At 47.3% G+C, this 72,089-nt stretch overlaps 1 protein-coding gene across 1 annotated transcript; it reads right to left on the reverse strand.

Annotated features, from left to right (window-relative positions):
- Window positions 1–17,863: 17,863 nt before the first annotated feature.
- LOC133339735 (uncharacterized) lies at window positions 17,864–50,264 on the reverse strand. Its single transcript, XM_061547894.1, has 13 exons — window positions 49,500–50,264; window positions 44,819–44,877; window positions 37,602–37,723; window positions 33,338–33,469; window positions 32,294–32,916; window positions 31,640–32,026; window positions 30,374–30,593; window positions 28,256–28,466; window positions 27,479–27,685; window positions 26,185–26,398; window positions 25,649–25,731; window positions 22,253–22,359; window positions 17,864–19,919 (listed from the first exon to the last, which is right to left on the reverse strand). Exons 1-12 carry the CDS (start codon window positions 50,262–50,264, stop codon window positions 22,296–22,298), a joined length of 3,087 nt encoding a protein of 1,028 aa, XP_061403878.1. The 3' UTR covers window positions 17,864–19,919; window positions 22,253–22,295.
- Window positions 50,265–72,089: the final 21,825 nt, after the last annotated feature.

Here is a 72,089-nt window from a genome sequence, read left to right on the forward strand (position 1 = left end):
TTCTCCAAGACAGAGGTTCTCTGCAAGCCATCTGGCTATCATGGGAGATTCGTTCATGAGGCGATCCACATATACAAACACAGAGACAATTTCAACCGAGAAGATGGATTCTGGCTTAGCAATCATTGGAAGGACGTAATAAACAATTTCGGATCTTAACTGATTGTGTTCACATTAACGGTGACTCTCAGACCGCGTTCCACTCACTGGCATTGTATTCTCCGCAGGGAATGGACTCTTTGCTCTGCTACTCTCCCATTTTCATATTTCGTTGCTGCCTCTTATTATCTTTCACACGACGGTCAATGGTACAGTGTATAATAACAAATAGTATAACATTTATATGCTTAATACAATGTACAAAGCAATATATAGTATCGTAATTGTATAGTGAATATATAGCAGTGTGATATACATTAGGGTGGGTAGAATAATACATAGTGTAATATAACAATGTATAAGGTATAGGGTGGTGTATAGTAATACAGTATATAATTTAATGTTGGGTTTGTCTATGGCAGCATATAGTACGGGGCAGACCTGTTTGATGTAAGGGAAAAAAGTTTAGCTGGAAGCATATTATATTTTTTGCGACATAGAATTGTAATGTATTACTTACTGTTAGTAGCTCAGCTTATTGGAGAGTATATTTAGTATACTGATGATACTATGAAGTTTATACTTTAGTTTTTTACGTGGTTGTTTAGTTGCTGCAGCTGCATACTATTCACATTCCTTCCCTTTGTTGGTGCTGCCCCTGCCCCCTCCCTTTGATGCTGCTAATCCTGCATAATGCATGGGCATAATATGACTTTGAAAACCCCCCGCCCACCTCCCACGCATTTCACAATTAGTACTATTCGCATTCCTGCATTTCCCATAAATATGCTAAATTCCTCTTCAAATGCAAATTCTTTTGTCAAGGCTCTCTTCCTCTTCCCTCACAGCTTAAATAGACACTCCAAGCCAAAGACGTGTCATTTAGACTCTGTCTTATCGACAGACATGTTCTTCACCTGAGGACGGCTGCTTGCGTTGTGGCCGAAACGTCGTGAGAATTATTTTATTATGTTTTATTTTTATTATTTTATTACTTCCCTTCTACGTGACTTTACCGAAAGAACCAAGAAGATAAATACGAATAAGTTTTGTACCCGTTCTGGCAATAAAACAGGAGTTGTGTTTAGATGGTCAAACCCCAGATATAAACCTTTCGCAAGGAATCAAGTCCTGCATTAACCACAACACAGCACATGTGGTGAACATACAAACAAGGTTGCTATGGTGTAGGCCAATCAGCTTCAAACACAATGCCATGTATTATCAGAGCTCGGTTAAAGGCAGCATGGACGAGATCCACTCTGCTTCTGAACGGAGAATTGAGTGGATAACAACATCTAACGTTACATGTTTTTACGGCTGCTATTAATCCATACCAAAGAAGGGTGGCTTCCAACGAAGGATGAGATAGACAAGAAATATCGACATAATGCGTTGTGGTCAAAGTCATGAGAAGATCGACAAGACAAAGAGATCGGCATGGTTGGCTATGCACGGCGCGAAATAAGTTCAACGGAAACACATGAATATAGGAAGACAGGAGAAGATAGAATAGAGATAGAGATGTATTGAGATCAGACGAATGCGAGACAGTGGGGCAAGATGTACAGGTGGAGCGAAAGGACAACAGTGACATATTAGACGAAATTTCGAGACGATTTGAGATACGTACAAGCTGGAGATGAGAGAAGTGTTCACGGTAGAGACGGTAGTGAGATGAGAAAAGTGGACACGGTAGAGACGATAGTGAGATGCATGGAGATCCCTCTCGAACGAGAACGATTTCCGCTCGCAAAGTTCCACGGCTCCTCCTGGACGCTGAACACCGAGAGTCCTCGCTACGGCGGAGGGCGCCTCAAGCTGGAGGCAGCTTCGCGGAGCGGTCGCGTGTCGCTGACTCTCTCTAGTCTCAGCCTGGACGACTCTGGGCTTTACTTTATCGAGGTCGCGTGGAGAGATGGAGATTGCAACGAGCAAACTTGTTACAGGGCTCACAGACCTTGCAGCCCGACTGGCTGGCTGGCTCATGCAGTGCTTGCTCAACCGACACACAGCAGGTCACAGTCAACACACTCACTCACTCATCCACTCACTGTCTCATTCACTAACACCCTCTCTCTCGTTCATTCAATCTCTCATTCACTCACTCACTGAGTCTCTCATTCACTGATTTTCTCATTCACTCACTCTCTAATCCACTCACCTGGTAACTCTCTCTCTCTCATTCACTCACCCACTCATTCTCTAATTCACTCACCCACTCACTCTCTCATTCACTCACTCACTCACTTTCTCATTCACTCACTCTCCAATCCACTCACCAACTCACTCTCTCACTCAAATCATCCACTCACTCTCTCATTCACTCACCCACTCATTCTCTCATTCCCTCATCCACTCACTCTCTCATTCACTCACTCACTCACTCACTTTCTCATTCACTCATTCTCTAATCCACTCACCTACTAACTCTCTCTTTCACTCACCCACTCATTCTCTCATTTTCTCATCCACTAACTCTCTAATTCACTCACCGACTCACTCTCTCATTCACTAACACATTAAGTGTTTCATTCCCTCATCCATTCACTTTCTTATTCACTCAATCACTCTCTCATTCAATCACTCTCTAATCCACTCACCTACTCACTCTCTTATTCACTAAAATACACACTCTTTCATTCACTCATCCACTCACTCTCTCATTTACTCACTCAAGCTCTCATTCACCCACTCTCTAATCCACTCACCTACTCGTGCTCTTATTCACTCACCCACTCACTATCTCATTCACTCACTCTCTCATTCACTCACCTACTCATGCTCTCATTCACTCACATTTCCACTCTTTCATTCACTCACTCCCTCAATGACTCAACCTAAGCACTGCACGTTACACCAACGCATTACGCATTTACTTGCCGCAATCACTGACTGCCTCATTCACTCAGTCACTCAGTCCAGACTAGCGCACTCGTCCACTCGCCCACTCTTTAGTCACTCACCCATAATACTGCTGGTCAAAGCAACCCAATCACTCAACCAAAAGACAAATATCTTCCGTGTGACCTTACAAGACTGTTGGGGCAAGCACTGTCAGCGAGTAGCAACCATTGAAAACCGGGAGGCGCAACACGGGATAGTTGGTGGCCAGAGGCACGACCGACCGCGTATGTTTCATCCAGTGGCGATTTTTACTAGATAGTTGAGGCTGAGTCGAACTTGGGATGCCCAAGACCAGTTTCAGATCATCGTTACTGGTGTTGGTCGTGAGAGGGAATCGAACTCGGGTCACCGGGTTTGAAGGACAGCGTGCAAACTGCTCTCTCATTCACCCACCCACCCACTCATTCTTTCATTCCATCATCAAACTGCTACAATACCGCTCACTCTCTCTCACTCACACACCTACTCACTCTCTCATTCACTCACATACTCACTCTCTAACTCACACATTCACTCAGTCACTCAATAACAACAACAAACGCTATTCGCCACAAAGTGGTGGTGACGTCACCACGGCTTTTGTGCCACGCTTTGTGCACTTTGAGGCCACGTGAAGTGTCGACGGCTGACTGGCAGGAGGTCACGGGGCAGATCAAGAAGCCATGGGTCGATTGATTGAGATGACTTGTTGCTGTGAGCGTTGTTCCTCTACCCTCTGTTGTTGTTGCAGTCCCGACGGCCACGGCCGTTAAGCCCCCTTTATCCGGCCAAACAATATCTGTTTTGGCATGTGGTGGCTGAACTTGCGGGCTACATGACTCATCCAACGCAGCCTTGCCTGCCGGAGGAGTTCACCGATGGGACTGTGTCCAGATCTTTCAAGGATTTGTCAGCTCCTCACGCAATCCAGACTGGTTAAACCCAGGATGGATCGTAGTGAGTCCAGTCTAAATGTTCATAACCGGCATAGTTATTCCATTAAAGGGGGTGCACGTTTCACAAGCATAAAGAAGGGAGGGCGTGACTGCGTCCGATAAGACCTGAAGCTTCGTGTGGAGTGACAGAACAGGTAGCTCCCACATAGCCTTAAGCAGTCAATGAAAATATAATGCCACTCAACTCATTCGGATTGAGACTTCTGCTGTCAAACCGGAGCTGGTCATAAGCATATTGCCCAAGAATGGAATCCTCCCCACTCCCTTCACAACTTTTCTATCACCAATGGCGAGTTGAGGGGGTGCAGTTTCTGATGTCACAAAATACCCAGACATGTGCTCGGATTTGGCAGGCCTTATGGTAAGTCCTAACCTCTTGGCAGCACGCTCCGGGTTCACCATCAACGCCTGCAACTCATCCGTTGAGTGATAAGCAATCACCAAATCATCAGCAAGCATAACATGGTTGACTCATAGGGAGCCATCCCTTGACTACACCCGAGCGTCAATCATTCTCACATTGTATATGTAGCAGATCAAAATTTCTCCAGGACGGCCATGGGAAACTTCTCCCAAGCATTTCGCTTGGGAGATCATCTCTGCCCGGTACTGGTCCTGGTCTCAGACTTTTGTTCGCTTTTCATACATGCTAAAAAAATGGCACAGCTCGCCTGGTAGACCTATTGTTTAGCTGGCAAGGTAGTTAACATCTCAAACGCACCATGATTTCAGCATCTAGATCGAATACACGACCTCCTGTATACCAAGAGAGGTAGTTAACATCTCCTAGTGCACGTTTACCTCAGGGTTGGGATTGAATCCACGAACCTCCTTCATCGCAGGCGAGGTAGTTAACAATGCCTAGCCATCGTGGCGGTCTAAGCACACAGCGTCTGTGTTTGCGTGTGGAGTATATAACCAAACCCCAACATCCCACCAACTTTCCACACTAACGGTTTTTTCCCTCTCTCAAGAGCACGGGGTGGCTTAGCCGTCTCCACGCGACCTCCAGCCCGTAGACACCGTCGTCCTCTTGCCTCACGTGGTCCATAAGGAGCCACACGGTCTTGAAGCTCGAGTCATTTGATGGCTGCAAGCGGCCTTGGTAGCGAGCCGAGGTGTCCGCATTTAGGGCCCAGGAGGAGGCTGTCGATGGGGCTCATTGCGCCAGCCGTCAACCACAACGCTTCCACACAGTCCACCACTACAACCACTACCACCACTACCACCAACACAGCTACTACTACTACTACGATCAATGCTACCGATACAACCACAGGCACTCACCCACCCGTAAGCCATAGTCCACCACTACCACCAACCATTACCCAACACTCCACCACTACCACCAACCACTTCCCTATAGTCCACCACTTCCACCAACCACCACCCCACAGTCCACCACTACCAGCAACCATTACCCCACAATCCACCACTACCAGCAACCATTACCCCAGAGTCGACCACTACCAGCAACCACTACCCCACAGTCCACCACTACCACGAACCACTACTCCACAGTCCACCACTACCAGCAACCATTACCCAACAGTCCACCACTACCACCAACCATTACCCCACAGTCTACCACCACCACGACCCATAGTCCACCCAGCCACGACCCACAGATCAAAGTCTACCAGTACCACAACCGATAAAAGCCACAGGCAGTCACCGACAGCCACCTGCACAACTAGCACGACCAGCGACAATATCACTACAACCAAAGATACAAAGACAAATATCCCCCATATAGCTGTTGGGGAAAGTGCTGTAAGCGAGGACCTATTAACGTTGGCAATTTGGCACATGACCGGATGAGGGGCGAGCACCCCACCCTGTCGCCTCTCTCTCCCAAGTGGCGATGTTTACTACACACATCATTAGGTACTCATTTGAAGCTGACTCGGCCTGGGAGGAGGCCTAGGACCAGTTCAGATAATTTACTATCACTGGTGTTGGCCGTGAGTGGGAATTATACTCTGGTCTCTCCCGGGTTCGTAGCGCAGCGGAGCGCTAACTGCTGACCCTACCTATCCCCATACACAAAGACGAAAATCCTCCATATAGCCTTAACAGACTGTTGGGGCAGGTGCTGTTTGTGAGCACCTATGAAGGCAGGTACTGGGGCATTACAGATGGGGAGAGTGGCCAGCACCACGTCTGGCCGCCTCTGTCTACCTAGTGGCTATGTTTATTGAAAGAAGGCTTCCAAGGTATGGGAAATGCTCAACCATTTTCCAGAGCCTCACCATAGATGTAGATTGTCGGAGCTGGGGATTTCTCATTCAGAACTGTTTGATGGAGGGTCTTAGTCTTTAAAATGGTTAAGTCCAATTTTTTTTCACATGCCTCAGTAAAAGAATTGACGACTGCCTGAAGATCCGCTTCTGAATGGGCACACACTACAGCATCCTCAGCATCTGCTGTCGGGATGGTCTTAGTTTTAGATTGAAGCCCGTGACTGTCTATGGGTGTATTTGAGTGTTTATTGATTGTCTATCAGTGATTGTGTCTATAAGTGAGTGTCTTTTAGTGAGCACACCAGTGCCTACTTTATTAAAGACAAATACACACATTATTGGCCACCCCGTGTCCTTGTAAATCTCAACGTCCATCCTACAAAGTCCCATCAAAACGGAGAAACACAAACAAACACTGTTTTTTGCCCGTATTTAAATGGCTGTATGCCATACGGTCCTGAAAACTCAATTTCACTGTCCAAGAATATGGGTAAAACATATGGTTTGACAGGTATTAAGTCGGTTGATGTTGAATAGCTCAACCATCCATTCAGTAGTTTAGCTACACTCCTGCTCGAGGAATATTGAGAAGGTGTTGGGGCGATGACAAAGTTTTTTTGACTCCAGTCTTAACTTCAAATTCGTCTGAAATGGATCCGTTACTAATAATCACTGCTCGCATACCATGATGTAGCAGACGAAGAATTGTGACAAATTTCCGTGGACATCTGTACTTTTTGAGGATCCTCCACGGTGCTTCTCGGTTGAAAGAATGAAATGATTTTACGAGTTCAAAGAAGGCCAACTAAATAAGTTTGTGGACATTCCAAATAAAAGCCTCATCGACGACCCCACGATTGCTATGCAAAGCGTTGATCTTCCAAGAAAGCTACTCTGCTCCATCAACCGTTTTAGAAGAGCAACAGGTCGCTGCGCTCACCTCTCTCCACAGGTGGAGAATGAAAGACAACCCACAGTGTGACTGCGGCCACCCAAACCAGACAATGGACCATATTGTGAGCAACTGCATCCTACGCCCCACTTTCCGGCACTACTCCTGAAACTAACGCATGGCTCACAGACTTTAACTTGGGCGAGTGATTTGCACGTATTTGCCATATGCTAGAGGGAGAAAGATCTGCTTAATGTCTATCCTCACTTTATCAAGGGTTGCGGGGGGATTCCATGGTGCGAAAGAAGTTCAACGGAAACATATGCATGTATGAAGACAGGAATAGATAGAATAGAGATAGATATGTATTGAGATCAGACGAATAAAAATGACAGAGAGAGAGATGTATGGAGATGGTGAGACAAGATATACAGGTGGAGTGAGATGACAAAAGTGACATTTTAGACAAGATTTCGAGACGTTTTGAGATACAAGCTGGAGATGAGAGAAGTCTACACGGTAGAGACGGTGTTGAGATGAGAGAAGTTCCCACGGCTGAGATGGTAGTGAGATGAGAGAAGTGTTCACGGTAGAGACGGAAGTGAGATGTGAGAAGTGGACACGGTAGAGACGGTAGTGAGATTCGTGGAGATCCCTCTCGAACGAGAACGATTTCCGCTCGCAAAGTTCAACGGCTCCTCCTGGACGCTGAACACCGAGAGTCCTCGCTATGGCGGAGGGCGCCTCAAGCTGGAGGAGGCCTTGGGGAGCGGCCGCGTGTCGCTGATTCTCTCTCGTCTCAGCCTGGACGACTCTGGGCTTTACTTTATCGAGGTCGCGTGGAGAGATGGAGATTGCAACGAGCAAAATGGTTACGAGGCTCACAGACCTTGCAGCTAGACTGGCTGGCTCATGCAGTGCTTGCTCAACCGACACACCGCAGGTCACAGTCAATACACTCACTAACTCACCCACTCACACTCTCATTCACTAACATACACACTCTTTCATCTACTCATCCACTCACTGTCTCATTCACTAACTCCCTCTCTTGTTAATTCACTGTCTCATTCACTCACTCACTCTCTTAATCACTCATTCTCTAATCCACTCACCGACTCACTCTCTCATAAACTCACCCACTCAATCTTTCATTCCCTCATCCACTTACTCTCTCATTCACTTTCTCATTCACTCACTCTCTAATCCACTCACCTACTCACTTTCTCATTCACTCACCCACTTAATCTCTCATTCCCTCATCTGCTCACTCTTTAATCCACTCACCCACTCACTCTCTCATTCACTCACTCTCTCATTCACTCTCCTACTCACACTCTCATTCACTCACATTCTCACTCTGTCATTCATTCACTCACTTGGTGACTCAACCTAATCACTGCACGTCACAGCAACGCATTTACTCACCACACTCACTGTATCATTCACCCAGTCACGCAGTCCGGACCAGCACACTTAAGCGTCAGTCCTATTTATTAAGCGTCAGTCCTATTTATTTTCACATGCCTCAGTAAAAGCATTGACGACTGCCTGAAGATCCGCTTCTGAATGGGCACACACTACAGCATCCTCAGCATTTGCTGTCGGGATGGTCTTGGTTTTAGATTGAAGCCCGTGACTGTCTATGGGTGTATATGAGTGTTTATTGATTGTCTATCAGTGAGTGTGTCTATAAGTGAGTGTCTATTAGTGAGCACACCAGTGCCTACTTTATTAAAGACAAATGCACACATTATTGGTCACCCTGTGCCCTTGTAAATCTCAACGTCCAATCCTACAAAGTCCCATCAAAAGGGAGAAACACAAACAAACAAAATGTTTTTTGCCCGTATTTAAATGGCTGTATGCCGTATGGTCCTGAAAACTCAATTTCACTGTACAGGTATATGGGTAAATGTATGGGTTGACAGGTATGAAGTCGGTTGATGTTGAACAGCTCAACCATCCATTCAGTAGATTAGCTACACTCCTGCTCGAGGAATATTGACAAGGGTTTTGGGGCGATGACACAGCCTTTTTTGACTCCAGTCTTAACTTCAAAGTCGTCTGAAATGGATCTGTTACTAATAATCACTGCTCGCATACCATGATGTAGCAGGCAAAAAATTGTGACAAATTTTCGTGGACATCCGTACTTTTATAAGATCCTCCACGGTGCTTCTCGGTTGAAAGAATCAAATTATTTCACGAATTCAAAGAAGGCCACTTAGATAGGTTTGTGTTGTGAAGATCATGTCCAGTTGGTGCCTCTCGATGACCTGAACCCACATTGGGATTCTGGGAGGAGTTCTTCAGCAAGTGGCAGAAGAATGTTGAGTAGAGTTCTTGCGATGATCTTTCCAGTGGTGGACAGCAAGTCGACCCCCTTCTGTAATTTACATATTCGGATTTAGCTAAAAAAATTGGATGGTCACAATCACGGCATACCTGAGGTCGTTTGGGATTTTCTGGAGTTTACAAAACTTCAAGATGACCGATTGGAGCATGTGATGTGAGCTCCTCTCTCCCCTTTGTTTGATTTATTTCAGCGGGGATTCCATCAGCACCAGATGCCTCGTGGCTCTTTATGGGCTTGAAAACTCTTTGCATGACCGCCCTCGCGCTCGAGTACTCTGGCGCCGAGTACTTCGCACTGGTCTGGGCATCAAGTGCCCACGTAAAGGAATTGGATGTCCAATTCCACAGCATCGTTCAAACAATAAGGCACACTGAAATGCACTCCCACTGAGAGGATACTGGCTCTAGCCATGCTCCACCTGGATGCAGCGACAGCAAACCCATTGAAAAAAATCCGAGGCAGTGTACATTTACCGTTACATTAAGACCTGCTTGACCCATCCACGAACTTGTTTGGGATCGTGCGAAACAATTTGATGAAGCGGAGTCAATTGAAGACCGCCTGCGAACCCTGTGGAGTTCTGTGGACATTCCAAATAAAAGCCTCATCGACGACCCCCACGATTGCTATGCAAGGCGTTGATCTGCCAAGAAAACTACTCTGCTCCATCAACTGTTTCAGAAGAGCAACAGGTCGCTGCGCACACCTCTCTCCACAGGTGGAGATTGAAAGACAACCCACAATGTGACTGCGGCCACCCGAACCAGACAATGGACCATATTGTGAACAACGGCATCCTCCACCCACTCTCCGGCGCTACTCCTGAAGCTAACGCATGGCTCACAGACTTGTACTTGGGCGAGTGATTTGCCCGTACTAGCCATACGCTAGAGGGAGAGGGATCTGCTTGATGTCTATCCTCACTTAATCAAGGGTTGCGGGGGGATTCCACGGTGCGAAAGAAGTTCAACGGAAACATTTGCATGTATGAAGACAGGAATAGAAAGAAGAGATAGATATGTATTGAGATCAAACTAATAAAAATGACAGAGAGAGATGTACGGAGATGGTAAGACAAGATGTACAGGTGGAGTGAGATGACAACAGTGACATTTTACACGAGATTTCGAATCGTTTTGAGATACAAGCTGGAGATGAGAGAAGTCTACACGGTAGAGACGGTAGTGAGATGAGAGAAGTGTTCACGGTAGAGACGGTAGTGAGATGAGAGAAGTGAACACGGCAAAGACGGTAGTGAGATGCGTGGAGATCCCTCTCGAACGAGAACGATTTCCGCTCGCAAAGTTCCACGGCTCCTCCTGGACGCTGAACACCGAGAGTCCTCGCTACGGCGGAGGGCGCCTCAGGCTGGAGGCAGCAGCGCGGAGCGGTCGCGTGTCGCTGATTCTCTCTAGTCTCAGCCTGGACGACTCTGGGCTTTACTTTATCGAGGTCGCGTGGAGAGACGGAGATTGCAACAAGCAAAATTGTTACGGGGTTCACAGACCTTGCAGCCAGACTGGCTGGCTGGCTCATACCCACATGCAGTGCTTGCTCAACAGACACACCGCAGGTCACAGTCAACACACTCACTCACTCACCCACTCACTGTCTTATTTACTAACTCCCTCTCTCGTCCATTCACTATCTCCTTCACTCACTAACTTTCATTCACTGATTTTCTCACTCACTTACTCTCTAATCCACTCACCTAGTCACTCTCAATCTCATCCACTGACCCACTCATTCTCTCATTCACTCACCTACTCACTCTCGCATTCACTCACTCCCTCTCTCATTCACTCTATAATGCACTCACATACTAACGCTCTTTTTCACTCACTCAATCATTCTTTCATTCACTCTCTCACTCACTCACTCTATAAGCCACTCACCTACTCACTCTCTCATTCACTCACGTGTTTCATTCACTCGTCCATTCACTTTCTTATTCACTCAATCACTCTCTCATTCACTCACTCTCTAATCCACTCACCTATTCACTTTCTAATTCACTCACTCACCCTCATTTACTCACACACTCATTCTCTCATTCCCTCATCCACTCACTCTCTCATTCACTCACTCACTTTCTCATTCACTCACTCTCTAATCCACTCACCTACTCACTTTCTCATTCCCTCATTCACTCACTCTCTTATTCACTCACTCTCTAATCCACTCACCTACTAACTATCTCAATCACTTACCCACTCACTCTCTCATTTACGCACCTGCTCATTCTCTCATTTCCTTATCCACTCACTCTCTCATTCACTCACTCACTTCTCATTCACTCACTCTCTAATCCACTCACCTATTCACTCTCTCATTCCCTCATCCACTCACTCTCTCATTCACTCACGCTCTCATTCACCCACTCTCAAATCCACTCACCTACTCATGCTCTTATTCACTCACCAAATCACTATCTCATTTACTCACTCTCTCATTCACTCACCTAGTCATACTCTCATTCACTCACATTCTCACTCTTTCATTCATTAACTCACTCAATGACTCACCCTAATCACTGCACGTTACAGCAACACATGTACTCGCCACGCTCACTCACTGCCTCATTCATTCAGTCACTCAGTCCAGACCAGCGCACTCGCCCACTCACTCACTCAGTCACTCACCCATAATACTGCAGGTCAAAGCAACCCAATCACTCAACCAAAAGACACAGATCTCCCGTATGGCCTTACCTGACTGTTATGGCAAGCACTGTCAACGAGTAGCAACCGGGACGCTACGCCACGTCAGACCACACGTGTTTCACATAGTGGCGATGTTTACTACACAGTTGAGGCTGACTCGACCTCGGGGATGCCCAAGACCAGTTTCAGATAATCGTTAATGATGTTGGCCGTGAGAGGGAATCGAACTTGGGTCACCGGGTTTGTAGGGCAGCGCGCAAACCGCTACGATACCGCTCACTCTCACTCACTCACTCACCTACTCACTCTCTCATTCACTCAACTAATCACTCTCTCACTCACACATTCACTCAGTCACTCAATAACAACAACAAAGCCATTCGCCACAAAGTGGTGGTGACGTCATCACGGCTCTTGTGCCATGCTTTGTGCACTTTGAGGCCACGTGAATTGTCGACGGCTGGCTGGCATGAGGTCACGGTACAGACTTTAAGATGTTTTCTGATCTTATTTTTTTTGTTTCGGTTGCACCCGACTCAAGAGCCGCATGGCTCACAGGGCTATACCTTATAAATGAAACTTGAACTTGAAAAAAAAAACAAGATGCCATGGGTCGAGTCATTGAGATGTCTGGCCGATGCACCACCTGTGCCACCTACTGTGCCAACTATTTTCGCCACCCGGTACTTTGCGTGTTGCTGTGAGCGTTGCTCCTCTGCCCTCTGTTGCTGTTGCAGGCCCGACGGCCACGCCCATTAAGTCCCCTTTATCCAGCTAAACAAAATCTGTTTTGGCATGCGGTGGCTGGTCATGCGGGCTATATGATCCAGCCAACGCAGCCTTTCCTGCCGGAGGAGCTCACCGATGGGACTTTGCCCAGATCTTTCAAGGATTTGTCAGCTCCTCACGCAATCCAGACTGGTTAAACTCAGGATGGATCGTAGTGAGTCCAGCCTAAATGTTTCTAACCGGCATAGTTATTCCATTAGAGGGGGTGCACGTTTCACAAGCAGAGAGAAGGGAGGGCGTGAATGTGTCCTATAATACCTGAAGCTTCGTGTGGAGTGACAGAACAAGTAGCTCCCACATAGCCTTACGCAGTCGATGAAAATATAATTCCACTCGACTCATTCGGATTGAGACTTCTGCTGTTAAACCGGAGCTGGGCATAAGCACATTGCCCAAGTATGGAATCCTCCCCACTCTCTTCACAACTTTCCTATCAACAATGGGGTGTTGAGGGTGTGCAGTTTCTGATGTCACATAATACCCAGACATGTGCTCGGATTTGGAAGGCCTTATGGTAAGCCCCCACCTCTTGGCAGCACGCTCCGGGTTCACCATCAACGCCTGCCACTCATCCTCTGAGTGATAAGCAATCACCAAATCATTAGCATGCATAACATGGTTGACTAATAGGGAGCCATCCCTTGACTACACCCGAGCGTCGATCAGCCTCATATTGTATATGTAGCAGATCAAACTTCCTCCAGGACGGCAATGGGAACTGCTCGATTACGTGGTTCAAAAAGATGTTAAGTGATTTCACGGTAGGCTACGTACCATGCAAAATAAGTTCAACATACATACATAGGAGCCAGAGAACATCCCTGTCACACCCCAAGGGGTGACAGGGCCTGTCCTTAATTATTGTGCGTGGAGAGTCAGGGACTCCAAAAGCACGAAGAACAGCCCATAGCCCTGGCCTATTGATGGTATTATAGGCCTTGACCAGGTTAACAAAGAAGATATGTTGGTCATGTTGGAATTGACTACACCTCTGCTGTAGCAGATGAACAGAGAATATGGCGTCTGTGTAAGACAGCCCTGGTCTGACACCACATTGGGGCTCCGCAAGCCTCTCCACAGTGTGCCTAGCAAGTTGATGTTGAATAATTATTGCCAGGACCTTTCTTCGACCACTGAGGAGGGAGATGCCCCTGTAGTTGTTACAGTCTGTGTGGTCCCCCTTTTTAAAGAGGGGGACCACCAGGACATCCTTCCAATCCTGCGGAACCCGTCTAGTGGTCCAGACTGTTGTTATGATGTCATGTAGGGCAGTCTGTGCACAAACTCCACCCTCCCTCAGCATTTCGCTTGGGAAATCATCTCTGCCCGATACGTTTCCTGGTATCAGACTTTTGTTCGCTTTTCATACTTGCTCAAAAAATGGCACAGCTTACCTGGTAGACCTTTTGTTAACTTGACAAGGGAGTTAACATCTCTAGCGCACCATGATTTCTGTGTCGAGATCGAATACACGACCTCCTGTATACCAAGAGAGGTAGTTAACTTCTCCTCGTACACGATTACGTCAGGGTTGGGATCGAACCCACGAACCTCCTGCATCCTAGGCGAGGTAGTTAACATTGCCCAGCCATCGTGGCTCTGTAAGCACACGCGTCTGTATTTGCGTGTGGGGTATAGAACCAAACCCCAACATCCCACCAACTTTCCACACTAACGGTTGTTTCCCTCTGTCAAGACCACGGGGTGGCTTAGCCGTCTCCACGCGACCTCCAGCCCATAGACGCCATCGTCCTCTGGCCTCACGTTGTTAATACGGAGCCACACGGTCTTGAAGCTCGAGTCATTTGATGGCTGCACGCGGCCTTGGTAGTGAGCCGAGGTGTCCACATTTAGGGCCCAGGAGGAGGCTGTCGATGGGGCTCATTGCGCCAGCCGCCAAACACAACGCTTCCACACAGTCCACCACTATCAGCAACCACTACTCCACAGTCCACCACTACCACCAACCATTACCCCACAGTCCCCCACTACCCCCAAACACTTCCCCACAGTCCACCACTACCACCACCGATAAACGCCACAGGCAGACATCGACAGCCACCTGCTCCACTACCACGACCAGCAACATTATCACCACCACCAAAAATACAAAGACAAATATCCCCCATATAGCTGTTGAGGAAAGTGCTGTAAGCGAGCACCTTTAAGGTTGGCACTTTGACACAACAAAACAGATGTTAACATGTTAAAAATACCAAACTGAAATCTTTTACAGGAAATCATGTCTGCATTAACCACAATACTTGTGGTGAAAATACAAACAAAAAACATACTCTGACAGTATATGCATTGTTTTTTAAACTGATTGGTCCACACCAAAGACAATTGTTTTTTTAGAGCCTAGTCTCAAACAGTGTTAGACCATATACTGTCAGAGCATGTTTGTATTGTCACCACAAGTGTCTGTGGTTAATGCAGACATGATTCCTTGCAAAAGGTTTCAGTTTGGTGTTTTAACATCTTAACACCTGTTTTGTTGCCAGAAAAAAGGAGAAAACCTATTCTCATATTTTGACACTAACAAAGGAGGTCCCATGATGAAGTTCGACAGTTTTTCATTTGAAGAATTAGTGGAAGAGGCCTCGCTCAATCGAGCCCTTAGGCCTTCGACGTCGATCATCTGTCGGCATCTTTCTTCCTCTACGGCTATCGTTTGGGAGCCAGTTTCATGGACACCATTGACGATCCCGGACACGCACAATTATTTATTCAATCACGTGCCAATTCTAGGACCATTGACATTGCCATGACGTTTTGTTCATAATAATCGTTTATGGGTTAGATCGCGAAAGTATAAATGCATCACAATGCTCCACCACCCGAAACGGCCAATCAGTAAAAAATGCGTGACGTTACCAAAACGCCAATTAGTTATTTCTTTAGCCCACCGGTGTGTTTGAAGGGTGAATCCACAACATTCTGAATGTTGTGGATTCTAAATGGTATAGTGTAGTGTAGTTCTTGTGGTAGTGTAGTGTAGTATGTAATGTATAGTGTGTAGTGTATAGGATGTAGTGTGTATTGAAGTGTGTATTCAAGTGTTGAGTGGTGTATATCGTGTTGTGTATAGTGTATAATGTAGTGTGGTGTCAAGTTTCGTGTAGTGTATGGTAGTGTAGAATATGTAGTGTTTAAAATTAATATTCTTGGTTCTTTCGGTAAAGAAAGAACCAATTGTGTATTATATTCTATAGTGTAGTATGTATTGTAGTGTATAGTAGTGTAGTGTATAGTGTAGTGTATAGTAGTGTAGTGTGTATTGTAGTGTATAGTGTAGTGTATAGTGTGTATTGTAGTGTATAGTGTAGTGTATAGTAGTGTAGTGTGTACTGTAGTGTATAGAGTAGTGTATAGTGTGTATTGTAGTGTATAGTAGTGTAGTGTGTATTGTAGTGTATAGTAGTATAGTGTGTATTGTAGTGTATAGTGTAGTGTGTTTTGCAGTGTATAGTGTAGTGTATAGTAGTATAGTGTGTATTGTAGTGTATAGTGTAGTGTATGTATGTTGAACTTCTTTCGCGCATTACGTAGCCAATCGTGGTAAACCGGATGTGTGGGGGGAAGGGCAACAAACAACAACAGCAGTTCCAAAGAAATTCGTTTTAAATTTGGGAAAGGGTGTAGTGTAGTCTATAGCGTTGTGTATTGTAGTGTCATGTACAGTGTCGTATATCGTCGTGTTTATAGTAGTGTATTGTGATGTGTAGTTTAGTTTATTGTTGTATAAAGTACAATGTAGTACATAACTGTTTGCTGTCGGCATCTTTCTTCCTCTGTGTGTTGTGTAGTATATAATAGTGTCGTATGTATTGTGTAGTGTAGTCTATAGTAAACTAATAAAAATAAAACATAATAAAATAATTCTCACGACGTTTCGGCCACAACGCAAGCAGCCGTCCTCAGGTGGAGAACAGGTCTGTCGAGAAGACAGAGTCTGAATGACACGCCCCAGGTTTGGAGCGACTATTTAAGCTGGGATGGAGGGGCGAAGAGCGCCTTGACAAAATAATTTGCATATCAAGAGGAATTTAGCATATTTATGGGAAATGCAGATATGCGATTAGTACTACTTGTGAAATGCGTAGGATTCCTGCAGTCACGAAAGCTTTAAATCGAAATTTAGTCTATAGTAGTCTAGTGTATTGTGGCGTATAGTGTAGTGTATAGTAGTGTGGTGTGTAGTGTATAGTAACGTGGTGTGTATTGTAGTGTATAGTGTAGTGTATGTATGCTGAACTACTTTTGCACCATACGTAGCCAACCGCGCTAATCGGAGGTTCCAGGTGGAAGGACAACTAACTAAACAAAAGAAGCTGCAATTCCAAAGACATTAGTTTGTCAATTCAGATGATTTAAAAGTGCATAGCTCCAGTGACTTCCTAATTTCCCGGACTGTGCTTTATAACCCCTATAATTTTATATTGTTATTTATGATAACGCGTTTTTTCTCCCATAACGTAGTGTTATTCAGGAACGCTACACCTACTGCCGTTATAGGATAACAGGACTGTACGCTGATGTGTAGGCATGTGTGTGTGTATCTGTGTGTAGTGGTTAGCACACTGCGCTATGAACCCGGCGACCCAACTTCAAACACAAGTGACGATTATCTGAACCGGTCATGAGCTTCCCCTAGGTCGACTCAGACTCAAATTAGTACCTGGTGCGGTGTCTAAACATTGCCACTAGGGAGACAAAGGCAGCCGTGTGTGGTGCTGGCCACGGACCCTCTCGTGTGCCGTGCAGACCTTCATAGGTGCTCGCTAACAGCACTTGCCCCAACACTCTGTTCAGACTATACGAGGGATCTTTATTTTGTTTTGAATCTCAGACATCTCAGTCAGGCAAGCCATGGCAACCCATGTAGTGTATAGTAGTGTACTATATAGTTGTGTATAGTAGTGTGGTATATAGTAGTGTATAGTAATATAGTGTAAATTAGTGTAGTATATAATAGTGTAGTATATAGTAGTGTATGGTATACTAGTGTCGTATATAGTATTGTGGTATATAGTGTCCTGTATAGTAGTGTACAGTGTAGTGTATAGTCGTGTATAATGGTGTAGTGTATAGTAATGTAGTGTATAGTAGTGTAGTGTATAGTAATGTATTGTAAACTAGTGTAGTATATAGTGGTGTAGGGTATACTAGTGTAGTATATAGTAGTGTAGTACATAGTGTGGTGTATTGTGTCGTGTATAGTAGTGTATAGTGTGGTGTATAGTCGTGTATAATGGCGTAGTGTAAATAATGAAGTGTATAGTAGTGTAGTGTTTAGTCGTGTCTAGTAGAACCCCTCTTAATGACTATTATCTTTTAACGACTAAGCACTTACCGACGGGTCTCCATAAATCCCAATGTGTAACTTATAGCAGTGTATAGCGTAGTGTAGTGCATCCTTAGAGCCCAATGCGTTCACTTACCGACCATTCCCCTGTTAATGGCAGGCTGTTGCAGGTTACCGCAAATATGAATTAATGCATTGATTAACCATGTTCTTTAATAGTATGTGTTTATAATGTTGTTACTAATTTTAGGGTATTCATATCCAATGTTTAAATACTATAAAGTACGTTTTTGGGTGAAAAAGTGTTAACTTTCGATGCTAGCGGAATGAATCAAGCCATTGACGGTCATTTGCATATCCTCGCTTAACGATCAAATCACTAAATGATCGGTTTAATGGAACCAATTACAGTCGTTAAGAGGGGGGATTCTGCTGTATCGTATAGGGGTTGTAAAGCACAGGTCCGCGATAATGCGCGAGATGATGCGTAACACAGGGCTAGTACAAACTAAACTCTTCTTAATGTTACCAGGTAAGGTCCACTACTGAGCAGTGCAGCTCTTTATCAGAAGCGACGTGGCCATCGCAAAGGATAGCTCAACCAAGTGGGCTTACCATCATCTTCATCATCAACATCACGTGAAAATGTATAACGGACAAACGAGTCTGAACATGTGATGATGTTTATTCTAAATGTGGAGCGGAAAAACCGGAGGACCAGGAATAAAAAAAAACCTCGCGACCACGAGGAGAGAGAGATGCACAGTCCAAAGAAATAGCAGGCATCAGGGTCCGGATCGAACCCACAACCTCCTGTATTCCAGGTGAGGTAACTAACATTTCCTAGAATTAAGGGTTTTCTGGTGGGTAGCATCAGCTAGAAGCATCCAGCAACATCCCAATGCCTTGTTGTGAGATGATGATAATGATGAGGATGCTAAACCGAGGCAACAGCCGTTACGACCACCGCTTATTCCTACTCGCTGGCAACATCGTTCCATTTCCACTCAATCGCGTTATATATATTAAATTTGCACCCGCGTTAAAATAAATAATATCAAATAATTATAGAGGGTAAAGCACAGTTCGCGTTAACGCACGAGATGATGCATAAAAGCAGGCTCTGAACAAAGACCGAGAGTGAGTGTGTGTGGGTGGCATCTACGAGAGGTAATCAAGCTGCATCCCGATACCTTGGGTGATGACACTACGCCGAGGCAACAGCCGTTACAAACCCACCGCTTATTCCTACTGGCATGCAACGTAGTTACGTTCCGCTCGATCACGTTACGATGACTAATAAATAACATGTAATAAAGCACAATCAGCGAAAACATGTGAGATGATGCGTAACGAAGGCTAAACAACGACTGAGGGGTCCGTGTGTGCGGGTAGCATGAACTAGAGTTATCCAGCTGCATCCCGATGCCTCATATTATGATGACGCTACGCCGAGGCAACAGCCGTTACAAACCCACCGCTTATATCCTACTGGCACGCGACGCAGTTCCGTTCAGCTCGATCGAGTTACACATATATCCAATTCGCGTTGCGAACACACAAGCGTTATAGGAGAATGAACCATACGTGTCTGTGTAGCGAGTGAGTCAGTGAGTGTGTGTGCGCCTGTGTGTGTGTGTGTTTGGTGTATGCACCAGTGTGTGTTGAGTGTGTGTGTCTGCCATGAGTGTGTAGCTCGAATCTTCAGCAGGCTGTACAGTGGCCTAGAAAGAGAATACAAACACACGAGAAAAAAAGTGAGACATTAAAACGCGGAATTTCATTGACATTTCATCAACATACATAGTGTATGTATATTATGTAGTGCTATAGATTCCCAATACATATATCTATTATTAGTTAACTTATTCATAGCCAAACAACTCATATCTCAGTGTAAGCCTGACTTTGTGCAGTGTTGAGTCAATGGTGCAGTGCTGAGTCTATGGTGCAGTGTTGAGTCTATGGTGCAGTGTTGAGTCTATGGTGCAGTGCTGAGTCTATGGGGCAGTGTTGAGTCTATGGGCAGTGTTGAGTCTATGGGCAGTGTTGAGTCTATGGTGCAGTGTTGAGTCTATGGGGCAGTGCTGAGTCTATGGGCAGTGTTGAGTCTATGGGGCAGTGTTGAGTCTATGGTGCAGTGTTGAGTCTTTGAGCAGTGTTGAGTCTATGGGCAGTGTTGAGTCTATGGCAGTGTTGAGTCTATGGTGTAGTGTTGAGTCTATAGGATAGTGTTGAGTCAATGGGCAGTGTTGAATCTATGGTGTACTGTTGAGTCTACGGTGCAGTGTTGAGTCTATGGGCTTTAAGAGAGGAGTGGAAGGACGTTATTAACCAGGTCAAGTGTTAACTGACTGTGATGTTTCCATCCTACCTGCCTATGTCAGCTGTTATTTCCGACTCCCTGTGTGTCTTTCTCTCTCTCTGTGCATCTCTCTCCAATCTCTACTCCAGTGACCCAGGTGCTGCCGCGGGGTCCACTTTCTGCCCCGCCTCCTCCCCCCCTTTCTCTCTCCTCCCCAACTGCCGAGGCCTATATAACCTCGTGCTACGGCAGATCTCTCGCCTACTTCAGCAGTTTTTTCTTGCTGTGGGTGTCCCACCTGATGACGATTGCTTGTGTTGCAATCAAAACATCGTGATCTATTATTTGTCTACCTACGTGACTTTACTGAAAGAACCAAAGATAGTGGAAGAAGGTTCATGTACAGGAGGAAATGAAACATCTCAATAAAGATGCAGAACTACCGGATTTCAGGGATCAGTCGAAATTTTAAAATCGAATTCAAAATTAAAGTCCCAGCAACCCCGGGAAATCACAATAAGTATTTATACTGCTGCAGGAATCCGATGAGCTATAAAGCGCTTTGTTTCTCGGATATACGTTATGGCAGTATGGGGTCCGAACGTTACAACAGCAACCACGATAGGAGTGTAAAGTACAAGCAACGTTAAACAAATCCCCCAAACACAAATTGAACTAAACCATCACCGCCATCCTTACCAATCCAGATGCCCACTGAGGTCTATATATAGATTTTCAGAAGCGTACATGGCTCATATAAGCAATGGTAGCCACTACTATACACGACACTACTATACACGTAAAGTTTTCCATCATCATATTTTCGAGTGGCAACGTTCATTTTAAATGTGGAGCGGGAGAAAACAATCCACGCGACCATCTCCACGGGGAGAGACAGAGGGAGAGGGGCACAAACTCCAAATGTACAGCAGCAGGCATCGTCAGAGTCCGGGATCGAACTCCTCGACCTCCTGCATACTCAGCGAGGGAGTATATACACACTACACTAAACATACTATTACACTATCCACTACACTATACACACACTACACTACACTCAATAGTACACTATACACCACACTATATACTATACAGACTACACACTACACACACTATACCGTACACACACTATACACTACACTATACACTACACTATATAGTAAACTATATAATACACTATACACATTACTATACACACACTACACTACACTATACACACACTACACTATACACTACACTATACACTACACTATACACACCTGCTACGTTACACTATTGCACTTTACTATACACACACTACACTAAACACAACGCTACTATACACCCCTAGTGCACCATGGCACCCAAGCAGATACTCCTCATGTGATCTAGACGGTTTTTCCGTCAATGATCTAAAAACATATTATTTGGTTCTTTCGGTAAAGTTACGTAGATAGAAAAATAATAATAATAAAATGATTAAATATATATATATAAAAACCACGATGTTTCGTTCGCAACACAAGCGACTGCTTGAAACATTGAAACATCTTAGTTTTCTTAGTTTTTATTTTATTAATTGTAATTTTTTTTCACTTTATTATAATTTTTCTTCTATCTCCGTGACTTTACCGAAAGAAACAAAGAATACTGCCCATAGACTTAACACTGCACCATAGACTCACTCAACACTGCAGTCACGAAAGTTTTAAGTCAAGATCTAAAAACAATTACCATTGACCTCGGCTTACAGCAAACTCCAAATGCACCTACCTTGGTTGAGGCCATTCTCCCGTTTCGCTCTCCCCGTCTGCCCTCATCCGTTATGCCCAGAAGTTCCTGCTTTGCCTCCGCTGCTGCTGCTGCTTTGCTGCTGATGCCTGTGAAAGACGACGGGCTCGGTTATTGAACGGATAACAAAGGACAATAATGCAAGTGGTAAGTAGGAACATTTGATATTGTGCACTCTGGTGAGTCAAGTCCATCACGAATGCGCATTGACCACACGTTGAATTTTATTCTTTGGGTGTTTCGGTAAATTAATAAAAATAAACAAAAAACCATGACGTTTCTATCGCAACACAAGCGACCGTCTTCAGGTGGAATTATTAATTTTGAACCTATCTACGTGACTTTACCAAAACACCCATAGAATGTTCATTCCTGCAATCACGAAAGCTTTAAGTCAAGGTTTGTTTTAAGTCTATTGTGGAACTGGCTCAGACTCAGGGATGGATCCCGAATATTAGCTGGAGGTGCGTCTCCAGGTCTTTGACCCGCTGATCCAGAAACTGAGGTGGCCGTATCATGTGCGAAGTTTACACGCGGGGTGTATAGCAGCCCCGGATCGTAGTCGGACTCGACTTGGGTCTGTTGATGCTGGATAGACACTGATCAGTGAGATAGGACGGAGCAGATTGATGGCGACTCTTGAAGACGAGTGGGCATAATTTTTTCACAATCCTGGAATTAATAGATAGCCAGTGCAGCTCATCACGTATCAAACTCGTGATCGGATTACATTTCTGTTTCGTAACTATCAGACGAGCTACAAGCATTTAACACCGACTGGAGTGGGCGCAGGTTAACAGTGCTTGTACAGCTGAAGATGCTGTCCACGCGGCTGATGATGAACGCGTGGATGAGCTTCTTCGTAGTCTCCACAGTTAGAGCATGATGGACTGTGCAGCAGTCGTCGAATAATAATAATTAAAATCTACAATGCCCATTCCCCCTGGTAAACCATTTTTTTCCCCCACGATCCGAACGGCAAAGTTTTTGAAAGTGAGGAAGCGGGGAGGTTATCTTTTTTTTCTGGTGGAATGTTACTTGTAGATTTTGGCAGACGTACAAAAGAGTGCAGGGTGCAATTCCACCACGTCCTGCTCTCCCGCAACGCGCGGCTACTTAGTGATAGTTGCGTTATGGGAAATAATAGTAATAATTTATATATATCTAGGATTTAAGCTTTCGTGGCTGCAGGAACTACTATACTCATTGGTTTGTTCGGTAAAGTCACGTATGTAGAAATAAAATATGAAAATTAAAATAGATCACGACGTTTCGAATGAAACACAAGCGCTCTTCCTCAGGTGAAAATGGCGTAAACCACACAGCGAGAGAACACACAGAGGGACATCACACACAGAGCACACAAAGAACGAAAAAACCTTGCAGTTTGCCGTTCTCTGTGTGCTCTGTGTGTGATGTCCCTCTGTGTGTTCCCTCGCTGTGTGGTGCATGCCATTTTCACCTGAGGATGAGCACTTGTGTTGCATTCGTAAAGTCGTGATCTATTTAATTTTCCAATGAGTATCATTTATATATATCGTGTCACTCATGCAACTGCATCCCGCGACGCCGTAACATCAAATTAGCCAGTCCCTTTTGTGACCCGTGCCCACTCTGCCTCGATAATTCCTGGCCGTGATCGTTATTGAGGACACTGGGTGGTCATCAAATGAAATAAAAGCTTTGGTAGCACTCTGCGTTGTTTTCCTCGGTTCCCCTACATGATCCTCCTCTGTGTCAACTGTGATACGACTCTCGCTCCAAACAAGGCCACGTGTACTCAAAGAGGACTTTCTGAGCAGTTGACGAGGATCCAAAATTGCATCGGTTTATTCGTCCGGCTCACAGCACTGAGGTACACCAATCGACCTGTAATGCCAACGTGCTGGCACGATGATATCTTCTCTTCAAAATCCTTGTCCGGTGGTCAAGTGACTATGGGAATTGAGTCACGTGCCTGCCTATTCTGAGAGGTTGATGAAGGGTCATGGACTAACGTAACACCCAAATGATCCTAAGCCAACCTTGATCCGGTAACGCTCGCGACATTTAACGACGACTGATTATATTGTAGTGCGAATATATATGCACCATTTATTAGGAACACAACCACACTGGCTACACTTTCAAACAGATAACAAGACAGCAAACGCAATACCTCCCACTTACTTAGCAAAAAAAAAAGATGAATAAATGAATTATCCGCGAGAGAAAAAAAAATGCACCGTAACGAGAAGACATTTTTCAGCAAAAGAGAAAATAAATAAAAATAAAATAAATCTGTTCGGTCGCCATACCCCCAGATACTCATCCCAATATTCTGGCGGATTTATGAGAGGGAGTGGTGAAGTGGCCAAAAAGTTACCAGCCAGTTGGACTATAACATATCAATGCAGATTATCCCGCGTATGCCTGGACAGATTTGAATAATCAAATACATATTTTTAATCTTTTATTTTATTTTCTTTACCTACGTGACTTTACCGAAAGAACCAAGAGCATGGATCCTTGCAGTCACGAAAACTTCAAATCGAGAAAAGATTTTAATAAGTGCATTAATTTGTCAGGATGTGTAGCCGGAGGGAGTGATCGAGACTTTGGAGGCCTGCACGTGTGAACGAGATGGTACGTAATAAAATATAATCAACAGGGGGCGATAGGCACAGTCCCGTGACATTAGGAAGCCACTGGAGCTATGCACTTAAAAATAAAAACTGGACAGGAAACTAATTTATTTAGAATAGCTGCTCGTTGTGGTATTTAGTTTGTTGTTCTTCTCGCCGCACCTCCAAATTAGCACGGTTGGCTATGTACGGTGTGAAAGAAGTTCAACATAAACACATTACACTATCCACTACAATACACACTACACTATACACACTACACAGCACACTACACAACACACTACACTCTACACTATACACACTACACTGCACACTACACTACACACTGCACAATACATACAATACACTATACATTACAATATAAATACACTACACTATACACACATGCTATACACTACACGAAACACTTCACTACACACGACACTACAATACACTACACTACTATACACCGCAATACTATACACTACAATAGTACATACTATACTACACTGAACTATACACTATACTACTATACACTACACGACCATACACTACACTACTACACACTACACTACTAAACAATACACTACAATACTATACACTACTATACTATACAATAATACAAACTATACTCCTATAGACTACACTATACACTCCTATACACTACACTAATATACACTACTATACACAACACTATAGATTACACTAATTTACACTACACTGCTATACATTACACTATACACTACACTTGTATACACTATACACACACCATTACCATTTGATCTGTTTCTTGAGCTGAGCCGTTCGGTGTTTGTCCAGGGCGTACAGATCCACGATCCGCATCCTCTCCTCAATCTCCTGGCACGGCACGGCATGTAGCAGAGCGAGAGCTTGATATGACCTCATCAGAAGGCACGTCACTTCAGGCAGTGTGTGGCTTATTCCCCTTTAAAGATAACTATTGTAGAACTCTCTGTTATCCACGCTAATGATGGTGAGGGACGGCCGCAGATAATTCAACATCGTGAATAATCCAACAAATAAAACAATTTCCCGCGGATCTCTGTGCCAAAAAAGATAGATGCCAATCACTCACCTACTCACTCACTCACCCACTCACTCACCCACTCAATGACACACTCACTCACACACCCACCCACTCACCCACCCAACTCACCGACCCACTCACTCACTCTCCCGCTCACTGACTCACTCACTCACTCACCCACTCATCCAACCAACTATCCACCCACTTACACACCCACTAACTCACCCACCCACCCACTCACCCACCCACTCACTAACACTCACCTCCCGTGTGAGCTCGGCGTGCTGGTAAATGTGCGAGGGGTCACTGCTGGAGCTGCCCATGTCGCTGACGCTCGCCAGTAGGGAGGGGGCAGAAGGCGGCGAGCGCCGTTGCTGGTAGCGTGATGTGGTGGGCGCGTCGCTCTCGTACGCCGGGTTGTACTTCACTGCATCCTCCGGCGACGTCGAAAGGCTGCCGCTGCATTCACCCGAGCTGCTGACAATCACGCCAAAGAAAGAGAGAGATACTGCAACCTTAGCCTCAACACTGCACCATAGACTCACTCATAACTGCACCATAGACTGAACGCTGACCCATAGACTCGACACTGCCAATATACTTAGCACCGCACCATTGATTCAACACTGCACCAGAGAATGAACACTGCCCATAGAAACTCAACACTGCCCTATAGACTCAATGTTGCACCATATTCTCAACACTGTCCCATAGACTCAACACTGCACCAGAGACTCAAAACTGCAACATAGAATCACTCAACACTGCACCACAGACTCAACACTGCACCATAGACTCAACATTGCACAATAGAAACACACATAGAAACAACGCCTCTGTGTCGAGGCCTTAAATATATAGGGGGGGGGGGGGTTGGGGCAGAGAGAGAGGGGGGGATAGAGAAATTAGCATGTCAATGAGAGAGTTGTGTGGAAATCTTCCCCATCGCGGCCGGAGGAGAGAAAATATTTATAGGTCAAATTTCTCTCCTTCAGCCGCTATGGGGAGAATTTCCACACAACTCTCTCATTGACATGCTAATTTCTCTATCCCCCCCCTCTCTCTCTGACCCCCTTTCTCTATTTAAGGCCTTGACACAGAGGCGTTGTTTCTCTGTGTGTCTATGTGTGTGTCTCTCTCTGTGTGTCGCTGTGTGTTTCTCTCTCTGCTTATGTGTCTGTCTATGTGTCTCCGTGTCTGTGTTTTGTCTCGCTCTCAAATTTAGTAATCTTTGGAAGAACGTAATCAACCAGGTATGGTGTGGACTGTTATGTTAGCCGACTCTCTGTGTTGTATTGCATTATATTTCAAAGTTTACTATATTTCTTTTCTCTTTCATTTCTATCTGATGATGATTGCTTGTTGCAATCGAAACGTCGTGTGCTCTTATTGAATTTATTTTCTTTCTACGTGACTTTACCGAAGGAACCAAAGAGTAATTCCTGCAGTCACGAAAGCTCCAAATGAAGTTTCATAGGTACTACTCGCGATCAGAACTTGCACTCTCATAGAGGCTACGTGGGTGGTGGGATCTTTGTCTTTGTGAGCTGCTCTTACGATGACGAGCGGCCACCTCCTCCACCTCTCTCCTCCCCCTTGTCTCTCCGTGAGCCCCTGAGTGCACGCGCCACCACGAACACGATGGCCGAGCAGACGAGAAGGAAGCCGGCGACGGACGCGAGGGAGATGCCCACCACCAGCGGCTCGGACACGAACTCCTGGCAGCGTTCGCCACGGTACCACCAATTCTCTCCTACACGGCACCTGCGCAACTCCGGAGGGCGGGTGGAGGAGAAGGTAGGTCATGGTGGTGGGGTGGGGTGGACAGGGGGGTCAGAGACAAGCGTGTAGAAGTGTGTAGTAGTGTATAGTGTAGTGCACAGTATTGCGTTGTATAAAGTAGTGTATAGTTGCGTAGTATATAGTGGAGTGTATAGCAGTGTAGTGTATAGTGTAGTGTGTGATGTGTATAGTGTTGAGTATAGCAGTGAAGTGTAGTGTGTGTTGTGTATTGTGCTGTGTATAGCAGTGCAGAGTATAGTGTAGTGTGTGTTGTGTATTGTGCTGTGTATAGCAGTAGAGTACATAGTGTAGTGTGTGCTGTGTATAGCATTGTGTATATCAGTGTAGTGTATAGTGTAGTGTGTGCTGTGTATAGTGTTGTGTATAACAGTTTAGTGTATAGTGTAGCCTGTGTTGTTGTATAGCGTTGTGCATGGCAGTGTAGTGTATAGTGTAGCGCGTGTGTTGTTGTATAGCGTTTTCTTGTACAGCGGCGTAGCATACAACTCGCTCGGGTAGTTCAAACTACCGTCACGGTTTTCCCGGCCTCACCTGCAGATGGCGCCCTGCCCGTCGACGACGTCACACTTGCCGTCGTGCAGGCAGTAGGAGGGGTCGAGGTCGCAGAGGCTCTGGCAGGGCAGGCCGCCCACGCTGGCGTAGCCCGGGCGGCAGACGCACTCGGCCTCGCCCGACCAGCGGTTGGGCAGGCAGTCTGAGAAGTCGTTGCATGCCTGGAACTTGCACGGGTCCGCATTGTCGCCTGTTTGTTGTTGTTTGTTTGTTTTTGTTTGTGTTGCGGCAGGGTGTGGGAGTGTGGGTTGGGGGTGTGTGGGTGGGTGGGGTAGTTGGGGGTGGGAGTGGGGTGGGTGTGGGGGTGTGGGTCGGTAGGTGGAGGTGGGGTGGATAGGTGGGGTTGGGAGTGGGGTGGGTGGTGGTGGGGTGGTTGGGGGTGGGAGTGGGGTGGGTGGGTGGGGATGGGGTGGAGTGGGTGGTGGGGTGTAGGTGGGTAGGTCGGGGTGGGAGTGGGTGGGGTGGGGGTGGGGTGGGAGTGGGGTGGTTGGGGGTGGGAGTGGGGTGGTTGGGGATGGGAGTGTGGTGGTTGGGGGTGGCAGTGAGGGTGGGGTGTGTGGGGGTGTTGTGGATAGTTGGGGGTGGGGTGGGTAGGTGGGGGTGGGAGTGGGGTGTGTGGGAGTGGTTATCAGTGTGTTGGGGTGAGGTGGGTAGTAGTAGAAGTGGATGAGGAAGGGGAGTTGAGATGTTAGTGAGTGAAGTTGGGTTCATTATCGATCTGTAACACGATTTTTGTTGCTGGGTACTAAGCGTTATTTTCTAATTGCTTATGCCTCAAAAGTATAGAAAATGGCCATTATTCCCCACAAACGTTGCTTTTGTGATCAAGATTTTACGTGAAGGATTGACACAAATGCACACGTTTTCTAAATAAAAATAGATACGATTTAAAGCTTTCGTGACTGCAGGGATTCATCTTCTTGGTTCTTTCGGTTAAGTCACGTAGAATCACAAGTAGTAATAGTCGCATATCTGCATTTCCCATAAATATGCTAAAATTCGTAGTTGTATGGTGAATATGCAGCAGTGTGGTGTGCAGTATGGTGGGTAGAATAATACATAGTGTAATATTACAATGTATAAGGTATAGGGTGGGGTATAGTAATCACAAGTAGGACTAGTCGCATATCTGCATTTCCCATAAATATGCAAAAATTCGTAGTTGTATGGTGAATATGCAGCAGTGTGGTGTGCAGTAGGATGGGTAGAATAATACATAGTGTAATATTACATAAATATGCTAAAATTCCTCTTCATATGCAAATTATTTTGTCAAGGCGCTCTTCTTCCTCCCTCCCAGCTTAAATAGACGCTCCAAGCCCAGGACGTGTCATTCAGACTCTGTCTTATCGACAGACCTGTTCTTCACCTGAGGACGGCTGCTTGCGTTGTGGCCGAAACGTCGTGAGAATTATTTTATTATGTTTTATTTTTATTATTTTATTATTTCCATTCTACGTGACTTTCCCGAAAAGAACCAAGAAGAAAAAAATAGATACATTTCAAAATATCACTATCCTGGTCACAAAAGCAAAGTTTTTGGGGAATAATATCCATTTTCTGTACTTTTGAGGCATAAGCAAATTGAAAATAACACTTACTACCCAGGAACAAAATATATATATTTATTTTTTGTTGGCACAGCAAATACATTTTGTGTGGGTTATCCGCAACACTAGCTAAATCATGTTCATCTTAATTGTATTTCATAACAATAGCTAAATCATTATCGTCATCATCATGATTGTAATCCACAGAAATAGCTAAATTATTATCATCATCGGGCAGTGCTGAGTCTATGGGTAGTGCTGAGTCTATGGTGCAATGTTGAGTCTATGGGTAGTGCTGATTCTATGGGCAGTGTTGAGTCTATGGTGCAGTGTTGAGTCTATGGGCAGTGCCTGAGTTCATGGTGCAGTGCTGAGTTTGGGTAGTGTTGAGTCTATCGAGCAGTGTTCAGTCTACGGGCATTGCTGAGTTTGGGTATTGTTGATTCTATGGTGTAGTGTTGAGTCTATGGTGCAGTGTTGAGTCTATGGAGCAGTGTTGAGTCAATGGTGCAGTGGCGTCGGCGGTTCAATGTCCGGGCCCACTCACCGGATTCGACGTCCAGTGACTGCCGGTCGATCTCCATGTTCATGTGCTGGTAGGCGGCATTGCAGAAGCGCTCCAGGATGACATGGACGGCGCGTGTCACGTTGTTGGGCACGTGGTGGGCGAACTTCATGCGGCTGTTGACTACCACGCTGCCATTGCGGAAGTTCATGATCTCCATGTTCTGGAAGCCCGTGAGGTTCGACTGCAGGTACGGGACAAGCTGGTGGGCGGACGAGGGGAGGTTTGGGGTGAACGTTGGTAGGAAAAGAGTTCCCACGAGGAAAGTGGGAGGAGGAGGAGGACGGTGGGATGGCGGGGCAGAGGGAGGGAGGAGGAGGTAGGAGGAGGAGGGAGGTAGGAGGTAGGTGGAGGTAGTAGGAAGACGGAGGAGGAGATAGGAGAAGTGAGATGGGGTGTGTGTGAGAGTTGTAAAGAGGGGAAGAAGGTCGTAGGAGACACGAGAAAAAAAATCTCCGTATCTTTATTGATTCCAATCTAGATTTGAAGTTTTTGTGACTGCAGGGATCCATACTCTTGATTCTTTCGGTAAATTCACGTAGATATAAAATAAAATAAATTAAATCACGACGCTTCGGGCGCAACACAAGCGTCCGTCATCAGGTGGGACAACCACAGCAATAAACAATTGCTGAAGTGGGCAAAAGGGCTGCTGTAACAAGAGGCTATATATGTGTTGCACCCAAAACGTCTTTTATATTTTATATCTACGTGACTTTATTGATTCCAGCCACCACCTTTAGGTTAATGTTATTTCTCACGGAGTCTATATAATCCAGAGAATATTGTGTGGGTCTCGATGTGAGCCTGCGGGTCTCGAGCCTGCGGATCTCGAATTCGATTCCTCTTCATGGAGATAGTATGGGTGTCTGTCTTAGTCAATATCTGGCATATCACGGCGGCTAGGAGATGTTATCTACATTTAGAAACGCGCCTTTGAAGTCTTTGCCTGCTGCTGTAAATTCCCCAAGTGCTAATGAGCAGACACTTTGTTGAACTATATATATTTAAAAATCATAGCTTTCATTTGTGGTCAGGTCGTTTCTGAAAACGAGCTAAAGAGCAGCTCAGTGGGCCTTACCTGATAACATTAAAATAGTTCAGTTTAGTTTAAAGTCTTTTTTTTTATTCATCATCACCATCATTAGCCTTCCGTAAAAAAAATATTCTTCTTTATTCGGAGACGCATCCTCCACTACCTCCGTTACCTCGGCTACCCCCACCCCCCACAAGCCACCAACTTCTCACCAGTTCGAGGAAGTTCTGCTCGAGGGCTCGGTACTCGGAGGAGCTCTTGTTGAAGAGGTCCTCCGAGAAGGCCATGTTGGTGACGCGGAGGCTGAAGAAGACGATGAGGTCCCGCGATCCCGACACGGCCACCACCGGCGAGGTCATCGGAGGCCCGGCCCAGCGGTCGTCCCACTGCACTGCCTGGGCCTCATCCGAGCTCTCGACGCCCTCATCGCCCGCGTCCTCCTCCGCTTCCTCCGCTGTGCCAACCTCGCCACCTTGGCCGCCCTTGCCAACGTCTTCACCATCTCCACCCTCTTCATTGTCACCACCCTTGCCACCCTGGGTACCCTCCTCGACCTCGCCGCCCTGGCCACCTTTGCCGCCACCGCTACCCTCGCCACCCTCATCACCACCACCCTCGCCACCCCCGCCACCCTCATCACCACCCTCGTCGTGACCATCTCCACCATCGCCTCCGCTCTCTTCTCCCTCCAACTCCATGGCACCACCACCCTCGCCGAGTCCACCCGGGGTTCCGGCCACGCCCTCGTCCGTTGCGACCACCACTACGACGTCCGCCTCAACTTCCGCCGACGTTCCCAGGTGGTATCCGGCATCGTCTCCACCACCTCCTCCTCCACCACCTCCTCCTTCCACTGACGCCACCACCTCCTCTCCGCTCGACTCTCCACCCATATTCTCCTCCGCCTCCTCCTCTGCCACTGCCTCGTCGACCACCACCTCCGCCACGGCTGCCACTACCGTGGTGTCCACTGCCGCCATCACAGTCTCGGGGTCGTGACCTCCCTCCATTGCTCCGGCGAGGGCGTCTCCATCGAGCGGAACTTCGTGGAGGAAGTGGAGGTGGTCGTCGTGCTGGTGGTCTTCGTGCTCATCTTGGTGGTGGTAAGAAGCTCCGGGTCTCCCATTCGCCGTCTCTTCCTCGAAAGACGAGGGCATCAGGTGCGCCTCCAACACCACAACATCGTCGTCAGTGGCGGATTCCTCTCCCGTTTCAATCTCGGCGCTGGCCTCCTCCACCTCCTCCGCGTCCGTCTGTGTCTCCGCGGCTGTCCCGGTCGTCTGGACAGAGTCTTCCATCGCTGACTGTTCTTGCTCAACATCCTCCTGTTGATGCTCCTGCTGATCGTGCTGCGGAGTCGTCTGGACAGTAGATGCTTCAGTCGCGGTCGTCGCCCCACCACCGCCGCCACCATCATCTTCTTCCACACCATCCGAGAATCCCGCCACCGAATATTCGCCGGGCTCAAGGCCGCTGCCCTCTGCGTTCGCTGGAACGATAAGAAGAAGAATAAGAAGAAGACTCAACACTGCACCATAGACTCAAAACTGCACCATACACTCAACACTGCACAATAGACTCAACACTGCACAAGAAATCTAACACTGTACCATAGACTCAACACTGCACCATCGACTTAACCATTGCACCATAGACTCCACCAGTGCACCATAGACTCGATTCTGCAACATAGACTCAACACTGCACAATAGATCTAACACTGCACCATATGTTTAACACTGCTCCATCGACTTAACCATTGCACCATAGTCTCAGCACTGCACCGTAGACTCAACACTGTACCATAGACACAACAATCCACAATAGTCTCAACACTGCACTATAAATTCAACACCCCACCATAGACTGAACACTGCACCATAGACGTTGTACTGTACCGACGTTCTCACCTTCGCTCAGCTGCAGCAGCGCAGCCGCCTGGAGGTCTTGGCTGGCATCCACTCCGCGGTCACTCAGTGCCGCGGCCACTACCTTCCTCCAGTCCCGGTTCGACTCCCGTCTGGGGTTCGTCTCTCCGGCACCTGCCACCCACACAAAAAAAAAAACGAAGACAAAGATCCCCCATGGAGCCTTAACAGACTGTTTGGGGCAAGTACTGTTAGTGAGTATCTATTAAGGCCGGCAATGTGGTATACGAGGGGGCGAGTGGCTAACACCACACCCGGCCGCCTTTGTCTTCCTAGTGGCGATATTGACACATCGCACCAGGTACACAATTGACGCTGGGTCAACCTAAAGGAGGCCCAGGACCGGTTCAGATAATCATCCCTGGTGTTGGTGGCCATGAACGGGAACCAACTCGGGGTGCCTGGGATTGTAGTGCAGCATAGCGCTAATCGCTAAAAATGTACCCAATGGATGTGCGCGTGTGTTTTGTCCTTCAATTCCTCAGTTGATGAAAAAAAGTTTATTCGAGGGGAGCGGTTGCTAGACAGCGAGTGTTGACTCGAGTGGATGGGGTTGCTAGGCAGGAAGATGGACCGCAAATGGCGTTAGGCATAGGGTAGAACGAGAGACAGAGAGACAGAAACAAAGAGACAAATAGAGAGACAGAGACAGAGAGACAGAGAGAGACACAGAGACAGAGATAAATAAATAGAGATACATATACAGAGAGACAGACAGAAAGACAGACAAAGAGAGACATATGCATAGAAATAGAGGAGACATAGAGACAGAGATACAGAAACAGAGAGACATAGACATGGAGGCAGACACAGAGAGACATAAACAAACATACAGAGACAGAAACAGAAAGGCAGAAACAGAGAGATAGAAAGACATAGAGACAGAGAGACTTAAAAAGAGAGACAAAAAGCGAGACAGAGAGACATAAATAAAGAGACAGAGAAACAGAGAGCTCATTCCAGTTGATGGGGTTGCTAGGCGGCGGGAGCTGAATCCAGTGAAGGGGTTGTTAAGGCAGTGAGAATTGTTTCGAGTGGAGTAGTTGCTAGGCAGCGAGAGTTGATTTGAGTGGGGGAGTTACTAGGCAACGAGAGTTGACTGACTGATCGTGAGGTTGAGTGACTAGCTGAGTGACTGGCTGGCTTAGTTGTTGATTCTTATACTGGCTGACTGGTTGAGTGACTGGCTGAATGATTGAGTGGCTGGCTGAGTCGCTAACTCATTGAGTGACTGGCTGAGCGATTGGCTGACCGCTTGAGTGACTGGCTGACTTTCTGACTGACTGACCGACTGACTGTCAGACCGGTCGAGTGACTAAGTCAACAAGGCACCTATAGCTGAGGAAACCAGGTTTCCCTGCACCAGAATTCCTCCTCTTCCTGGCCCGTAACTTGTTGCCACTCCAACCTCCAACTCCGTCTCATAGAGACTGGCTGCCTGATTGATTGTTTGGTTTAATGGCTGACCGTTTATGTGACTGGCTGACTGATTGAGTGACTGGCTGACTGATTAATTGGTTGACTGTTTGAGTGACTGGTTGTCTGGTTGAGTGACAAGCTGAGGGACAGGCTGGCTGACTTATTCATTACACTGTGTAACAATTTTGTTCTTGTTGTTCCTGGATAGTAAGTGTTATTTCATAATTGCATATGCCTCAAAAGTAGAGAAAATGGCTATTATTCCCCACAAACTTTGCTTTTTTGACCAGGACAGTGATAGTTTTCAATTTACCTCTTTTCCAGAACATTCCAGATAGATTTAGTGCTGAATAAACTAGAACATTCTGTAACTTTCCAGTAACATAAATAGTAGTGTAAATACAGGGGCCTTAAGCCCACCAGTTCAGTTTAGTTCCAGTTGCCTAAGTGGATACATATCTGCATTTTTTTGAGATGGCATCAAGAGGCTGCAAGCATCTGGCAGACGCATTTTGCTATGTCTGTGGCCAATTTATCAAGACAAGAGCGAAAAAGTAGTCTTTGGAAGCATCTGCTAAGATGTGCGAGGCCTACAAGGCATATTCGGCATGACTGTCGGGGGATCAAGGCGAACAATGGGAACCTCATTTCATCTGCGAGCAATGCAAACAAAACTCTGGAAGGTAATATGGACAATTGTTGCTTGGAATTTTATGTTATAAAATTTCAGTTTAACACGTAGGCTTTCGCGACCAATGTTATTCATAATCAACGTTTTTGGGTTTAGATCGCGTTTATTTATAAATGTGTCGTAACCCTCCATCGGGTGGTGGAGGGTTACGACACATGTATAAATAACCGCGATCTAAACCCAAAAACGTTGATTATGAAGTTATAAAATTTGTTTAAAAAATAAATATTGTAAAAGTTTTTCATCTTAAAATGTTTAGCAATTTTCAATGTTATTGAAAAAAGATGCCATACATGAAAAATGTTGCGAAAATCTCTTACACATTAGTTATGGGTGAAATAAATGTATTTTTGTAGGATGGTACAGAGAAGAAAAGAGAGCCATTAAGTTCGATATCCCATGAATTTGGCGGGAACTCACTGACCACTCAAGCAACTGCTACTTCTGCATAGTGGACCCTTCCAAACGTCGGACTGGCAAAATTGCACCTGCTATCACGTATCCAGACCTTCCTTCATCCATTGCCCCAGTGCCACAATGCCATGAGCTCTCCGTACCCACTCCTCTGGAGAGAGCATCACGTCAGAGAGCAAGAAAGACGTTGCAGATCCAGATCACAATTTCAGAGGTGGAGCTGAGGAGAGAAACCCATACTACCCCAACCAAAAATAACTCAACGACTTCATCAGAGATCTTGGTCTCACCAAGTCCAATGCCGGATGACGCCAAAAGGCGCGACTCAGTCACTCATCTGGTCCAACCCATGTGAGACTAGGCTCTAAGAAAAGCTGTCTCGGGTGTGGACCAATCAATTTCAAGGACAGTGCACATTATCAGAGTTATGTCTTTTGTTTGTATTATGACTGCAGGTATTGCGGTCTATGCAAACATGACTCCTTGTAAAAAGGTGTCAGTTTTGTTGCCAGATAGAAGGGTAAACAACCAATTATCATATTTTTACTGGCAAATGAGGTTCCCATGGTGTACGTGGAGCTGGTTGAGACTGGTGAAGAACTATGGCACAATGGGCTATAGGATGTCCCTCAAAATCCATATCCCTGATGCTTATCTTGTTAAATTCAAGGAGAACATGGGAGCGTACTCGGAGGAGCAAGGCGAGCGCTTCCACCAGGATATACTGGACTTTGAACGCCGCTACGAAGGACAATATAACGAGAACATGATGGGAGACTACATTTGGGGGCTGATTCGTGAAAGTGATTTACAGTATAATCGTAAATCTCGAAAAACTGCTCACTTCTAAATATTTGTAGTCATTTTTGCATTACTTTAGCATTAATACACTTTAACTTTTATTCATGTTGTTTTTTTCTGACTTTATGTGAATGAAAAGACACAAATTCGCCCGTTTTCTCATTGAAAATAGGTAAATAAAAACCTATCACTGTCCTGGTCACAAAAACAAAGTTTGTGGGGAATAATAGCCATTTTCTCTACTTTTTAGGCATAAGCAATTACGAAATAACACTTACTACTGAGGAACAAAATTGTGTTAGAAAGTGTTATTATACCGGCTGACTGGATGAGTGACAATCTGATTCACTAACTCGTCGAGTAATTGGCTGAGCGAATGTATGACTGGTTGAGTGACCGATATATGAAATTATTATGTATTCTGATTATAGTGCACTGCTACTGCTATTGTTATTCTGGCTGTTATGGATTGACTTATGCAGCTAGCGAAGGATGATAGTGATGTGTGCTGTGTGTCTCGCTATTGTAAACTTGTAATCACATTAGTTGGGAAAACTGTTACGTTGTTTATATAGCATTGTTTTAGTAAGTTTTAGAGGGGCTTGGTTTGGCCCGATTTTTTTTTATTTAGTATAGATTTATACTTATAATTTTGATCTGTATTGTATTGTGATTGTTATTGGGATCAAACATCGAAATGGAATTTTTTGCACTTTGTGTACGCAGCATGGACGGGTTGTGCTTTTAATGTAGGATGTTATTGTTTACGTATGTAATGTTCACATTTGTGTACGATTAATTTTAGGTGTATCTTGTAATTCTATTGTTTGTTGCGGTTGAACCCAAATCTGGAGCTGAATGGCTCACAGGGTAAATCCTAATAAATTAAACTGAAACTGAGTGACTGAGTCAACAAGGCACCTGTGGCTGAGGTGACCAGGTTTCCCTGCAGCAGCCCTCCTCCTCCTTCTGTCCAATCACTCCCCGCCACTCCATCCTCAAACTCCGCCTCATAGCGGACCACCACCGAGCTGCCCCGAGACCTGGGGGGTGGCGGTGAGGGTGGGGGTGGTGAGGGTGGGGTGGGCAGAGCGGAGGGTTGGTTTCATTTTATATGTGTAGTGTATAGTAGTGTATAGTGTAGTGTATAGTAGTGTATAGTAGTGTAGTGTATAGTGTCGTGTATAGTAGCGTAGTGTATAGTGTAGTGTGTACTAGTGCAGGGTGCAGCATAGTATATAATGGTGTAGTGTGTAACAGTGTAGTGTAGTGTATTCTGTAGCAGTGTGGTGTATAAAGTAGTATGTATAGTTTATTGAAGTGTATAGTCGTGTAGTATATATTGTAGTATATAGTAGTGTAGTGTACAATGTTGTATGCAGCATATATTGTAGTGCATAGTTTAGTGTATAGTAGCGCAGTGTACAATGTAGTATGCACTGTGTATTGTAGTGTATAGTGTAGTGCATAGTGTAGTGTATTTTAGAGTAGTGTGTTTTGTTTATTGTAGTCTATAGTGTAGTGTATAGTAGTCTAGTGTAAAATGTAGAATGCAGTGTGTATTGTAATGTTTTGTGTAGTGTGTAGTAGTGATGTGTATGTAGTATGTATTGTAGTGTATATTGTAGTGCATAGTAGTGTGGTGTATGTAGTATTTAGTGTGTATTGTAGTGTATAGTGTAGTGTATAGTAGTGTGGTGTATGTAGTATGCTACGGATATTGTAGTGTATAGTGTAGTGTACGTTTGTTTAAATTACGTCGAACCACCGTAGGTTGAAAGGACAACAACTAAACACAACAACATTTATCTTCTTGGTTCTTTCAGTAAAGTCACATAGAAGGGAAATAATAAAATAACAAAAATAAAACATAATTATTTTATTATGTTTTATGTTTTATTATTTTATTATTTCCCTTCTACGTGACTTTACCGGAAGAACCAAGCAGCTGAATCCCTGCAGTCACGAAAGCTTTAAATCGAAATTTAATACAACAACATTTCTCTTGATGTATCTAGTTGTGTAGCTAGTGGTGTAGGTAGTTGTGTAACTACAGTGAGGGAAAAAAGTATTTGATCCCCTGCTGATTTTGTACGTTTGCCCACTGACAAATAAATGATCAGTCTATAATTTTTATGGTAGGTTTATTTGACCAGTGAGAGACAGAATAACAACAAAATCCAGAAAAATGCATGTCAAAATTTTTATAAATTGATTTGCATTTGAATGAGGGAAATAAGTATTTGACCCCCTCTCAATCAGAAAGATTTCTGGCTCCCCAGGTGTCTTTTATACAGGTACGAGCTGAGATTAGGAGCACACTCTTAAAGGGAGTGCTCCTAATCTCAGCTTGTTACCTGTATAAAAGACACCTGTTCACAGAAGCAATCAATCAATCAGATTCCAATCTCTCCACCATGGCCAAGACAAAAGAGCTCTCCAAGAATGTCAGGGACAAGATTGTAGACCTACACAAGGATGGAATGGGCTACAAGACCATCGCCAAGCAGCTTGGTGAGAAGGTGACAACAGTTGGTGCGATTATTCGCAAATGGAAGAAACACAAAAGAGGCCGGCAAAATCCCATCACCACCTCCACGCGATGCCGGCTGGATTCCAACCAACGGTGAGGGTCTTTGGCGTCAGATGGAGCGACCCACCGGCCACAGTATTTCTGTGTCGCATCTATAGCAACGTCAAATCAACTTGGAACAAGCTAGGGCGCCCCTCGGGGGAAACGCGCGCCGTCCTCGCCCAAACGACGCGAGAAGTGGACGAGGGCTACCTGCTCATGGATGGGGCAGGCTAAAGAAGTTAGTCCGACTACGGCTGGGAACACTCAACATCGGAACATTGACAGGGAGAAGTCGAGAATTCTCGGCTGCCCTAAAGGCCCGTCGTATCGACATCGTATGCATCCAAGAAACGAAGTGGAGTGGAGCAAAGGCCAGGAAGATTGGAGAAGGATACAAACTGTTCTACAACGGTGAAAGAAACACCAAGAACGGCGTTGGAATCGCAGTCAGCCAAAATCTACGAGACAACGTCGTGGCCGTCCACCGTGTTTCCGACCGCCTCATGTCCATCGAAATCGACTCAAACGACCTACGCCTCCGGGTGGTATCTTGTTATGCGCCGCAGCCCGGCTGCCCAGCAGATACCAAGGAGGAATTTTGGGAACAATTTGATGGACACATGCAATCGATAAATGGAGAAGAGCAGTTAGTAATTGGTGGAGACCTAAATGGACATGTTGGAAGCGCCCGGGATGGATACCCTCGAAACCATGGTGGCCAAGGATATGGTACCCGGAACGATGAGGGAAACCGAGCCCTGGACTTTGCGGAAGCCCATGATCTTGTCCTCGCCAACACCTTCTTCAAGAAGAGACCGTCCCATCTCATTACGTACGCCAGTGGTGGGAGATCAACTCAAATTGATTACTGGCTTGTCAAGCGGGATAAGCTGAAAACGGTGACAAACATTAAAGTCATACCATCGGACAACATCGCCCCACAACATCGCATTCTGGTCATGGACATGAAAATGGACATTGGCCAGCGACATCGCCCACCAACAACTGGACAGCAGCGAATTAAGTGGTGGCGGATGAAGGAATGCAAGGATCAGCTGAGAGTCGCCCTCAATCAGATTGACGTGAACACCAACCGACCAGCGAATGCGATTTGGGAAGATCTCGCCGGCCAACTGTGCACAGCAGCAACGGAAGCACTGGGGCTAACTAAGCCGGGAAAACACTTCATTGACAAGCAAATATGGTGGTGGAACGAAGAAGTTCAGCTAGCAGTGAAAGAGAAGAAGCTAGCTTTCAAGAAGTGGCGCCAAACGCTCGCAGATCTGGATTACCAACAATACAGAAACTGCAAATCGGCAGTGAAGCGAGTAGTTGCAGCGGTGAAATTAGCTCAATACGACCAACTGTATGTCGAACTGGACACTCCAGAAGGTGCCAATAAGATCTATCGACTGGCAGAGGCGCGCCATCGTTCGACTCAGGATATTGGTCAGGTCAAATGCATAAAGGATGAGAATCACAGCGCTCTCAGAGACCCGCCTGCCATCCTTCAACGCTGGAGCGACTACTTCTCTGGAATCTGCAACCAGGAATTTCCCCACCCACCTATTATTAGCGCTGAACACGTCCTCGGTCCAGTTTCACCTATTACCATCACCGAAGTGGAACAAGCTATCAAGAGAATGAAGAATGGGAAAGCGACTGGCCCGGACGATATCCCTGCTGAGGCCTGGAAGATCCTTGGCAGGCAGGGTGCTGCCCTCCTTACCCAGCTCTTCAGCACCATCACGAGCACCAGTGAGGTTCCAGAAGCCTGGTCGACCAGCACGACGGTTACAATTTGTAAGGGTAAAGGGGACGTGGCAGAATGCTCGAATTACAGGCCAATCAGGCTCCTGTGTCATGCGATGAAGATCTTTGAGCGAGTTTTGGACACGAGGATTAGAAACATCATCACCCTATCACCCAACCAATGCGGCTTCGTCAAAGGATGTGGCACTACGGACGCCATATTCGCGGCGAGGCTCCTGCTGGAGAGGCACAGAGAGAAGAACAAAGCTGTGCATGTGTCGTTCTTCGACCTTGAAAAGGCATTTGACAGGGTCCCCCACGACCTCATCTGGCACTCGCTTCGATCCCATGGAGTCCCTGAAACCTACGTGCATTGGGTGCAACTCCTATACAAGAACGTCACCAGTGCAGTCAGGTGTGCAGTGGGCAAATCACCGCCATTTCCCATCAGCGTTGGAGTGCACCAAGGATCGGCCCTGTCACCACTCTTGTTTATCCTGTGCATGGACACGATCACTGCCGACCTGCACACGCCCCTGCCATGGTCAATTCTCTACGCGGATGACGTCCTCCTCTCAGATGAAGATAGAGGAGAAGTGGAAAGACAAACGCGCCTGTGGAAGGAACGTTTGGACGAAAACGGGATGAGGTTCAACATCAAAAAGACGGAGTATATGGAGTGTGGCCCCCAAACCGACGGCACCATCAGCATTGACGGAGAAGATCTGAAGAAAGTGACGGAATTTAAGTACCTGGGCTCCACCATCAGCTCAGATGGTAGCATCACGACTGATGTGAGGTCACGAGTCAATGCAGCATGGATGAAATGGAGGCAAGTCACCGGAGTCCTCTGTGATCGGAAAATGCCGGATAGGCTGAAGGGAAAAATTTACAAGACCATCGTCTGACTGGTGGCACTCTATGGATCCGAGTGCTGGCCAGCCTCAACTGTACACGAACAAGCTCTCCACACCATGGCGATGAGGATGCTCAGATGGAGCCTCGGGCTCACTTGATGGGATCGTGTCATGAACGAAGACGTTCGGAAGCAACTTGGTGTGGCCCCCATTGCGGACAAGATGCTTGAGGCAAGGCTTCGGTGGTACGGCCATGTGATGCGAAGTGAAGAGTCATCAGTGGCCAAGACTGCCATGTGTATTGAGCCAGAGGGCCGCCGTCCACGCGGACGTCCGAAGAAGCGATGGATGGATCGAATAAAGGAAGACATGAAGACGGTCAACGCATCCCCTGAAGATGCCCTGGACCGAGCCAAATGGAGAAGACAATGCCGAAAAGCGGACCCTGCGCCACAGCGGGAACAACGCTAGGAAGAAGAAGGAAGAAACACAAAAGAAGTGTCAATCTCCCTCAGCCTGGGGCTCCATGCCTCGTGGAGTTGCAATGATCATGAGAACGGTGAAGAATCAGCCCAGAACTACACGGGAGGATCTTGTCAATGATCTCAAGGCAGCTGGGACCATAGTCACCAAGAAAACAGTTGGTAACACACTATGCCGTGATGGACTGAAATCCTGCAGTGCCCGCAAGGTCCCCCTGCTCAAGAAATCACATATACATGCCCGTATGAAGTTTGCCAATGAACATCTGAATGATTCAGAGGACAACTGGGTGAAAGTGTTGTGGTCAGATGAGACCAAAATGGAGCTCTTTGGCATCAACTCAGGAGGAATGCTGCCTATGACCCCAAGAACACCATCCCCACCGTCAAACATGGAGGTGTAAACATTATGGTTTGGGGGTGTTTTTCTGCTAAGGGGACAGGACAATTTCACCGCATCAAAAGGGACGATGGACGGGGCCATGTGCCGTCAAATCTTGGGTGAGAACCTCCTTCCCTCAGCCAGGGCATTGAAAAGAAAATGGGTCGTGGATAGATATTCCAGCATGACAATGACCCAAAACACACGGCCAAGGCAACAAAGGAGTGGCTCAAGAAGAAGAATATTATGGTCCTGGAGTGGCCTGGCCAGTCTCCAGACCTTAATCCCATAGAAAATCTGTGGAGGGAGCTGAAAGTTCGAGTTGCCAAACGTCAGCCTCGAAACATTAATTACTTGGAGAAGATCTGCAAAGAGGAGTGGGTCAAAATCCCACCTGAGATATGTGCAAACCTGGTGGCCAACTACAAGAAACGTCTGACCTCTGTGATTGCCAACAAGGTTTTTGCCACCAAGTACTAAGTCATATTTTGCAGAGGGGTTAAATACTTATTTCCCTCATTAAAATGCAAATCAATTTATAACACTTTTTACATGCGTTTTTCTGGATTTTGTTGTTGTTATTCTGTCTCTCACTGTTCAAATAAACCTACCATTACAATTATAGACTGATCATTTATTTGTCAGTGGGCAAACGTACAAAATCAGCAGGAGATAAAATACTTTTTTCCCTCACTGTTGCTAGTGGTTTAGCTTGTATTCATGTTCGTCGTGGTGCTGGTGTTGTGACTGAGTCTTGCGTCTCACTCATCCCGTGGGTCGCTTCCTCTTCCTGTGGAACAGAGATCGGTATCACCGTTACTACCACGGCGTTATCAGCACTACTACCCAGCTGCTGTCTGTGTGTGTGTGAGTGAGGAGCGGTAGTGTAGCCGTTAGCGTGCTGTGCTATGAGCATGGCGACCCAAGTTCGATTCCCGCTCACGGCCAACACCCAGTGACGATTATCTGAACCAGTCCCCGGGGATCTCCTACGTCGACTCTGCCTAAAATTAGTACCTGGTGCGATGTGTAAACATCGCCGCTGGGGAGACAAAGGCGGTCGGGCGTGGTGCTGGCCACCCACCCCCCCCCCCCCGTGTACGGTTCCGGGCTTCTTAGATGCTCACTAACAGCACTTGCCCCTACAGTCTGTTAAGGATCTTTGTCTTTGTGTGTGAGTATGCTGTGTTTTGTGTAGGGGAGAGGTAATTTAGTGGTTGGCGCAACCGGGCCGTGAACCTTGAGACCCGCGTTCGATTCCCGCTCACGGCCAAACCAGTGAAGGTTATCTAAAGCGGTCCCTGGGGCTCCCCTAGGTCGACTCAGCCTCAAACATCGCCAGCGGGGGTACAAAGGTGGCTGTGTGTGGTGCTCACATTCCGACTGCGTGGTGAAAAAAAAACCTTCCAAATCTCGTCTTAGAAGTCTCGTTGAAGTCTCGTCTTAGACCAAGTTTCGTCTTAGAAGTCGAGATGAAATCTAGTCTTAGAATGCGTCTCGTCTTAGACCAAGTCTCGTCTTAGAAGTCGAGACGAAGTCTCGTCTTAGAAGTCGATACGAAGTCTTGTCTTAGAAGTCGATACGAAGTCTTGTCTTAGAACGCTTCTTGTCTTAGACCAAGTCTCGTCTTAGACCAAGCCTCATCTTAGACCAAATCTCGTCTTAGATGTCGAGATGAAGTCTCGTCTTATGGTGGTGATGATGCCGATGGTGGTGTTGCTGACGGTGCTGATGATACTGATGGTGATGATGGTGATGATGGTGATGATGATGGTGGTGATGTTGGTGGTGGTGATGATGGCGATGATGGTGGTGAAGTTGATGATGGTGGTGATGGTGGTGATTGTCATGATGTTAATGGTAGTGATGTTGATGATGTGGATTGTGGTGATGCTGATGATGGTGATGACGATACTGATGATGTTAGTAATGCTGATGATGCTGATGGTGGTGATGGGGTTGATGATGGTGATGCTTATAATGATTTGATGATGACGTTGTTGATAATGCTGATGGTGGTGTTGACGATACTGATTATGAAGGTGCCGATGGTCGTGCTGATGGTGATGCCGATGGTGGTGATGTTGTACCTGAAGCCCGTCACCCTCAGCTCCTTGAATCCTGGAACTTTCTGGAACCCCTTTTGCATCTGGTGACAGAACGACGCGGCCATCGTGAAAATATAAAAATAAAAATGCTTCAGCTCCAGAGACTCACACAGGTCACCCGAGCTACGCTGACTGAGCATCTATCTCCGATGTGGCCACTGTGAACGCCCACGGTGGGCTAGGAGATGTTAACAACCTCGCCTGGTATGCAGGAGGTCGTGGGTTCGATCATGGACCCTGACGTCTATGGTGGGCTAGGAGATGATAACCACCTTGCCTGGTATGCAGGAGGTCGTGGGTTCGATCATGGACCCTGACGTCTATGGTGGGCTAGGAGATGATAACCACCTCGCCTGGTATGCAGGAGGTCGTGGGTTCGATCATGGACCCTGACGTCTATGGTGGGCTAGGAGATGATAACCACCTCGCCTGGTATGCAGGAGATCGTGGGTTTGATCCCGACCCTAACGCCCACGGTGGGCTAGGAGATGTTAACCACCTCGGCTGGTATGCAGGAGGTCGTGATTTCGATCATGGACCCTGTCGCCCATGGTGGGCTAAGAAATGTTAACGACCTCGCCTGGTGCACAGGAGGTCTTGGGTTCGATCACGACCCTGACACCTGCTGTATGCTTGGAGTCTGCGTCTCTCTCTCTCTCCCCATGGTAGTGGCGGTATTTTGCGAGTATAGGTCTGTGTATGGCAACCTATACACAGACAAATACCCAAGGATCTCGAAGATTATAGAAACTTAGATCCCCACGTATAGCCTCTGGCCGGCTGTAGGGGCAAGCGCTGTTAATAATTAGCGACTTGCAGCACCACCAGGAGGGTCTGTTGAGGCCACAACTTTGGCACAAGAGGGGGTGGGTGATCAGCACCATGCCCGGCTACCATTGTCTTCCCACACACTCACTCACTCACCCACACATCCACTCACTCACTCACCCACACCCCCACTCACTCACTCACTCACCCACTCACCCACTCACTCACCCAATCAGTCACTCATCCACCCACTCAACCACCCACTCACTCGCTCACCCACACACCCACTGACTCACCCACACACCCACTCACTCACTCACCCACACCTCCACTCACTCAATCACCCACACACCCATCCACCCACTCACTCGCCCACACCCCCACTCACGCAATCACCCACACACCCACTCACTCACTCACTGCCCTACACACTCACCCACTCACTCACCCAATCAGTCATCCACCCACTCACTCACCCACCCATCTCACCCACTCACTCACTCACCCACACCCCCACTCACTCACTCACCCACCCACTCACCCACTCACTTACTGCCCTTCACACTCACTCACCCACCCACCCACTCACACTCACCCACCCACCCACTCACACTCACCCACCCACTCACTCACCCACCCACCCACTCACTCACTGACTCCCCTACACACTCACCCACTCACTCACTCACTGACCCACTCACTCACTCGCTCACCCACACACTCAAACAAATTGAAATATCCCCCGGGCAGCCTCTAACAGACTGCAGGGGCAAGCGCTCTTAATAGTAGCGAGTAGCAGCACTTATTGAAGGCCGGCACTGTGACACGCAGGGGAGTGGGTGGCAAGCACCACGCCCGGCCGCCTTTGTCTCTCCTGTGGCGATGTCCAATGCACACCTTCCTGTTACTAAGTTTAGGCTGAGTCGACCTAGAGTTGAGGCACAAGGACCGGATCAGGTAATCGCCTATCACTGGGCGTTTTGTGGTGTTGGCCGCGAGCGGGAATCGAACCCAGGTCACACCCTAGTCCGCAATGCTGCACAGGTGCCCTGAATTGACTGCTGTGCCAGGCTAGGTGCAGGAGGTCACGGGACAGACCCAGCAGGTGCCCTGAGTTGACTGCTGTGCCAGGCTAGGTGATGGAGGTCACGGGACAGACCCAGCAGGTGTCATGGATTGACTGCTGTGCCAGGCTAGGTGCAGGAGGTCACGGGACAGATCCAGCAGGTGTCATGGGTTGGTTGCTGTGCCAGGCTAGGTGCAGGAGGTCACGGGACAGACCCAGCAGGTGCCATGGGTTGACTGCTGTGCCAGGCTAGGTGCAGGAAGAGGAGGAGGTCATGAGAATCACCGAGACGACTAGCAGATGCCCCACCTGTTCACCACCCCCCACACCCCACACCCCTCGCACCCTCCACACCCCTCACACCCCCCCCACACCCCTCACACGCCCACACCCCTCACACCCTCACACCCCTCACACCCCCCACACACCTCACACGCCCACACCTTCACACCCCCCACACCCCTCACACCCTCACACCCCTCACACCTCCACACCCCTCACACCCCCCCCCACACCCCTCACACCCCCCCCACACCCCTCACACACCCACGCCCCTCACACCCCCACACCCCTCACTCCACCCCCCACACCCCTCACACCCCCCACACCCCTCACACCCCCCACACCCCTCACACCCCCCACACCCCACACATCCCCCACACCCCTTACACCCCCACCCCCCCCCATACCCTCACACCCTCACACGCCCCTCACACCCCTCACACCCCCCACCCCCCCCAACCCCTACACCCCTCACACCACCCCCACACCCCTCACACCCCCCCCCACACCCCTCACACCCCCACACCCCTCACACCACCCCCCACACCCCTCACACCCCCCACACCCCTCACACCCCCCACACCCCCCACAACCCTCACACCCCCCTCACCCCTCACACCCCCCACACCCTCACACCCCTCACACCCCTCACCCCTCACACCCCCCTCACGCCCTCACACCCCTCACACCCCCACACCCCTCACACCACCCCCCACACTCCTCACATCCCCCCCACACCCCCTCACCCCTCACACCCCCCACACCCTCACACCCCCCACAACCCTCACACCCCCCCCACACCCCCCACACCCCTCACACCCCCCACACCCTCACACCCCCCCCCCCCACCCTCACACCCCCCACAACCCTCACACCCCCACACCCCTCACACTCTCCACCCCCCCAACCCTCACACCCCCCTCACACCCCCCACACCCTCACACCCCCCACGCCCCCACACCCTCCACCCCCCCAACCCTCACACACCCCTCACACCCCCCACGCCCCTCACACCGCTCACACCCTCACACCCCCCACACCCCTCACACCCCCCCCACACACCCCCACACCCCTCACACCCCCCACCCCCGTCACACCACCCACACCCTCACACCCCCCACACCCCTTACACCCCCCCCCCACACCCCTCACACCCTCACACCCCCCACACCCCTTACACCCCCCCCACACCCCTCACACCCTCACACCCCCCACACCCCTCACACCCCCCACACCACTCACACACCCCCACACCCCTCACACCCCCCACAACCCCACACCCCTCACACCCCTCACACCCCCCACACCCCTTACACCCCTCACACCCCCACACCCCCACACCCCTCACACCCTCACACCCCTACACCCCTTACACCCCCACACACCCCCCACACACCCCCACACCCCACACACCCCCACACCCCTCACACCCCCCACACCCTCACACCCCCCCACACCCTCACACCCCCCACACACCCCCACTCCCCACACACCCCCACACCCCTCACACCCCCCACACCCCTCACACCCCCCACACCCTCACACCCCCCACACCCCCACACCCCTCACACCCTCACACCCCCCACACACCCCCACACCCTCACACCCCCCACACCCCTCACACCCCCCCCACACACCCCCACACCCCTCACACCCCCCACCCCCGTCACACCACCCACACCCTCACACCCCCCACACCCCTTACACCCCCCCCCCACACCCCTCACACCCTCACACCCCCACACCCCTTACACCCCCCACACACCCCTCACACCCTCACACCCCCCACACCCCTCACACCCCCCACACCCCTCACACACCCCCACACCCCTCACACCCCCCAAAACCCCACACCCCTCACACCCCTCACACCCCCCACACCCTCACACCCCCTACACCCCTTACACCCCTTACACCCCCACACCCCCACACCCCTCACACCCTCACACCCCTCACACCCCTTACACCCCCACACACCCCCCACACACCCCCACCCCCCACACACCCCCACACCCCTCACACCCCCCACACCCTCACACCCCCCACACCCTCACACCCCCCACACACCCCCACTCCCCACACACCCCCACACCCCTCACACCCCCCACACCCCTCACACCCCCCACACCCTCACACCCCCCACACCCCCACACCCCTCACACCCTCACACCCTCACACCCCCCACACACCCCCACACCCTCACACCCCCCACACCCTCACACCCCCCACACACCCCCACACCCCACACACCCCCACACCCCTCACACCCCCCACACCCTCACACACCCCACTCCCCTCACACCCCCCTACACCCCCCACACCCCCCAACCTTCACACCCCACACACCCCCACACCCCTCACACCCCCCACCCCCCCCCAACCCTCACACCCCCCTCACCCCTCACACCCCCCACACCCTCACACCCCCCCCACCCTCACACCCCCCACACCCCTCACACCCCCCACGCCCCTCACACCCCTCACACCCCCCACACCCCCACACCCCCCCACCTTCACACCCCCCACGCCCCTCACACCGTGCCGAACCTGTAGACGCAAGGTGTGCGACAGCGCCTGGTGGCGCGCCGACTGCTCGTCGCGTAGCTCCTCCTCCGAGAAGTCGAGGTTGTTGAGCCTCACGCTGAACGGCACCACGTGGCGCCCCCTCCCCCGCTCCTCCTCCTCTTCTGTCTTCACCTCCTCCTCTGTCTTCACTTCCTCCTCTGTCTTCACCTCCTCCTCTGTCTTCACTTCGTCCGTCGCCTTCACTTCCTCCTCCGTCGCCTTCACTTCCTCCTCTTCTGTCTTCACTTCCTCCTCTGTCTTCACTTCCTCCTCTTCTGTCTTCACTTCCTCCTCTGTCTTCACTTCTTCCTCTGTCTTCACTTCCTCCTCTGTCTTCACTTCCTCCTCTGTCTTCACTTCCTCCTCTGTCTTCACTTCCTCCTCTGTCTTCACCTCCTCTTCTGTCTTCACTTCCTCCTCTGTCTTCACTTCCTCCTTTGTCTTCACTTCCTCCTCTGTCTTCACTTCCTCCTCTGTCTTCACTTCCTCTTCTGTCTTCACTTCCTCCTCCGTCGCCTTCACTTCCTCCTCCTCTGTCATCACTGCCTCCTCCGTCGCCTTCACTTCCTCCTCCGTCGCCTTCACTTCCTCCTCCGTCGTCGTCACTTCCTCCTCCGTCGCCATCTCCTCCTCCCCCGCTTGCTCCTCGGTGGGCAGGAGGTTGGCGAGCGACTCCCCGGACGGGATGAGCGAGGGCGTCTCCGTGTCTTCGTGTCCCAGCATCTCTGTGTCTCCGTGTCCCAGCATCTCCGTGTCTCCGTGTCCCAGCATCTCCGTGTCTCCGTGTCCCAGCGTCTCCATGTCTCCGTGTCCCCCTGTGGTCTCTGCCTCTGTCCCCATTGCGCCGGGGGCTGTGTGTCTGTCTGTGAGGACAAGAGGAAGAGACGGCGGTGGCAGCGGTGGAAACGGAGGTACAGGTGGTGATGGTGGTGATGGTGGTGGTGATGGCGGTGATGGTGGTGGTGATGGTGGTGATGGTGGTGGTGATGATGGTGGTGATGGTGGTAGTGGTCATGATGATGGTGGTGGTGATGGTAGTGGTGATGGTGGTGATGGTGGTGGTGATGGTGGTAATGGTCGTGGTAGTGATGGTGGTGGTCATGATAGGGTGATGGTAGTGACTGGTTTGAGGGGCTGGTAACCCCTCCACCTTTAATTTAACTACCTTGAAAACACGTGTTGAAAAACATCCAACTAACCTTGTGCCGGAGGCCCCGGGGGGACAGTCGTTTATGACGTCTCCTGGACAAACCTCATTTTGTCGGAGCCAGGAGACTGCCAAGCCACAGGGAATTGGCTCTTCTTCTGAACAAAATAATTAAGGGGGTGTGGGAGCATGGTGGTGAGGTGTGGGAAGCTGTAAGCCCCAGGGTACTGTGGGCTCACCTTCTCATCAATAAGAGGCAAGAAGTGGTGGTCGTGGTTTCTTATGCCCCCACCGAAGATGAACATCAGTGGAGGGATATAGACAAGGTCGATGAGTCAGATGCCTTTTATGACCTCCTGTCACAGGTGTGGACTAAAATGGCCCTTTGAGATGGAGTCATTCTGTGGGGTGACTTTATGTCCGAGTGGGTCCTAATACAAACACCTGGATTGGAGTGATCGGAAGGCATTGGCCAGATCAGCTCAATAACAATGGTGGGAGGCTTCTAGACTTCTGTGCAGCCCGTGGGCTTGTAGTTACCAACGTGCTGTTCCAGCATCGGCGCATCTACACAACATCATGGATACACGCCGGGTCAAAGCAAGAACATCTGCTGGATTATGTAGTGATGGAACAGCGGATATGGGCCCATGACCTTGACACTAGGACCTACCGTTGAACTGATCTGCCCACTGACCATTGGCTTCTCATCTGTAAGATGCACCTGCCATTCTTCAACTCCGGTGGTGGGTGTACACCTAGGACCCCATTCAAATCATCCCTGGTCTCAGCTAGCTGATGAAAGTTGCAAGCGAGAATTTAATCCTCGCTTGCGGCTGGGGTTGGCATCGTCCCCCACTCCTCCTGATGTCGACGGGAAATGGGTGAGGTTCAGGACTGTGGCTCATGTCGCTGCAACAGCTGCATTGGGCATGCGGTTCAGACCTCCCCAGAGACCGTGGCTGAAGGAGGTGTTCCATCTGGCTGAGAGAAAATGCTAGGCCCACTCTCACCTTCCACAACATCCAACATCGGATAATGAGTAGGCTTACTACATCTTCGCTCGGAGATTCGGAGAGCCGGGCAAGGATGGGTGGTGATCGCGGGTTGCTGAGGAGATGGAATCGGCCTCGGTAGCCCGCAATCACAAATCACTCTTTAACACCATCAAAAAGGTAACTTGCTACGCCTCACCTATCACCATCCTTAAAGGTGAGAACGGTGATTCAATCTCCAACCCCTGGAAGAGGTCTGCAGGTTTGCAGATACATTCTGTGAGGTCTTGGACAAAGGGAATTCCCACAGCCTAGACAACATCATGGGAAAAGGTGGAGACGGCCCTGCCAGGGCTGCGGTGCCTCAAATATTGGCAGGAGTAGCCACCCCTTCTGAGTGGTTGGCTGAGGTGCCATCTGTGGAGGAAGTGGGAGGGGTGCTCCGGAGACTGAGAACAGGAAAATCGCCAGGCAGATATGATATCCCAAGCGAAATCCTGAGGGAGGGTGGCATCTGTGTGCAAACTGCCCTAGATGCCATCATCACAAATGTTGGGCCACAGGGCAGGTTCTTATAGTCCAAACAGGATTGCCCTTCCTTCTCTATACTTGCGAAATGTGGACCCCTCCATAATGGAACATCTTCGCTGGTTAGAAACATTTAGGCTGGCCTACCTATGATCCATCCTGGGTTTAACTAGGCTGCATTGTGTGAGGAGCTCACAAATCCTTGAAAGATCTGGGCAAAGTCCCATTGGTGAACTCCTCCGGCAGGCAAGGCTGCGTTGGCTAGATCATGTAGCCTGCATGCCCAGCCACGGCATGCCCAAGCAGCTTTTGTCTGGTCGTATAGAGGGAGCTAAATGGGCATGGCATGGTCTGCAAAAGAGATGGACTGATGCGGTAAGCTGAGTGGACTTGCAAAAGACTGGTACTAGCGGTGTCAAGATCGGCCTCAATGGAGGAGGCTCGTGAAGGACGCTACTGATCAGTTGGAGGCAGTCACCCTCCAACAACAACAGAGGGCAGAGGAGCGTCGCTCACAACAATGAGCGAACCACTTGGTGGTTAAAATGCAGCTAGTTGACACAGCAGGGGGCACATCTGGTGCATCTGCCAGTCATCTCAGTCAACCCATGGCACCTGGGTCTGCCCCGTGACCTCCTGCTTGCTAGGGGGAGTTCAACACTCACTTCACGTCGCCTTAAAGTGCACATAGCCTGGCACAGGCGCCGTGGTGATGTTACCGCCACTTAGTGGTGAATGGCAGGTATTGATATTGATGCTGGTGGTCATGGTGGTCGTCATTTTAAGACTTTGGAGGCTTTCGCAACCAAATATTTACAAAAAAAAGCGAGAATTTTCGTGAGTTAGATCGCACAAATACAAATGTGTCATTAAACCGAACACCACCCGACATGGCAAATTGGCGAGGTTTGTTCTGTAAACGAAATGGGCCAATTCGTTACACGTTCAGCACTAACCGGTTGTATGTTGGGGAGTAAACCCTTTGCTATGTTTTTTTTGACAAACTTTACAAATTGTCCATGTCAGCTGGTGGTGGCAGGTTTATCAACACATTTACATTCACGCGATCGGACCCAAACAAAACCTCTATGATGGTGGTGACCACGGAGATGTAGGTGGTGATGGTGGCGATGCTCGTGATGGTGTTGAAGATGGTCATACTTGTGATGATGGTGGCAATGGTGATGAAGGTGATTTTGAAGCTGGTGATGGTGGTGATGGTGATGATGGTGGTAATGAAGAAGGTGGTGATGAAGGTGGTGAAGAAGGTGGTGATGAAGGTGGTGACAACGGAGGTGCAGGTGGTGACAGTGGTGATGGTGGTGATGAAGGTGGTGAGGTTGGGGATAGTTGCTAATAATGGCGAAGGCGGCGATGGTGGCTGTGATGGCTCCCACTCCTCCCATTCCTCCTCCACCCGCTGACCTTTATCTGGAGAATCGACGTAGCCCAGAATGTCAGCAGACACCGAGGAAGAGCCATCACCACCTCCTTCGTCCGCGTCAGGAATGGCGTTGATAAACTGCACAGCGCACGCAGCAAAGACAGATATACCTCGCCAGGTGTAAGGCCACCACTGAGCTGCCCTGTAGCCCTTTTTCAGAGGCCAACCTGGGCCATCACAAATGAGTCACAGCTCAACGAAGTTTCATCATCCTAAATATCGTCGTCATCGTCACGTGGAAATGTTACGCAGCAACCAAATACTTGTATAGATGCATTGTGACGTTGATTCTCAATGACGAAGGGGAGAAAAATCCACACAGTGACAACCAGGGAGAGAGAGAGAGACGTTGGGGTCAGGGTCAGGATCGAACCCACCACCTCCTGTATACCGGGTAAGGTAATTAACATCCGCGAGTGCACCGTGGCATCAGGTAAGGCTCCACTGAGCAGCTATTTTTGCAGAAGACACCTGGCACATCACAACGTAATAGCAGCACCATCACCTGGCTGATGTCAGCATCACGTGGACACTCGTAGCAACATCCAGACACTCTAAACGCCTGTTGTGGATTCGAAATTTGGAGGGAATACCGGAGGACCCGGAAGATAAATTCACGTGACCACGGAGAGAGAAAGAAAGACACGCAAACTCCAAATGTACAGCATTTGCCAGTGTCGGGTTCGAAACCACGACCTCCTGTATACCAGGCAAGGTAGTTAACATCTCCTGTCACACTTTGGTGTCAGGGTCGGATTCGAACCCACGACCTCCTACATACCAGTAAAGGTAGATAGCATTGTACAAACATTGAAGAGAAACCGATCACCAAGTGTGCATTAACCACACATGGCTGCTCGTGGTAGAAAATACAAACAAACATGCTCCAATAATAATAATCTATTGCCCTTGGAACTGATTTTCCTACACCAGAGCAACAGGAGCTGCCTTAATGGCGTGGTCTCACCATCGGTGTTAGACCTCAGAATGACGCCAAAAGGCGATCAGAACAAATGCAATGCAAACATCAAAGCATCATCAGCATGGCATTGAACAGATATATATAGACGGGAGAACCTCCTCCTCTGCGGTTGCACCTCGATTCAAGAGCCGAATGGCTCACAGGGCTATACCTAATAAATTACCTGAACTGAACTCTTAACCACGGTTATTGGCTCCACTAAGCCGGTCCTGAAGTGATTTGGTCGTTAAGGCAGAGTAGGAAATAGACGTTAAAAGCTTAATTCGTTCCGATTGTATCGAAAGTTACCCCCGTTTCACCCAAAGAACATACTTTATAATATTTAAACAATAAATATCAATACATACAGATACCAACAACATTATAAACACATAATATTAAAAAGAAAACACGGTTAATAAATGCATACATAACGGGGAAATGTCCGTTAAGCAAACACATTGGGCTCTATGGAAGCACTACGCGAATATACACTATACACGACTATACACTGCATTATACACTACACCACTATACACTACACTATACAAGGTGTTTTAAAAGATAGACCCAATTTCAAAACATTATATTTCACGATGGCAACATGTTACAATTACACAAAAAATTACAAACGGTTTATTGATTTATTAAGTTTAACTAACCATTTTATAAATGCTCTATGTGCCCTCCACCTGCTGTACGGACAACATCGAGACGATAGTTGAATTCGTCCCAAACGCCTCTGCTCACGTTTTCGTCTTAGGTGCGTGGTCGCCCTGTGCTCTTGCCCTTACATAAACAACCTGTTTCCTCAAATTGTCGGTACCAACGACGAATGCTCTTTGGCATTGGCGGATCAATGACAAATGCACGCTGCACCGCAATTACGGATTCAGTCTTGCTGAAATGCAGAACGCAAAACGCCTTGTGTTGCGGGGTCACCATCTTGCGAATTACTGAGGCGAGGGGCTGTTTGTGCGCTTGGAGAGGCGTCTAGCGGTAATCATTTGAAACTCTATGCCCCGCCCGTTCAAGTGGTGAGAGTTTCATTCAAGGGCGGTTCGTGGTTGCAGAGATATAGCGATTTCAAATCGGGTCCATCTTTTTCAAACACCCTGTACTATACAATACACTATGCACTACACACTACACATAGGGCTCTATGGAGGCCCATCGTTAAGCAATAAGTCGTTAACAGGGTTGGTCGTTAAGAGAGGTTCTAGTCTTTCCAACTATACACTACACTACTTTACACTACTATATACACTACATTATACACTACTAATCAGGACACTATACACGGCTATACACTACACCACTTTGCAATACACTATACTTACACTACACTATACACTACACTATACACCACAATATACAGTACACTTCTATACACCCAAAACTACAATACACTCAATACCATATAAACTACACTATACACCACTATATACACTAGACTATACACAACACTGCTATGCATACTACACTGATATACACTCCACTACTATACGCTAAACTATACATTAATATATACACTACTATATACACTACTATACACTACTATATAAACTTCTATATACTACTATATACACTACATTATACACTACACTGCTATACACATTTCACTGCTATACACTACACTATGCGAATATGCAATATACTACTATACACTACATTGTACACTACACTACGCACTACTATACACTACACTACTATATATTACACGACTATACACGATACTACTATACACTACTACACTACTATACAAACAACACTACTGTACACTATACTATGCTACTATAAAGTACACCATTAAACGCTCCTATAAATTGCACTATGTACTACATTACAATACACTAAACTAGTATACACTACACTACTATACACTACACTACCATATACTACACTATACACTGCACTACTATACACTACACTATTTACATTACAATATACACTACACTACTATACACTACACCACTATACACAACACTATACACCACACTATGCACAACACTTATATATACTGCACTATCATAAAATACACTATACATCACACTACTAGACTATACACTATAATACAATGTACACTACACTACTATACACTACACTATACATTACACTATACCCTACCATACACAACACTACCATGCACTACACTATACACTACACTAAGGTATGCTGCGCTATACACTACAGTATTATACACTGCACTACTATACACTACACTATAAATTACACTACTATACACTGCACTATACACTACTATATACTACACTACTATACATTACACTCTACACTACACACCTGTACACTACACTATACATTACACTACTATACTCTAAACTATAGACTACACTACTATACAATGCACTATACACTACACTCTACAGTAATATACACTACACTACTATAAAATTCGCGACTATACACTACACTATTATACACTACACTATAATACACAACACGATACACTACACTATGCAATACACACATGCATACCTCAGCTGTGTCATCGCTGAGCTCCAGGTTCTCGCCAGGACCCATGACCTCTGCCTCGGAAAGATGTGCAGGGAATCCTGGAGGGTAAAAAACTGAAAAAGAAAAAAACTTCATTATCATCAATCTTGATTTGAAGCTTTCGTTACTGCAGGAATCCATACTCTTTGATTACTTCGGTCCAGTCACGTAGGTAGAAAACAATAGATCACGACGTTTTGATCGCAACACAAGCAACCGTCATCAGTTGGGACAACCACAGCAAGAAGAAAACTGCTGAAGTAGGCGAGAGATCTGCCGTGGCACGAGGTTATATAGGCCTCGGCAGTCGGGGGGGAGAGAGAAGTGGGGGGAGGAGGCGGGGCAGAAAATGGACCCCCAGGCAGCACCCGGGTCACTGGAGGAGAGATCGGAGAGAGATGCACACAGAGAGACACAGAGAGAAAGACACACAGAGTCGTAAATAACAGCTGACATAGGCAGGTACGATGGGAACATCACAGTCAGTAAAGACTTTATCTGGTTAATAACGTCCTTCCAATGATTGCTCAGTTTGTGCCCATCTTCTCGGTTGAAGTTGTGTCCATGTTTATATATCTCGATGGCTTCATGATCAAATCTCTGATAATAGCCGGTGGGTTTGCGGAGTACCTTTATCTTGGAAAAGTCAATTTGGTGTGAACCCACAGTGTTAAAACAATGATCAGCAACGTCAGAGTTATTGGTCCTACCGTGTTTCAGATCTGCCTTGTGTTCACGAATGCAGTCTGAGACATGTCGTTTCGTTTTCCCCATGTAACTGCTGACGCAGCCACAACTCAGTTTGTAGACACCCAGGTATTGCATATCAGGAATCACATCCTTTACAGATGGGATCAAATCACGGATTGTGTGTATTGTGTTGAAACGAACATGGATCTTGTGTTTGTTTAAGATTTTGGAAATCTTTTTGGTAACCCCTGCTATGTATGGTAAAGTGATGGTATTGGTTGGATCCTAAGATGGCTGTCTCCATATGGCTGGGGAGACAGCTTTGCGGATTGTACGTTCAGAATATCCGTTCATCCTGAGGGCTTGGTGTACGTGCTCCAGCTCACTGGCTATGTGATGCTGGTCGGAGATGCAACGGGCCCTATGGTGTCGTGTTTTGATTATGGAATTCTTCTGGGCTGGATGGTGGTGGGAGTCAGGCTTTAGATAGACATCATCATCATGCTTTTTTATGTTATGTTTAATAATCTATAACTCACCTCTCCACATAGACTCAACAATGCCCATAGACTGAGAACTGCACCACAGACTCAGCACTGCCCATAGATTCAACACTTCACTTAAGATTAAACACTGCACTGTAGAATCAACACTGCACCATAGACTCAACACTGCCCATAGACTAAACACTGCTCATAGACTCAACATTGCACCATAGACTCAACACTGCCCCATAGACTCAACACTGCACCATAGACTCAACATTGCACCATAGACTCAACACTGCACCATAGACTCAACACTGCACCATAGACTCAACACTGTACCATAGACTAAACACTGCACCATAGACTCAACACTGCCCATAGACTGAACACTGTACCAGTGGCGGCTCCTGCAAAATCTCTCAGGGGGGGCAAATGTCTGGATGATTGATAAGGATAAGGTCCACCCATGCAATGAATAAATTAACAGCTTAAGCATGTAAAGGCAACTTCACTTCTTTAATATTAATGAAAAATAAAGTGACTCTTACAATACATCTTGTTTGTTTATATACTCACTATTAAAACAAACCACTCAAGTTTATTTTATTAAAGATTCCACTAGGTGGCGATAAATTATATTGTTGGATGAAACGTGCTTACGTATGATGACGTTAGCACGTATGATGACGTAAGCACGTTAGTGCATGCCCTCCCGGAAGCCATAGAGAATGCATTGCAGTGCCCCCGTTCGAAAAAAAACATCTTTGAATGTAAGTCTATGGGGTCACTCGGGGCGATTCTCAGCCGTAGTGAAATCGCCCAAAAAGAGGCGGTACTCCACAGAACGTGACATGACGCTGATTGGACTATATCCAGAGGCTGGCAGTGACGGCTTGCGTGACTGTGGTTGAATGACATTGGTGGTGCGTCGCCCAATCGCCCTAATGAAGAAACCGCCCCTGCACTGTACCATAGACTCAACACTGCCCCATAGACTCAAAACTGCACCATAGACTTAGCACTGCCCCATAGACTCAACACTGCCCATAGACTCAACACTGTACCATAGACTCAACAATTGTTCCGATCGCCTTAGCTGCGGTTGGAACACATCTGCACAAGCGATGGCGGGATTTAAGCATCCGGAAGGTCACGCAGACCATGCTGTCCTGGACCCTTTAACAGCTGGTGGTGGTGGTGTGGCCATGGTGGGCTTTTAATCGGCGATGTAATTATAGATCTCCTCCCGTGGTTAGCCTAATCCATTGGGCGTCTTAATGCGCACCAAGGCTGTCTCACCTACCTACCCATCCACCCTCCCCGGTTAAGAGTAAAATCCCCAGCGCGTGCCTCCAATTGCATCCAATTGCATCTCCGCATCACGCTCGTCCTACAAAGCCAGGGACATCTTCCATGTGTAGTTGTAGTACAAGTCGGAGACGAGGTTGTTTCAGAAGGCACCTTCTTTATCAACACGCTTGAGGTTCAACAGGTTTGTCCTCGTTCCTTCTCGATGTCGTACAGCCCGGCCTAGACTCAACCCTAACCGCGTTACGACGATGTCGACTGAGACAGCCAACAACTCTCCGGCCGTGCAATTATCGAGTGAAGGCGCTAGCGACGAAGGTGGCGAAGACAGCGATGGCAATATGAGTCCACTCCCAGAACCGGCAGCTCGGATCTCCTGCTCTCTGCTGCTTTTATTCTACTTCTGCACGGCCTGGCTCTGCCCTGTGTTGTGTATGTACCCCCTTTTTATTTTTTTTTAATATTATTTTTTTTTTTAAGAATTATTCTGCCAACATAGATAATATCGTTTTTTTTAATAGACGCGGCCACGTGGGAACGAACACGCCCCCACACTTCCACAGAGGCCCCCACACTTCCACAGATGCGCGCATACCTCATTTCAAAGGAGAGAGGACATGAAAGGGGGGGCAATAAGGTAATAAAAAAAAAACTCCCCTAAATTCACACAAGAGGAACAAGGGAGGGGGGGAATTGCAGGCGGGGGGTTGCAGAACCAGGAGACACGGAGGAAGAGATAATTATATTCTTAACAAAGAAACAGCATCGACGACAAAAAGCACAGATGGGTCTTTGAACCATGTTAAATACACAAGTTACCAACTTAACCATAAAGATTAAGCAAACAGTATCCATCCTCACTCCAATTGAAAACCAGACGACAATCTGAACCAGAATCGCGACCCATCATTGTTAATAAATACTGACATTATTTACCTTTAAAGAATATCTACACGGCCGGGCCGAAGCATCAAAGAATAATTATGGCATCGATTTCGCTCCAAAACAAAATTCCTAGCCGGGATATCAGATTAAATAATCACAAGAAGTCAAATAATAAGTACGGAATTAAAGTAGAAGAGGAATCAAGGGCGGAGAAGGCTCTCAAAATTAACCAAACACAACAACCCATGGGAAGCGAGCAACACGGCCGCCTTTGTCTTTCCGAGAGGATCTCCACACGCAGGCACAAAGCTAGGAAATGACACCCATAAAGGGGGCAATGGCTCAAAGGAAATTAACACGTCTTCGAATAAATAAGCGCATGCGCCGGGTGCTCCCACCGTGGAAACAACCGCCTTTGTCTCCCCACAACACGGACAAACACGCACGCGAAACACACGGACGGACACACACACGGACGCAGATGGTCCACCCCCACAGGAAGGTTTTATGACACAGCTTTTGAACAACTCGGGAAGCCGAGTGGAATTTTCCGATATAAACCGAAGGAAAATCCATACAACTCAGATCGACAGGGGCTCTGGCCTCCATCACAGATCGACAGGGGCTCTGGCCTCCATCACAGATCGACAGGGGCTCTGGCCTCCATCACAGATCGACAGGGGCTCTGGCCTCCATCACAGATCGACAGGGGCTCTGGCCTCCATCACAGATCGACAGGGGCTCTGGCCTCCATCACAGATCGACAGGGGCTCTGGCCTCCATCACATATCGTCCGGGCTTCGGCTCCAACACACATATCATCCGGGCTACGAGCCCATCTTCGGCTCCACCACAGATCGACAGGGGCTCTGGCCCCCATCACAGATCTCCAGGGCTGTGGCTCCATCTCTCCTCGTCGCCGCCAACGAAGAAGCTCCTGTCATTCAGAATGACGAGGTTTGCGGAGTAGCGACGCGTAGCTACAAGCCGAGGTCTGCACCACCTGAGAAGAATCGCTACCCTGAGTCGCAGAGCTGCGAGTGAAGCCAACAAAGACGCCAACGTCCACCCTGCCACGAACGAAGCATCGCTCCTCGTCAGAGTGACGACCAGCGAACAACCCGCAGGAAAGGCGGAGATCGCTGAACGAGCGACAACGAGCGACACCTTGCGCCACCGAGCGACACCGAGCGACACGAGCGACCGAGCATCTTCAAGGACAGCATCGTGCCAACTCGTCATCTAGCAGTAGAAAGAGAGAGCGCACGAGCAGCACCAAGCCCCGGAACCATCAAGCGCCAAGCAAGCAAGTTTCTTCAAGGAACATCGTGCCAACGCCGCTCAATCCAGCAGTGGAGAGAGAGAGAGAGAGCAAAAGCCGAGCGACACGCCGAGCGAGGGAGCAGCAGGAGCTGTTCGTATCCTCCCACACCACACAAGCTAACGACACAATTAATATTACGAGGGGACAACGCACACACAGCACGCACACGAATAAGACTTTAAAAGAAAAACTGTCTTTTCGTTTCAAAAAGGGTTGCCATTTCGAGGTGGTGCGTTCAATATCAACTGATCGTGCAAAGCAGTTGCTGCCGTCGAGTTACATAAATGCATAAGAGTTTTCGTTATTCATATTGCATAATTGCATAATGTCACAACTGCATAAGTTTTTGTCGTTCATATTAGTTAATTGCATAATCTTGCCCATGAATTATTGACGCATGTTTGACCTGCATGATAGAATGTCACGTGCTTGTTAGAATAAAATTGTAATCCAGAAGCATATCGAGTGTTCCTTCCAAGTCCATGCAAAACTGTCTTATTCTTGACAACTGTATCCTGTGATGAGATATGAAAATGGAGACCTAAAATATTATAACACACACTAGGATAATCGGTAAATGAATCTATGATAATCGTGTTATCCTGATTGATAACTCTGGATAAACGAAACTAAGCAAATTATCATAACTGCACACATTAACATAATCGCAAGCCTCCGCATAAATTACTACGATTATCTCCGTGATTATCATAATTTATGCATATAATTACACGCATTATCATAATTTATGCGTATTAATACACACACTATCATAATTAATGCGATTTGCGCATTTTTCGGAAAATTATTAATTTTTATTATTTTCATCAAAATTTCATAATCACAACACATACAACATAATGGGGGCTCGTCCGGGATCTCTCACAGACAGTGTTTTGCATGGATGATGGAATGAATCACTTCGTGTTAACCAGAATATCAGGATCGAACATTGCATGGTAATTGTGAACGGGCGGAAAACAAAAAACGCCCTCTAAGGTTAAAACCCAGAATAGCAGGTTAAAACAGAGACAGTGGAATTAAGATAATATCGTATCAAACCAATTGCATCCTGTGATAAATGGTGTTAGAGGTACGCACTCTGAATCGGAAAATAACAGATAGCTCGAGTCGAATTGACTACACTCTGTGAGATAATTGTTTTATATGCACTCTGAAAGGGAATGTCAAAGTAACTCCCGCCACACCTTGAGATGCTGGGATTAAGAATAATTTTTGAATGGGTTACGGGATACGGGGAGCTCGTATTTAAACGTACCGACCAATCTGTTACAAAGCAGTACAGTCAGAGAGACATATGGGAAGGGAGCTGTATCGATAACACGAACACACCTCGGGGGAAACTAATTGACTGGATAAAATGTAACGAAGGCGAACACGATGCAAAAACTGCAGAGAAGGCAGGACAGGACTCATTCCTTCTCACACAGGCATACAGACAGGGATTGTGGAATGAGGGAAAGTTTGGAAAGGAAACGGGAGAGAAATCAGTGCTCGCGACACCAGCGAAACTCACAGACGTGGATCCACAGAATAAATATGGAAGTGACATTAAATCACACTCTTGGGTACGTGGACAGAGTCCAGGGATTGATCGCACAAAAATTATGGATATCGAACAAAAAATCCTTGACAAAGGGAAACCCTCACAATTCGAGAGAGGGAGGAAAAATGTTAAAATAAAGTCGACAGGACATGCTCCACTAAGGGCAGAGGCAAAAACTGAAGGGAAATGGCAACACGCCCGACACGGCACAGACCAAAGTGACAGATTGCCTGATGATAACTTGTTTTATGATGACGCTGTCGGCGATCAACTTTCGGAATACCTATTCACCAGTAAAACCCTTAAATTGATGGACAAGGCTCTAGTCAGAATTCCCGATTTTGACCCCCACAATAAGACTATGGATATCCACACACATATCGCAACCGTAGAAGAGGAGGCAATGATTAGAGGGCTGAGGAGACGGGATGAAAAAGCGAGTTTGTTGAAACGGACCTTACATAAAGAATCCATTCCATGGGTAAAGTCACTGCCACGCAAGGTTAGAAATGATTTTAAACAACTGAGCCTGGCAGTGATTCGGAAGTTTGGAGAATATTCGACACTCACTGAGGGGTTTTATGCTGTAAAATCGATGACCCAGGGCATGGACCAAGATCCACGTGACTACCTCGTCCAATTTAAAAGAGCGTATTATGCAGGCGATGTGAATCAATACCACGAAGGAGATAAAATGTTCAAAATTATGTTTTTTGAATCCTTGAGCCCAGAGATTACAGAAAGGGTGAGGATGGTTTTGAATCCAGAAACCGCATCCTTACGCCGCATAGAGAGCAAGGCGTACATGGCATGGTTGTACAGAGCTAAGAATCATAATTCGGATCCAGAACACAGGGAGAGGGATGAGGAACCCAGCCTCTCAGAGAGGAATAAAAATCACCGAGCAGTCCCACAATGCAGGACAGAGCAGAAACGCACGCACCCATGGCAAAATAACCCAGAGAGAGGTTGGCACGAGAATGAGAGCGGCACAAAGCCGAACATTCAGGAGAATCGCAGGAGGGGGAGGTTCAGAATAGAACCATACCAACACCCCATGCCACGACACACACAAGATCAAAATTACCCACAAAGATGGCGAGGTAACAATCCAGGAAAAATTTGGCACCCAAATGGGAGAAATACTGGGCTAAAAATGTACGAGAATCGCAGGAGGGAGAGGTTCAGAGCAGAACCATATCAACACCCCATCCCACGACACACGCAAGGTTCAAATTACGCACAGAGATGGGAAGATAACCACCTAGCGGGAAGGTGTTACACAGACCGCGGAGGTATGGATGCGAACATTCAGGAGAATCGCAGGATGGGAGGTCAAACACAATCGATCCAATTCCGACCAATTCCTCCACCGGCTATACCAGGAGGGAATAGAGGAATAACACAGAATGCGGTCCAAATACGTGATGAACCATCCACAGTGAGTGCGAGCGAGCGGCCAACACGCGCCCCACCCGCTGAGGTGTTAAACCCTGAGCAGGCTGCAAGTGACAGGGCTGAATGGAAGAGTGATCGGACGGTGGATAGCAGACAGCAGAGACAAAGAGAGAACACAGAGACACGCCCTGAGGAGCGCAGGCGTGAGCCTTTGAATGGAAAATATCCAAGGGAAACCAAAAATTATGTGGATCGGAGTGCTAAAATGGAGACGAATGTCCATGACGTATCGGGAATGGTGTTGAAATCCAACACACTCGTAAAAACAAAGAGGGCAACATTACGAAGGACAGAATTAAATCGACACACTGACTCGGCAAATGTGCATGTAATCGCAGAGAGAGCGAATGCCACGAACCAAGTGTCAAAGTGGGTCGTGTGCGCGAATTCTGGTTACGTGCAACACAATTTTTCACCACACACTCCCACGACGCGAGAGAGTGAGAGAGGAAACTACAAAAACGAACCCGAAAACCGTGATCAAATTATCAAAGTGATAAGTGGTAAACCAGGCAACATGAGGAAGGTAACGCATAAATGCGTTCGAAACCGCTACCTAGCGTTTCCCAGGATTTAACAAAAACAAAAATGAATGTTCGTCAGAGTTATGATGTATGAGAACCGATGTAACGCAATATCGATGTTAACGTGTGTTATTTTCTTTGCTTAATTCAAATGTAACCAGGATTTAACAAAAACAAAAATGAATGTTCGTCAGAGTTATGATGTATGAGAACCGATGTAACGCAATATCGATGTTAACGTGTTGTTATTTTCTTTGCTTATTTCAGATGTAACCAGGTTAAGATCGTAATACGTGCACGCGCGTCGTAAGAAATAACCGCCGAGAGTAAGGGCGGCTGATGGGATGCATGACATAAAAAGGGGGCATTACTTTGTTTGAAAATTCGCCAGTGGCCAAATCGACCCCTGATAATTTTCAAAAGGGCGGACTGTTGTGTATGTACCCCCTTTTTATTTTTTTTTAATATTATTTTTTTTTTAAGAATTATTCTGCCAACATAGATAATATCGTTTTTTTTTAATAGACGCGGCCACGTGGGAACGAACACGCCCCCACACTTCCACAGAGGCCCCCACACTTCCACAGATGCGCGCATACCTCATTTCAAAGGAGAGAGGACATGAAAGGGGGGGCAATAAGGTAATAAAAAAAAAACTCCCCTAAATTCACACAAGAGGAACAAGGGAGGGGGGGAATTGCAGGCGGGGGGTTGCAGAACCAGGAGACACGGAGGAAGAGATAATTATATTCTTAACAAAGAAACAGCATCGACGACAAAAAGCACAGATGGGTCTTTGAACCATGTTAAATACACAAGTTACCAACTTAACCATAAAGATTAAGCAAACAGTATCCATCCTCACTCCAATTGAAAACCAGACGACAATCTGAACCAGAATCGCGACCCATCATTGTTAATAAATACTGACATTATTTACCTTTAAAGAATATCTACACGGCCGGGCCGAAGCATCAAAGAATAATTATGGCATCGATTTCGCTCCAAAACAAAATTCCTAGCCGGGATATCAGATTAAATAATCACAAGAAGTCAAATAATAAGTACGGAATTAAAGTAGAAGAGGAATCAAGGGCGGAGAAGGCTCTCAAAATTAACCAAACACAACAACCCATGGGAAGCGAGCAACACGGCCGCCTTTGTCTTTCCGAGAGGATCTCCACACGCAGGCACAAAGCTAGGAAATGACACCCATAAAGGGGGCAATGGCTCAAAGGAAATTAACACGTCTTCGAATAAATAAGCGCATGCGCCGGGTGCTCCCACCGTGGAAACAACCGCCTTTGTCTCCCCACAACACGGACAAACACGCACGCGAAACACACGGACGGACACACACACGGACGCAGATGGTCCACCCCCACAGGAAGGTTTTATGACACAGCTTTTGAACAACTCGGGAAGCCGAGTGGAATTTTCCGATATAAACCGAAGGAAAATCCATACAACTCAGATCGACAGGGGCTCTGGCCTCCATCACAGATCGACAGGGCTCTGGCCTCCATCACAGATCGACAGGGGCTCTGGCCTCCATCACAGATCGACAGGGGCTCTGGCCTCCATCACAGATCGACAGGGGCTCTGGCCTCCATCACAGATCGACAGGGGCTCTGGCCTCCATCACAGTTCGTCAGGGGCTCTGGCCCCCATCAGATATCGTCCGGGCTTCGGCTCCAACACACATATCATCCGGGCTACGAGCCCATCTTCGGCTCCACCACAGATCGACAGGGGCTCTGGCCCCCATCACAGATCTCCAGGGCTGTGGCTCCATCTCTCCTCGTCGCCGCCAACGAAGAAGCTCCTGTCATTCAGAATGACGAGGTTTGCGGAGTAGCGACGCGTAGCTACAAGCCGAGGTCTGCACCACCTGAGAAGAATCGCTACCCTGAGTCGCAGAGCTGCGAGTGAAGCCAACAAAGACGCCAACGTCCACCCTGCCACGAACGAAGCATCGCTCCTCGTCAGAGTGACGACCAGCGAACAACCCGCAGGAAAGGCGGAGATCGCTGAACGAGCGACAACGAGCGACACCTTGCGCCACCGAGCGACACCGAGCGACACGAGCGACCGAGCATCTTCAAGGACAGCATCGTGCCAACTCGTCATCTAGCAGTAGAAAGAGAGAGCGCACGAGCAGCACCAAGCCCCGGAACCATCAAGCGCCAAGCAAGCAAGTTTCTTCAAGGAACATCGTGCCAACGCCGCTCAATCCAGCAGTGGAGAGAGAGAGAGAGAGCAAAAGCCGAGCGACACGCCGAGCGAGGGAGCAGCAGGAGCTGTTCGTATCCTCCCAAACCACACAAGCTAACGACACAATTAATATTACGAGGGGACAACGCACACACAGCACGCACACGAATAAGACTTTAAAAGAAAAACTGTCTTTTCGTTTCAAAAAGGGTTGCCATTTCGAGGTGGTGCGTTCAATATCAACTGATCGTGCAAAGCAGTTGCTGCCGTCGAGTTACATAAATGCATAAGAGTTTTCGTTATTCATATTGCATAATTGCATAATGTCACAACTGCATAAGTTTTTGTCGTTCATATTAGTTAATTGCATAATCTTGCCCATGAATTATTGACGCATGTTTGACCTGCATGATAGAATGTCACGTGCTTGTTAGAATAAAATTGTAATCCAGAAGCATATCGAGTGTTCCTTCCAAGTCCATGCAAAACTGTCTTATTCTTGACAACTGTATCCTGTGATGAGATATGAAAATGGAGACCTAAAATATTATAACACACACTAGGATAATCGGTAAATGAATCTATGATAATCGTGTTATCCTGATTGATAACTCTGGATAAACGAAACTAAGCAAATTATCATAACTGCACACATTAACATAATCGCAAGCCTCCGCATAAATTACTACGATTATCTCCGTGATTATCATAATTTATGCATATAATTACACGCATTATCATAATTTATGCGTATTAATACACACACTATCATAATTAATGCGATTTGCGCATTTTTCGGAAAATTATTAATTTTTATTATTTTCATCAAAATTTCATAATCACAACACATACAACACCTGGAAGCGCCTACCCTTCTCGAACCCACTAGCGGGTTCCAGGGGGCTTCCCGATGACTTCTTCCGTGACTCTTGCCCCAGTTTCTCCGCCCTGCCGGCACACAGCTATGTATGTGCTCGACGGCGGCGTGTAAGCTAACTGTCCACCGCAGTTGCCGCTGCTGCACAGCAGTCGGCACTGTGTCACTACACATGCAAACTGGGTCCTGCACCAAACGCTGTTGAATTTTAAACTCGTACGGAGATCCATGGGCTCACACAGAGACCCACAGACTCACATGGAGACCAACAGGCTCACATATCTCCCTCACCCCCCCCTGCACCTCCAATTAGCTACCGTTGGCTATGTACGGTGCCGAAAGAAGTCCGACATACATACGTACACACACATGTTACATACATGAACGAGTGTCGTTGATCATAATGAATAAAGATTTTTTTAAAAATCACAAGTGAGCTGTGCAGCTGCAGTGCAAATGGATACTCTCCATATTAAGTTGCAATGTTCAGTGCGCACGCTGTGCACAACGAGCACACGTGCACTCGGTAGGGTTGAACGATTTTGGGAAAATATCAAATTGCGATTTTTCTGCCAGATATTGCGATTGCGATTTGATTTGCGATTACATTTTTTTAAGTCAAGCTTCAGTTCAATATTCACTGTGTAATAGATTTAAAACATGCGATGGAGCATTACCACATTATACCATCAAAATATGAACTGCTCTATATATTCTAATGCAAGGATGAGAACTTAAAATATATGAATTGCTTCCAACATGTATTTATTAAAATGCTTTAATTGAAACAGAACAACCAAACATAGAACCATTGTTAAGTTAAATAAAAAGAAAGTTATAATGATAAAAAATGAAACAATTATAATAAGAAAGTAATGGGACTTTTCAAATCGCAAAAAAATCGCAGCCTTTGCGATTTGCTGATAGCATTGTTTCAAATTGCGATTTCGATTTAAAAACGATTAGTCGTTCAGCCCTCGAACTCTGATCGAGGTTTCGCTACACCTGTGTACGTACACAGACCAGAACTAATAGACTGTTTTTCTTTTTAAATCCTTTATATTAAGTTCGCTTGCTTGCTTGCGTGCTTGCTTACGACCGTGCAAATATTTCGGTCGTTTTTTAACCCACTTCCCGTGATCCAATCGAGCTGACATTTTCCACACAGACTCGTCGTGCCAGACAATTAATGTTCGTGAAAAAAAATTCCCAAAATTTTACACTTTTTAGGCAAAAAAAAATAATTTTACATATATTAAAATAGAACTCATTTATCGCTTTGGCTGAACGTCACAGTATAAGAGCCCAGAGCCTAACCCCTCCACAGGCCGTGGCGGAGTAGCGCAGTTTGTAGCGCCCTCGCTTCCCATGCCAAAGGTCACGGGATCGATCCCCGCGTCCTCCACCGGCGAATATATTTTTAAATCCTTTATATTAAGTTCGCTGCCACGCATATAAAGGATTTATAGTGAAAAACTTTGTTTTTACGGGTTATACTTATTTCATTTCAGCAGGTAGGGCCTCCCAACTGAGCTATGTAGCTGCTTTTTGTTTGTTCCAGACGTGGGGGCCAGGCTATTACAAATGATAGCAGTTCTACAGAGCAGCTGATATCATCATAATGTGGACATTTAATGCAGCAGAAACATTCAATAAACGCATCTTTCTACAGACTTACAAAGACCCATAGAGACCCACAGAGACCCAGGGACCCAAATAGATCCACGGACATCCACAAAGATCCACAGAGACTCATATTCGTAGAGATCTACATAGACCCATAGAGGCCCATTCTGATCGAGACCCCTACAAATTATTTTTTTAATTACTAGGTAAGGCTTTTTTTCAGAAGCGACCTCTGGCCATCACGAATGATAACAGCTTCAACAAGTGGCTGATATCATCATCATCATGTGGATATTTAAATATTCTCTAAACGTGAGACGTTGCATCTAAATGTAGAGGGGGAAAAAACAGGACCTGGAGAAAAATCCAAGCGACCACCACGGGGAGATAAAGAGACACACAGACTTCAAATATACAGCAGAGCCCATGACCTCCTGTATACCAGGCGAGGTAATTAACATATCCTAGTCACCTTGGGTATTAGGGTCGAGATTGAACCCAAGACATCCTGTATACCAGGCGATGTAGTTAAAATCTCCTAGCCACTGTGGCATCAGGGTCAGAATCGAACCAATGACGCCCTGTATTCCAGGAGTGTGGTGTATTGTAGTGTATAGTGTAGTGTATAGTAGTGTATAGTGTTGTGTATAGTGTAGTGTATAGTGTAGTGTATAGTGCTGCGTATAGTGCAGTGCATAGTAGTGTAGTGCATAGTGTAGTGGATAGTCGTGTAGTGTATAGTGTAGAGAATAGTGTAGCTTATAGTGTAGCGTATAGTGTGGTGTATAATGCAGTGTGTAGTGCAGCGTATAGTGTAGTGTACAGTAGTTTAGTGTATAGTAGTGTATTGTATAGTGTTGCATATGGTAGTATTTAGTGTAGTGTGTGTATGTTGGACTTCTTTCGCACCACCGTACGTAGCCAACAGCGTTAATCGGAGGTGTGGGGGGAAGGGCAACAAACATTAAACTGACAGATGCCAGGATTGCTTTATCGAGGTGCGATGGTGGAATAAGCGCATTTGGCCACGATGACATCTTGGCAACACTGCACAATTTCGTGGCTTGTCCCTGTGACTAACAATCAAACTGTGCTTACATGTATGGGCTCCACGATGGCTCGGAGATGTTAACTACCTCGCCCGGTACGCAGGAGGTCGTGGTTTTAATCCAAACCCTGACACCATGGTGTGCTCGGAGATGTTAACTAAATTGCCAGGTATACAGGAAGTCGTCGGTTCGATCCAGACTCTGATACAACGGTGGACAGGAGATGTGAACTACGTTGCCAGGTATACAGGAGGTCGTGATTTTGATCCCGATCCTGACACCCACGGTGGCTAGGAGATGTTAACTACCACGTCTGGTGTACAGGAGGTCGTGGTTTCGAACCCGACACTGGCAAATGCTGGACATTTGGAGTTTGCTTGTCTTTCTTTCTCTCCCCGTGGTCGCGTGAATTTATCTTCCGGGTCCTCCGGTTTTCCCTCCAAATTTCGAATCCACAACAGGCGTTTAGAGTGTCTGGCTGTTGCTACAAGTGTCCACGTGATGCTGACATCAGCCACGTGATGGTGCTGCTATTAAGTTGTGATGTGCCGGGTGTCTTCTGCAAAAATAGCTGCTCAGTGGAGCCTTACCTGGTGACATAAACACAGCTTAGTTGTAGTATGGATCTCTGTGGGTCTCTGTGAGTCTCTATGCGTGTGGGTCTCTAGTGTTCCCTTTGGGTTTCTGTGGGTCTCTATGAGTCTCTATGAGTATGCTTCTCTACAAGTATGGATCTCTATGTATCTCTATGGGTCTCTGTGTATATCTATGCATTTGGAGTATTTGGCTTCTGCTCTACATTCCCTTGTGATGATGATATAAGCCACTTGGTCGAGCTGCTATCAAGTTGTGATAGCCAGGAGGTCGCGTCTGAACAAAGAGCTACGCAGTAGCTCAGTGTGGCTTAACAGCTGGTAAAATAAACATGGTTTAGTTGTTATGGTGATGACGATTATGATGATGATGACGATGA

This window comes from Lethenteron reissneri, unplaced genomic scaffold (assembly GCF_015708825.2).
Source record: "Lethenteron reissneri isolate LAM-NWPU_2019-01 unplaced genomic scaffold, ASM1570882v1 scaffold_214, whole genome shotgun sequence".
Lineage (NCBI taxonomy): Eukaryota > Metazoa > Chordata > Hyperoartia > Petromyzontiformes > Petromyzontidae > Lethenteron > Lethenteron reissneri.

Excerpts from the sequence above, each read along its gene's own strand:
- LOC133339735 (XM_061547894.1), bottom strand. The coding sequence starts at position 50,264 with ATGCTGGGACACGGAGACACAGAGATGCTGGGACACGAAGACACGGAG. Across the intron at positions 32,027-32,293 it reads GAGAGTCGAGCGGAGAGGAG|GGTGGCGAGGGTAGCGGTGG; the intron begins GTGGTGGCGTCA and ends GGTGGTGATGAG. Across the intron at positions 30,594-31,639 it reads AGCAGAACTTCCTCGAACTG|CTTGTCCCGTACCTGCAGTC; the intron begins GTGAGAAGTTGG and ends TCCGCCCACCAG.